The sequence below is a fragment of the Oncorhynchus nerka genome, linkage group LG18 (assembly GCF_034236695.1).
Source record: "Oncorhynchus nerka isolate Pitt River linkage group LG18, Oner_Uvic_2.0, whole genome shotgun sequence".
NCBI classification, from domain to species: Eukaryota; Metazoa; Chordata; class Actinopteri; order Salmoniformes; family Salmonidae; genus Oncorhynchus; species Oncorhynchus nerka.
This window is the reverse complement of record NC_088413.1, coordinates 12,386,114-12,458,202: the sequence shown is the minus strand read 5'-3', so window position 1 is coordinate 12,458,202 and position 72,089 is coordinate 12,386,114. Positions and strand designations below refer to the sequence as shown.

The 72,089-nt window shown below is 48.0% G+C and overlaps 1 protein-coding gene across 2 annotated transcripts; it reads right to left on the bottom strand.

Annotated features, from left to right (window-relative positions):
• Window positions 1–19,058: 19,058 nt before the first annotated feature.
• Window positions 19,059–64,100, bottom strand: LOC115127940 (5,6-dihydroxyindole-2-carboxylic acid oxidase-like). Of its 2 annotated transcripts, XM_065003512.1 has the most exons (10): window positions 64,025–64,100; window positions 56,609–56,722; window positions 55,270–55,628; window positions 52,816–52,924; window positions 51,982–52,195; window positions 50,956–51,160; window positions 24,354–24,521; window positions 22,450–22,629; window positions 22,182–22,328; window positions 19,059–21,764 (listed from the first exon to the last, which is right to left on the bottom strand). In XM_065003512.1, the coding sequence occupies exons 3-10, from the start codon at window positions 55,625–55,627 to the stop codon at window positions 21,565–21,567; spliced, it is 1,581 nt and encodes a 526-aa protein (XP_064859584.1). In that variant the 5' UTR covers window position 55,628; window positions 56,609–56,722; window positions 64,025–64,100; the 3' UTR covers window positions 19,059–21,564. The 2 variants fall into 2 exon arrangements, with proteins under 2 accessions (XP_064859584.1, XP_064859583.1); XM_065003511.1 differs by lacking the exon at window positions 56,609–56,722 and having other exon boundaries at window positions 64,025–64,099.
• Between the last annotated feature and the right edge of the window lie 7,989 nt (window positions 64,101–72,089).

The window sequence follows — 72,089 nt, the reverse complement described above, 5'->3', positions numbered from 1 at the left end:
TGTACGTGCTGTAACTGTGAAATGGAAACTCCTAGACGTCCTTTCTGAAGGAGCTGTATGTAGGGAATAGGGTTTCATTTGGGACGCACCCTTGGCCTTTTGAGGGACTGCATTACCAATTAAACACACTGCTCACAGAAAACATGTTCACAGGAGGTTATGTACAGTAGGAACACTAAGCTACAGGAGGTTATGTACAGTAGGAACACTAAACTACAGGAGGTTATGTACAGTAGGAACACTCTAAACTACAGGAGGTTATATACAGTAGGAACACTAAACTACAGGAGGTTATGTACAGTAGGAACACTAAGCTACAGGAGGTTATGTACAGTAGGAACACTAAACTACAGGAGTTTATGTAGAGTAGGAACACTAAACCACAGGAGGTTATGTACAGTAGGAACACTCTAAACTACAGGAGGTTATGTACAGTAGGAACACTAAACTACAGGAGGTTACATACAGTAGGAACACTAAACTACAGGAGGTTATATACAGTAGGAACACTAAACTACAGGAGGTTGTGTACAGTAGGATCACACTAAACTACAGGAGGTTATGTACAGTAGGAACACTAAACTACAGGAGTTTATGTAGAGTAGGAACACTAAACCACAGGAGGTTATGTACAGTAGGAACACTCTAAACTACAGGAGGTTATGTACAGTAGGAACACTAAACTACAGGAGGTTACATACAGTAGGAACACTAAACTACAGGAGGTTATATACAGTAGGAACACTAAACTACAGGAGGTTGTGTACAGTAGGATCACACTAAACTACAGGAGGTTATGTACAGTAGGAACACTCTAAACTACAGGAGGTTATGTACAGTAGGAACACTCTAAACTACAGGAGGTTATGTACAGTAGGAACTCTAAACCACAGGAGGTTATGTGCAGTAGGAACACTAAACTACAGGAGGTTATGTACAGTAGGAACACTCTAAACTACAGGAGGTTATGTACTGTAGGAACACTAAACTACAGGAGGTTATGTACAGTAGGAACACTCTAAACTACAGGAGGTTATGTACAGTAGGAACACAGGAGGTTATGTACACTAAACTCTATAACCACAGGAGGTCTAAACTACAGGAGGTTATGTACAGTAGGAACACTCTAAACTACAGGAGGTTATGTACAGTAGGAACACTAAGCTACAGGAGGTTATGTACAGTAGGAACACTAAACCACAGGAGGTTATGTACAGTAGGAACACTAAACCACAGGAGGTTATGTACAGTAGGAACACTAAACTACAGGAGGTTAAGTACAGTAGGAACACTCTAAACTACAGGAGGTTATGTACAGTAGGAACTCTAAACCACAGGAGGTTATGTACAGTAGGAACATACTAAACTACAGGAGGTTATGTACAGTAGGAACACTCTAAACTACAGGAGGTTATGTACAGTAGGAACACTAAACTACAGGAGGTTATGTACAGTAGGAACACTCTAAACTACAGGAGGTTGTGTACAGTAGGAACACACTAAACTACAGGAGGTTATGTACAGTAGGAACACTCTAAACTACACTAGGAGGTTATGTACAGTAGGAACACTCTAAACTACAGGAGGTTATGTACAGAATGAACACTAAACTACAGGAGGTTATGTACAGTAGGAACACTAAACTACAGGAGGTTATGTACAGTAGGAAGACTAAACTAGAGGAGGTTACGTACAGTAGGAACACTAAACTACAGGAGGTTATGTACATTAGGAACACTAAACTACAGGAGGTTACATACAGTAGGAACACTAAACTACAGGAGGTTATGTACAGTAGGAACACTAAACTACAGGAGGTTGTGTACAGTAGGAACACACTAAACTGCAGGAGGTTATGTACAGTAGGAACACTCTAAACTACAGGAGGTTATGTACAGTAGGAACTCTAAACCACAGGAGGTTATGTACAGTAGGAACACTAAACTACAGGAGGTTAGGTACAGTAGGAACACTCTAAACTACAGGAGGTTATGTACAGTAGGAACATTAAGCTACAGGAGGTTATGTACAGTAGGAACACTAAACCACAGGAGGTTATGTACAGTAGGAACACTAAACCACAGGAGGTTATGTACAGTAGGAACACTAAACTACAGGAGGTTATGTACAGTAGGAACACTCTAAACCACAGGAGGTTATGAACAGGAGGGTCACTAAACTACAGGAGGTTATGTACAGTAGGAACACTAAACTACAGGAGGTTATGTACAGTAGGAACACTCTAAACTACAGGAGGTTGTGTACAGTAGGAACACACTAAACTACAGGAGGTTATGTACAGTAGGAGCACTCTAAACTACAGGAGGTTATGTACAGTAGGAACACACTAAACTACAGGAGGTTATGTACAGTAGGAACACTCTAAACTACAGGAGGTTATGTACAGTAGGAACACACTAAACTACAGGAGGTTATGTACAATAGGAACACTATAAACTACAGGAGGTTATGTACAGTAGGAACACTCTAAACTACAGGAGGTTATGTACAGTAGGAACTCTAAACCACAGGAGGTTATGTGCAGTAGGAACATACTAAACTACAGGAGGTTACGTACAGTAGGAACACTAAACTACAGGAGGTTATGTACAGTAGGAACACTAAACTACAGGAGGTTGTGTACAGTAGGAACACTCTAAACTACAGGAGGTTATGTACAGTAGGAACTCTAAACCACAGGAGGTTATGTACAGTAGGAACACACTAACTACAGGAGGTTATGTACAGTAGGAACACTCTAAACTACAGGAGGTTATGTACAGTAGGAACACTAAACTACAGGAAGTTATGTACAGTAGGAACATACTAAACTACAGGAGGTTATGTACAGTAGGAACACTCTAAACCACAGGAGGTTGTGTACAGTAGGAACACTAAACTACAGGAGGTTATGTACAGTAGGAACACTAAACTACAGGAGGTTAGGTACAGTAGGAACACTCTAAACTACAGGCGGTTATGTACAGTAGGACCACTAAGCTACAGGAGGTTATGTACAGTAGGAACACTAAACCACAGGAGGTTATGTACAATAGGAACACTAAACCACAGGAGGTTATGTACAGTAGGAACACTAAACCACAGGAGGTTATGTACAGTAGGAACACTAAACCACAGGAGGTTATGTACAGTAGGAACACTAAACTACAGGAGGTTATGTACAGTAGGAACACTCTAAACTACAGGAGGTTATGTACAGTAGGAACACTAAACCACAGGAGGTTATGTACAGTAGGAACACTAAACTACAGGAGGTTATGTACAGTAGGAACACTCTAAACTACAGGAGGTTATGTACAGTAGGAACTCTAAACCACAGGAGGTTATGTACAGTAGGAACATACTAAACTACAGGAGGTTATGTACAGTAGGAACACTAAACCACAGGAGGTTATGTACAATAGGAACACTAAACCACAGGAGGTTATGTACAGTAGGAACACTAAACTACAGGAGGTTAGGTACAGTAGGAACACTCTAAACTACAGGAGGTTACATACAGTAGGAACACTCTAAACTACAGGAGGTTATGTACAGTAGGAACTCTAAACCACAGGAGGTTATGTACAGTAGGAACATACTAAACTACAGGAGGTTATGTACAGTAGGAACACTCTAAACCACAGGAGGATGTGTACAGTAGGAACACTAAACTAGAGGAGGTTATGTACAGTAGGAACACTAAACTACAGGAGGTTAGGTACAGTAGGAACACTCTAAACTACAGGAGGTTATGTACAGTAGGAACACTCTAAACCACAGGAGGTTATGAACAGGAGGGTCACTAAACTACAGGAGGTTATGTACAGTAGGAACACTAAACTACAGGAGGTTATGTACAGTAGGAACACTAAACTACAGGAGGTTGTGTACAGTAGGAACACACTAAACTACAGGAGGTTATGTACAGTAGGAACACTCTAAACTACAGGAGGTTATGTACAGTAGGAACTCTAAACCACAGGAGGTTATGTACAGTAGGAACACTAAACTACAGGAGGTTATGTACAGTAGGAACACTCTAAACTACAGGAGGTTATGTACAGTAGGAACACTCTAAACTAAACAGGAGGTTATGTACAAACTACAGGAGGTTATGGAACACTCTAAACCACAGGAGGTTATGAACAGGAGGGTCACTAAACTACAGGAGGTTATGTACAGTAGGAACACTAAACTACAGGAGGTTATGTACAGTAGGAACACTCTAAACTACAGGAGGTTGTGTACAGTAGGAACACACTAAACTACAGGAGGTTATGTACAGTAGGAGCACTCTAAACTACAGGAGGTTGTGTACAGTAGGAACACACTAAACTACAGGAGGTTATGTACAGTAGGAACACTCTAAACTACAGGAGGTTATGTACAGTAGGAACACACTAAACTACAGGAGGTTATGTACAGTAGGAACACTCTAAACTACAGGAGGTTATGTACAGTAGGAACACTCTAAACTACAGGAGGTTATGTACAGTAGGAACTCTAAACCACAGGAGGTTATGTACAGTAGGAACATACTAAACTACAGGAGGTTATGTACAGTAGGAACACTAAACTACAGGAGGTTATGTACAGTAGGAACACTAAACTACAGGAGGTTGTGTACAGTAGGAACACTAAACTACAGGAGGTTATGTACAGTAGGAACTCTAAACCACAGGAGGTTATGTACAGTAGGAACACACTAAACTACAGGAGGTTATGTACAGTAGGAACACTCTAAACTACAGGAGGTTATGTACAGTAGGAACACTAAACTACAGGAGGTTATGTACAGTAGGAACACTCTAAACTACAGGAGGTTATGTACAGTAGGAACACTTATGTACAGTAAACTACAGGAGGTTATGTACAGTAGGAACACTAAACTACAGGAGGTTATGTACAGTAGGAACACTAAACTACAGGAGGTTATGTACAGTAGGAACACTAAACTACAGGAGGTTATGTACAGTAGGAACACTAAACCACAGGAGGTTATGTACAGTAGGAACACTAAACTACAGGAGGTTATGTACAGTAGGAACACTAAACTACAGGAGGTTATGTACAGTAGGAACACTAAACTACAGGAGGTTATGTAAACAGGAGGTTATGTACAGTAGGAACACTAAACTACAGGAGGTTATGTACAGTAGGAACACTCTAAACTACAGGAGGTTATGTACAGTAACACTAAACCACAGGAACACACTAAACCACAGGAGGTTATGTACAGTAGGAACACTAAACTACAGGAGGTTATGTACAGTAGGAACACTAAACTAAACTAAACAGGAGGTTATGTACAGTAGGAACACTCTAAACTACAGGAGGTTATGTACAGTAGGAACACTAAACTACAGGAGGTTATGTACAGTAGGAACACTAAACTACAGGAGGTTACAGTAGGAACACTAAACTACAGGAGGTTATGTACAGTAGGAACACTTATGTACAGTAAACTACAGGAGGTTATGTACAGTAGGAACACTAAACTACAGGAGGTTACAGTGTAAACAGTAGGAACACTAAACTACAGGAGGTTATGTACAGTAGGAACACTCTAAACTACAGGAGGTTATGTACAGTAGGAACACTCTAAACTAAGGAGGTTATGTACTAGGAACAAACTACAGGAGGTTATGTACAGTAGGAACACTCTAAACTACAGGAGGTTAAGGAACACTTAAACTACAGGAGGTTGTGTACAGTAGGAACACTAAGGTTATGTACAGTAGGAACACTCTAAACTACAGGAGGTTATGTACAGTAGGAACACTAAACTACAGGAGGTTATGTACAGTAGGAACAGGAGGTTATGAACAGGAGGGTCACTAAACTACAGGAGGTTATGTACAGTAGGAACACTAAACTACAGGAGGTTATGTACAGTAGGAACACTCTAAACTACAGGAGGTTGTGTACAGTAGGAACACACTAAACTACAGGAGGTTATGTACAGTAGGAGCACTCTAAACTACAGGAGGTTGTGTACAGTAGGAACACACTAAACTACAGGAGGTTATGTACAGTAGGAACACTCTAAACTACAGGAGGTTATGTACAGTAGGAACACACTAAACTACAGGAGGTTATGTACAATAGGAACACTATAAACTACAGGAGGTTATGTACAGTAGGAACACTCTAAACTACAGGAGGTTATGTACAGTAGGAACTCTAAACCACAGGAGGTTATGTGCAGTAGGAACACTAAACCACAGGAGGTTATGTACAGTAGGAACACACTAAACTACAGGAGGTTATGTACAGTAGTAGAACACTAAACTACAGGAGGTTGTGTACAGTAGGAACACTCTAAACTACAGGAGGTTATGTACAGTAGGAACACTAAACTACAGGAGGTTATGTACAGTAGGAACACTAAACTACAGGAACACACTAAACTACAGGAGGTTATGTACAGTAGGAACACTAAACTACAGGAGGTTATGTACAGTAGGAACACTAAACTACAGGAGGTTATGTACAGGAACACTAAACTACAGGAACAGTAGGAACACTAAACTACAGGAGGTTATGTACAGTAGGAACACTCTAAACTACAGGAGGTTATGTACAGTAGGAACACTAAACTACAGGAGGTTATGTACAGTAGGAACACTAAACTACAGGAGGTTATGTACAGTAGGAACACTAAACTAAACTTACAGGAGGTTATGTACAGTAGGAACACTAAACTACAGGAGGTTATGTACAGTAGGAACACTAAACTACAGGAGGTTATGTACAGTAGGAACACTAAACCACAGGAGGTTATGTACAGTAGGAACACTAAACCAAACCACAGGAGGTTATGTACAGTAGGAACACTAAACTACAGGAGGTTATGTACAGTAGGGAGGTTAACACACTCTAAACTACAGGAGGTTATGTACAGTAGGAACACTAAACCACAGGAGGTTATGTACAGTAGGAACACTAAACTACAGGAGGTAGGAACACTAAACTACAGGAGGTTATGTACAGTAGGAACACTCTAAACTACAGGAGGTTATGTACAGTAGGAACTCTAAACCACAGGAGGTTATGTACAGTAGGAACATACTAAACTACAGGAGGTTATGTACAGTAGGAACACTAAACCACAGGAGGTTAAGGAACACTAAACCACAGGAGGTTATGTACAGTAGGAACACTAAACTACAGGAGGTTAGGTACAGTAGGAACACTCTAAACTACAGGAGGTTATGTACAGTACAGTAGGAACACTCTAAACTACAGGAGGTTATGTACAGTAGGAACTCTAAACCACAGGAGGTTATGTACAGTAGGAACACTAAACTAAACTACAGGAGGTTATGTACAGTAGGAACACTCTAAACTACAGGAGGTTGTGTACAGTAGGAACACTAAACTACAGGAGGTTATGTACAGTAGGAACACTAAACTACAGGAGGTTACAGTGTACAGTAGGAACACTCTAAACTACAGGAGGTTATGTACAGTAGGAACACTCTAAACTACAGGAGGTTATGTACAGTAGGAGGTTACACTAAACTACAGGAGGTTATGTACAGTAGGAACACTCTAAACTACAGGAGGTTATGTACAGTAGGAACACTCTAAACTACAGGAGGTTATGTACAGTAGGAACACTCTAAACTACAGGAGGTTATGTACAAACTACAGGAGGTTATGTAGTAGGAACACTTATGTACAGTAAACTAAACAGGAGGTTATGTACAGTAGGAACACTAAACTACAGGAGGTTATGTACAGTAGGAACACTAAACTACAGGAGGTTATGTACAGTAGGAACACTCTAAACTACAGGAGGTTATGTACAGTAGGAACACTAAACTACAGGAGGTTATGTACAGTAGGAACACTAAACTACAGGAGGTTATGTACAGTAGGAACACACTAAACTACAGGAGGTTATGTACAGTAGGAACACTCTAAACTACAGGAGGTTATGTACAGTAGGAACACACTCTAAACTACAGGAGGTTATGTACAGTAGGAGGTTACACTCTAAACTACAGGAGGTTATGTACAGTAGGAACACTCTAAACTACAGGAGGTTATGTACAAACCACAGGAGGTTATGTACAGTAGGAACACTCTAAACTACAGGAGGTTATGTACAGTAGGAACACTAAACTACAGGAGGTTATGTACAGTAGGAACACTCTAAACTACAGGAGGTTATGTACAGTAGGAACACTAAACTACAGGAGGTTATGTACAGTAGGAACACTAAACTACAGGAGGTTATGTACAGTAGGAACACTCTAAACTACAGGAGGTTATGTACAGTAGGAACACTAAACTACAAACTACAGGAGGTTAGTACAGTAGGAACACTCTAAACTACAGGAGGTTATGTACAGTAGGAACACTAAACTACAGGAGGTTATGTACAGTAGGAACACTCTAAACTACAGGAGGTTATGTACAGTAGGAACACTCTAAACTACAGGAGGTTATGTACAGTAGGAACACTCTAAACTACAGGAGGTTATGTACAGTAGGAACACTCTAAACTACAGGAGGTTATGTACAGTAGGAACACTCTAAACTACAGGAGGTTATGTACAGTAGGAACAAACTTATGTACAGTAAACTAAACAGGAGGTTATGTACAGTAGGAACACTAAAACTACAGGAGGTTATGTACAGTAGGAACACTCTAAACTACAGGAGGTTATGTACAGTAGGAACACTAAACTAAACTACAGGAGGTTATGTAAACTACAGTTAGGAACACAAACTACAGGAGGTTATGTACAAACTAAACAGGAGGTTATGTACAGTAGGAACACTAAACTAAACTAAACAGGAGGTTATGTACAGTAGGAACACTCTTAAACTACAGGAGGTTATGTACAGTAGGAACACTAAACTACAGGAGGTTATGGAACACTAAACTACAGGAGGTTATGTACAGTACAGGAGGTTATGTACAGTAGGAACACTCTAAACTACAGGAGGTTATGTACAGTAGGAACAAACTACAGGAGGTTATGTACAGTAAACTACTAAACTACAGGAGGTTATGTACAGTAGGAACACTAAACTACAGGAGGTTAAACTAAACTAGGAGGTTATGTACAGTAGGAACACTCTAAACTACAGGAGGTTATGTACAGTAGGAACACTCTAAACTACAGGAGGTTATGTACAGTAGGAACACTCTAAACTACAGGAGGTTATGTACAGTAGGAACACTAAACTACAGGAGGTTATGTACAGTAGGAACACTCTAAACTACAGGAGGTTATGTACAGTAACACTCTAAACTACAGGAACACTCTAAACTACAGGAGGTTATGTACAGTAGGAACACTCTAAACTACAGGAGGTTATGTACAGTAGGAACACTCTAAACAGTATGTACAGTAGGAACACTCTAAACTACAGGAGGTTATGTACAGTAGGAACACTCTAAACTACAGGAGGTTATGTAAACTACAGGAGGTTATGTACAGAACACTCTAAACTACAGGAGGTTATGTACAGTAGGAACACTAAACTACAGGAGGTTATGTACAGTAGGAACACTCTAAACTACAGGAGGTTATGTACAGTAGGAACACTAAACTACAGGAGGTTATGTACAGTAGGAACACTAAACTACAGGAGGTTATGTACAGTAGGAACACTAAACTACAGGAGGTTATGTACAGTAGGAACACTCTAAACTACAGGAGGTTATGTACAGTAGGAACACTAAACTACAGGAGGTTATGTACAGTAGGAACACTCTAAACTACAGGAGGTTATGTACAGTAGGAACACTCTAAACTACAGGAGGTTATGTACAGTAGGAACACTCTAAACTACAGGAGGTTATGTACAGTAGGAACACTCTAAGGAGGTTATGTACAGTACAGGAGGTTATGTACAGTAGGAACACTCTAAACTAAGGAGGTTATGTAAACTACTAAACTACAGGAGGTTATGTACAGTAGGAACACTAAACTACAGGAGGTTGTGTACAGTAGGAACAGACTAAACTACAGGAGGTTATGTACAGTAGGAACACTCTAAACTACAGGAGGTTATGTACAGTAGGAACACACTAAACTACAGGAGGTTATGTACAGTAGGAACAATCTAAACTACAGGAGGTTATGTACAGTAGGAACACTCTAAACTACAGGAGGTTGTGTACAGTAGGAACACTCTAAACTACAGGAGGTTATGTACAGTAGGAACTCTAAACCACAGGAGGTTATGTACAGTAGGAACAGTAGGAACATCTAAACTAAGGAGGTTATGTACTAGGAACAGGAGGTTATGTACAGTAGGAACACTCTAAACTACAGGAGGTTATGTACAGTAGGAACACTAAACTACAGGAGGTTATGTACAGTAGGAACACTCTAAACTACAGGAGGTTGTGTACAGTAGGAACACACTAAACTACAGGAGGTTATGTACAGTAGGAACACTCTAAACTACAGGAGGTTGTGTACAGTAGGAACACACTAAACTACAGGAGGTTATGTACAGTAGGAACACTCTAAACTACAGGAGGTTATGTACAGTAGGAACACTAAACTACAGGAGGTTATGTACAGTAGGAACACTCTAAACTACAGGAGGTTATGTACAGTAGGAACACTAAACTACAGGAGGTTATGTACAGTAGGAACACTAAACTACAGGAGGTTATGTACAGTAGGAACACTAAACTACAGGAGGTTATGTACAGTAGGAACACTCTAAACTACAGGAGGTTATGTACAGTAGGAACACTAAACTACAGGAGGTTATGTACAGGGAGGTTACACACTAAACTACAGGAGGTTATGTACAGTAGGAACACTAAACTACAGGAGGTTATGTACAGTAGGAACACTCTAAACTACAGGAGGTTATGTACAGTAGGAACACTAAACTACAGGAGGTTATGTACAGTAGGAACACTAAACTACAGGAGGTTATGTACAGTAGGAACACTAAACTACAGGAGGTTATGTACAGTAGGAACACTAAACTACAGGAGGTTATGTACAGTAGGAACACTCTAAACCACAGGAGGTTATGTACAGTAGGAACACTAAACTACAGGAGGTTATGTACAGTAGGAACACTAAACTACAGGAGGTTAGGTACAGTAGGAACACTCTAAACTACAGGAGGTTATGTACAGTAGGAACACTAAGCTACAGGAGGATATGTACAGTAGGAACACTAAACCACAGGAGGTTAGGTACAGTAGGAACACTCTAAACTACAGGAGGTTATGTACAGTAGGAACACTAAGCTACAGGAGGTTATGTACAGTAGGAACACTAAACTACAGGAGGTTATGTACAGTAGGAACACTAAACCACAGGAGGTTATGTACAGTAGGAACACTAAACTACAGAAGGTTATGTACAGTAGGAACAGTCTAAACCACAGGAGGTTGGTGTTACCTTAATTGGGGAGGACGTTTCCGTGGTAATGTCTGGGGAAGAACAGTGGAATGGTATCAAATAAATCAAACCCATTGGTTTCCATGGTTACCATGTGTTTGACGTCACTCCATTTACTCCGTTCCAGCCATTATAAGGAGCAGCCCTCCCCTCAACAGCCTCCACTGCCATTGATCTAAACATCACATGGTTAAAGATTGGGGGGGTGGAAGGCCTGAAATATTTAGCTTTTTAAAAATGTTGTTCTCCCCCTCTCCCTCTCTCTCTCTGTCCACCTTTCTCCCCCTCTTTCTCTGTTCTCCCCTCTCCCACTCTCTTTCTCTCTCTGTCCACCTTTCTCCCCCCTCTTTCTCTGTTCTCCCCTCTCCCACTCTCTTTCTCTCTCTGTCCACCTTTCTCCCCCTCTTTCTCTGTTCTCCCTCTCCCCCTCCCCCTCTCCCTCTCTCTCTCTGTCCAACTTTCTCCCCCTCTTTCTCTGTTCTCCCCCTCTCCCTCTCTCTCTCTGTCCACCTTTCTCCCCCTCTTTCTCTGTTCTCCCCTCTCCCACTCTCTTTCTCTCTCTGTCCACCTTTCTCCCCCTCTTTCTCTGTTCTCCCCTCTCCCACTCTCTTTCTCTCTCTGTCCACCTTTCTCCCCCTCTTTCTCTGTTCTCCCCCTCTCCCCCTCCCCCTCTCCCTCTCTCTCTCTGTCCAACTTTCTCCCCCTCTTTCTCTGTTCTCCCCCTCTCCCTCTCTCTCTCTGTCCACCTTTCTCCCCCTCTTTCTCTGTTCTCCCCTCTCCCCCTCTCTTTCTCTCTCTGTCCACCTTTCTCCCCCTCTTTCTCTGTTCTCCCCTCTCCAACTCTCTTTCTCTCTCTGTCCACCTTTCTCACCCCCTCTTTCTCTGTTCTCCCCTCTACCACTCTCTTTCTCTCTCTGTCCACCTTTCTCCCCCTTCTTTCTCTGTTCTCCCCTCTCCCACTCTCTTTCTCTCTCTGTCCACCTTTCTCCCCCTCTTTCTCTGTTCTCCCCTCTCTCCCCTCTCCACCTCTCTCCCTCTCTTTCTCTGTCCACCTTTCTCCCCACCTTTCTCTGTTCTCCCCTCTCCCACTCTCTTTCTCTCTCTGTCCACCTTTCTCCCCCTCTTTCTCTGTTCTCCCCCTCCCTCCCCCCCTCTCTCCCTCTCTTTCTCTGTCCACCTTTCTCCCCCACCTCTTTCTCTGTTCTCCCCTCTCCCACTCTCTTTCTCTCTCTGTCCACCTTTCTCCCCCCTCTTTCTCTGTTCTCCCCCTCTCCCACTCTCTTTCTCTCTCTGTCCACCTTTCTCCCCCCTCTTTCTCTGTTCTCCCCCTGTCCAACTCTCTCCTTTAAAAGTTGATGGATTCGTCTAAAGGCCATATGTGGGTTACTAGAGGATGAAAGGATGATGTGTTAACATGATCTCATTCTTCTCTCTCGTTAAGAAAGAGGGAGAAACCTGATCCAGGGGAATTGGATAGAGCCAGGTTCAAATTCCTCTCCCCCTCTGTTAAATTTACGAGGTCCCATGCCTAGGGGGGGGGGGGGGGGACAGAGGTACTACCGGTAGACAAGACCATGTTATTCATGAAGTGAATCTATGTGAATCTAAATGGGTGTGTGTTTCTGTGTGTGTGTGTGTGTCATGCCTACAGAGGACTGTGGAATGTCTCCCTCTAACATTCTCCTCTGAAACCCTCTTGATACAGTGGTTGTTGTGGAAATTATAATCAATAATGAGGAGAGACAAGGTCAATCACCAATCAGGATCTTTACTTTATTCAAAACCTATTAATAACATCGATTGCAATAATGGTCGATGAACCACCTTCAGATGATTCGTTGAGAGCCCCGACAAACACCTTTTTATAGTAAAGATACATCCCTTGTCTACATGACAAACAACAGATGTGTGGAACGGGTCACAAGGTGGTGAGACTTGATACATGAGAAAGGAGTATCACCCTGCCAGATAGCATTTGCTATGAAGACGGTTCTTATTGTACAGAGTTAGCCCCCTAAGATCTCATCCCTGGTACCTCATAGTACAGCAACACTAACTCATTCTATGGCATAAATCAATTGTCAGCTTCACATACCCCCATCTCAAGTAAAACCAATGTCCTTGACCACACGCCTAGACGAGCTGACTGAGGGGAGTGAGCCTCTGGGTCATACAGTATCCCAGGATAGGTGCAACATCAGAGAGGACTACTAAGGTTCCAGACACTACCCCACACATCCTGTCTCAGACCTTATCACCCACAGGGCCCAACTCAGAAGACCCCAGATACGATTGTTCAAAAACCTCTATTCTATTCCAGAAAAACAACCATTTGATGAAACAACAGTATCATTACATCATCTTGTAATTTCGCTCTCACACTGTTCCTGGACTCTCTCCCACTAACGTTGTCCTCAAACCCTCAGGATACAGTGTTCCTGGACTCTCCCCCACTAACGTTGTCCTCAAACCCTCAGGATACAGTGTTCCTGGACTCTCTCCCACTAACGTTGTCCTCAAACCCTCAGGATACAGTGTTCCTGGACTCTCCCCCACCAACGTTTTTCTCAAACCCTCAGGATGCAGTGTTCCTGGACTCTCTCCCACTAACGTTGTCCTCAAACCCTCAGGATACAGTGTTCCTGGACTCTCTCTCTCCCACTAACGTTGTTCTCAAACCCTCAGGATACAGTGTTCGTAGACTCTCTCCCACTAACGTTGTCCTCAAACCCTCAGGATACAGTGTTCCTGGACTCTCCCCCACTAACGTTGTCCTCAAACCCTCAGGATACAGTGTTCCTGGACTCTCTCCCACTAACGTTGTCCTCAAACCCTCAGGATACAGTGTTCCTGGACTCTCCCCCACCAACGTTGTTCTCAAACCCTCAGGATGCAGTGTTCCTGGACTCTCCCCCACTAACGTTGTCCTCAAACCCTCAGGATACAGTGTTCCTGGACTCTCCCCCACTAACGTTGTCCTCAAACCCTCAGGATACAGTGTTCCTGGACTCTCCCCCACTAACGTTGTCCTCAAACCCTCAGAATACAGTGTTCCTGGACTCTCCCCCACTAACGTTGTCCTCAAACCCTCAGGATACAGTGTTCCTGGACTCTCCCCCACTAACGTTGTCCTCAAACCCTCAGGATACAGTGTTCCTGGACTCTCCCCCACTAATGTGGTCCTCTCAAACCCTCAGGATACAGTGTTCCTAGACTCTCCCCCACTAATGTTGTCCTCAAACCCTCAGGATACAGTGTTCCTGGACTGTCCCCCACTAACGTTGTCCTCAAACCCTCAGGATACAGTGTTCCTGGACTCTCCCCCACTAACGTTGTCCTCAAACCCTCAGGATACAGTGTTCCTGGACACTCTCCCACTAACGTTGTCCTCAAACCCTCAGGATACAGTGTTCCTGGACTCTCCCCCACTAATGTTGTCCTCAAACCCTCAGGATACAGTGTTCCTGGACTGTCCCCCACTAACGTTGTCCTCAAACCCTCAGGATACAGTGTTCCTGGACTCTCCCCCTCTAACGTTGTCCTCAAACCCTCAGGATACAGTGTTCCTAGACTCTCCCCCACTAATGTTGTCCTCAAACCCTCAGGATACAGTGTTCCTGGACTCTCCTCCACTAACGTTGTCCTCAAACCCTCAGGATACAGTGTTCCTGGACTCTCCCCCACTAACGTTGTCCTCAAACCCTCAGGATACAGTGTTCCTGGACTCTCTCCCACTAACGTTGTCCTCAAACCCTCAGGATACAGTGTTCCTGGACTCTCCCCCACCAACGTTGTTCTCAAACCCTCAGGATGCAGTGTTCCTGGACTCTCTCCCACTAACGTTGTCCTCAAACCCTCAGGATACAGTGTTCCTAGACTCTCTCCCACTAACGTTGTCCTCTCAAACCCTCAGGATACAGTGTTCCTAGACTCTCTCCCACTAACGTTGTCCTCTCAAACCCTCAGGATACAGTGTTCCTGGACTCTCCCCCACTAAAGTTGTCCTCAAACCCCCAGGATACAGTGTTCCTAGACTCTCTCCCACTAACGTTGTCCTCAAACCCTCAGGATACAGTGTTCCTAGACTCTCTCCCACTAACGTTGTCCTCAAACCCTCAGGATACAGTGTTCCTGGACTCTCCCCCACTAACGTTGTCCTCAAACCCTCAGGATACAGTGTTCCTGGACTCTCCCCCACTAACGTTGTCCTCAAACCCTCAGGATACAGTGTTCCTGGACTCTCCCCCACTAACGTTGTCCTCAAACCCTCAGGATACAGTGTTCCTGGACTCGCTCCCACTAACGTTGTCCTCAAACCCTCAGGATACAGTGTTCCTAGACTCTCTCCCACTAACGTTGTCCTCAAACCCTCAGGATACAGTGTTCCTAGACTCTCCCCCACTAATGTTGTCCTCAAACCCTCAGGATACAGTGTTCCTAGACTCTCTCCCACTAACGTTGTCCTCAAACCCTCAGGATACAGTGTTCCTGGAATCTCTCCCACTAACGTTGTCCTCAAACCATCAGGATACAGTGTTCCTGGACTCTCTCCCACTAACGTTGTCCTCTCAAACCCTCAGGATACAGTGTTCCTAGACTCTCTCCCACTAACGTTGTCCTCAAACCCTCAGGATACAGTGTTCCTAGACTCTCTCCCACTAACGTTGTCCTCAAACCCTCAGGATACAGTGTTCCTAGACTCTCCCCCACTAACTTTGTCCTCTCAAACCCTCAGGATACAGTGTTCCTGGACTCTCTCCCACTAACGTTGTCCTCAAACCCTCAGGATACAGTGTTCCTAGACTCTCTCCCACTAACGTTGTCCTCAAACCCTCAGGATACAGTGTTCCTGGACTCTCTCCCACTAACGTTGTCCTCAAACCCTCAGGATACAGTGTTCCTGGACTCTCTCCCACTAACGTTGTCCTCAAACCCTCAGGATACAGTGTTCCTGGACTCTCCCCCACTAACGTTGTCCTCAAACCCTCAGGATACACTGTTCCTGGACTCTCCCCCACTAACGTTGTACTCTCAAACCCTCAGGATACAGTGTTCCTAGACTCTCTCCCACTAACGTTGTCCTCAAACCCTCAGGATACAGTGTTCCTGGACTCTCTCCCACTAACGTTGTCCTCAAACCCTCAGGATACAGTGTTCCTGGACTCTCCCCCACTAACGTTGTCCTCAAACCCTCAGGATACACTGTTCCTGGACTCTCCCCCACTAACGTTGTACTCTCAAACCCTCAGGATACAGTGTTCCTAGACTCTCTCCCACTAACGTTGTCCTCAAACCCTCAGGATACAGTGTTCCTGGACTCTCTCCCACTAACGTTGTCCTCAAACCCTCAGGATACAGTGTTCCTAGACTCTCTCCCACTAATGTTGTCCTCTCAAACCCTCAGGATACAGTGTTCCTAGACTCTCTCCCACTAACGTTGTCCTCAAACCCTCAGGATACAGTGTTCCTAGACTCTCCCCCACTAACTTTGTCCTCTCAAACCCTCAGGATACAGTGTTCCTGGACTCTCTCCCACTAACGTTGTCCTCAAACCCTCAGGATACAGTGTTCCTAGACTCTCTCCCACTAACGTTGTCCTCAAACCCTCAGGATACAGTGTTCCTGGACTCTCTCCCACTAACGTTGTCCTCAAACCCTCAGGATACAGTGTTCCTGGACTCCCACTAACGTTGTCCTCAAACCCTCAGGATACAGTGTTCCTGGACTCTCTCCCACTAACGTTGTCCTCAAACCCTCAGGATACAGTGTTCCTGGACTCTCTCCCACTAACGTTGTCCTCAAACCCTCAGGATACAGTGTTCCTGGACTCTCCCCCACTAACGTTGTCCTCAAACCCTCAGGATACACTGTTCCTGGACTCTCCCCCACTAACGTTGTACTCTCAAACCCTCAGGATACAGTGTTCCTAGACTCTCTCCCACTAACGTTGTCCTCAAACCCTCAGGATACAGTGTTCCTGGACTCTCTCCCACTAACGTTGTCCTCAAACCCTCAGGATACAGTGTTCCTAGACTCTCTCCCACTAATGTTGTCCTCTCAAACCCTCAGGATACAGTGTTCCTAGACTCTCTCCCACTAACGTTGTCCTCAAACCCTCAGGATACAGTGTTCCTAGACTCTCTCCCACTAACGTTGTCCTCAAACCCTCAGGATACAGTGTTCCTAGACTCTCTCCCACTAACGTTGTCCTCAAACCCTCAGGATACAGTGTTCCTGGACTCTCTCCCACTAACGTTGTCCTCAAACCCTCAGGATACAGTGTTCCTAGACTCTCTCCCACTAACGTTGTCCTCAAATCCTCAGGATACAGTGTTCCTGAACTCTCTCCCTCTAACGTTGTCCTCAAACCCTCAGGATACAGTGTTCCTGGACTCTCTCCCACTAATGTTGTCCTCAAACCCTCAGGATACAGTGTTCCTAGACTCTCTCCCACTAACGTTGAATATTGGGCAATAGTTGACTTCCCCAATGGCGTCACACCAATCAATAACAGTGCGCACTTGTGGGGTGCGACGTTCTTTGGCTGAATCATAGAGATAGATAGAAGGCTCATCTTTGTATCTCTGCTATTAAGGTATATGTGACAGCATGGGCTATTGAGGCTTTCTCTAATTTTAAAGTAGTCCATTTTCTTATTCACAATTGGCTGATCCTTCCTGATGACTCGGTTGGACATGACTCCAACAGGGTCAAGAGGAGGGATCAGCCAATGAAGTTGAAAGTCCCACCCGGTTGACTACATTAAAATGGTTTGAAACCCTCAATGGCGCGGCCTATGTTACCATATGCCTATTGGCTACTAGAGGACTCTATATCATTCTCTATGGGCTGAGCGCGAAGAAAACAGTTGATCAGAACCAGGAAATAGTCATGAGTTTTAACTGTTTGTTAGACCGCGCTAAACAAGGACAAAACACGAGTAAGTTGCAAACATATGTATGTCCCAATAAATATAGACCCCCTATGTTAATAACAAGTATGTGTTTTCCTACTGAATTGTAGGATGTGGAAACGGTGACAAATACAGAAAAACTATAAAATCCTAAACGCCCGTTGGACTGTCACTGTAGATCCATTGTAGCCTATTGGGCTTGAGGAAGTCCTAAATAGCGATGTTACGTAGAGTAGCCTAAGAAAACACATTTACAAGTTGTAAATTGACAGGTTATATTAACACGGGAATGTTTTAGTCCGTGAGCGGGTTATCAAAAGAGGAGAATTGGCATTTTTCTCAACTAAATGTGTAAGTGATTTCAGACCTACTGGCTACGGTCCACATCGTCACTGGCAACCGGAATATATTAGTTTTCTTGTTAGCAGGCGACCTATTTTCATTTGAATTGTTTTTCCCTCCATTACTATCACATAAAGCATGTTAATGTGGTGCCTTGGGTTCAGACTAGCAGCTACAATGTCTGTCTGATGGGTGGTGTTGTGAAGTGCAGGACAGTATATTCTCCACCAGAGGGCGCCCCATACACTGCTATGAAGGAACAACTAACTACAGTACTGGAATAAAAGGCGCTGGACCAGGTTTACTAAACCAGAGGTCCATATCCACAAAACCCCTCAGGGTCTCAGTCTCCGTGGAAACGGGCCAAAGGGTAGTGAATGTTATGAAAACACAGACCAAGCCGCTCGGGACACAGGTTTTCAAAACCACTACAACTTTATTAGAGGAGGGAGAAGGAATAGAAACAGCATAAACTATAGACAGGGTTGTGGTTTAATAGCACCTTAACCTAAATATAGTGCACTACTTTTAACCAGAACTCTATGGGTAACCAAGGGCACCATTCCCTCTATAGTGCACTACTGTTGACCAGAACTCTATGGGTAACCAAGGGCACCATTCCCTCTATAGTGCACTACTGTTGACCAGAACTCTATGGGTAACCAAGGGCACCATTCCCTCTATAGTGCACTACTGTTGACCAGAACTCTATGGGTAACCAAGGGCACCATTCCCTCTATAGTGCACTACTGTTGACAGAACTCTATGGGTACCATTCCCTCTATAGTGCACTTCTGTTGACCAGAACTCTATGGGTACCCAAGGGCACCATTCCCTCTATAGTACACTACTGTTGACAGAACTCTATGGGTACCATTCCCTCTATAGTGCACAACTGTTGACCAGAACTCTATGGGTACTAGCCTAGTGGTTAGAGTGTTGGGCCAGTATGCTAAAGTAGTGCATTAGCCTAGTGGTTAGAGTGTTAGGCCAGTATGCTAAAGTAGTGCATTAGCCTAGTGGTTAGAGTGTTAGGCCAGTATGCTAAAGTAGTGCATTAGCCTAGTGGTTAGAGTGTTAGGCCAGTATGCTAAAGTAGTGCACTAGCCTAGTGGTTAGAGTGTTAGGCCAGTATGCTAAAGTAGTGCACTAGCCTAGTGGTTAGAGTGTTGGGCCAGTATGCTAAAGTAGTGCACTAGCCTAGTGGTTAGAGTGTTGGGCCAGTATGCTAAAGTAGTGCACTAGCCTAGTGGTTAGAGTGTTAGGCCAGTATGCTAAAGTAGTGCACTACATAGGGAATCGGGCCCTGGTCACTAGTTGTGCACTACATAGGGAATATGGCCCTGGTCACTAGTTGTGCACTACATAGGGAATAGGGCCCTGGTCACTAGTAGTGCACTACATAGGGAATAGGGCTCTGGTCTAAAGTAGTGCACTACACAGGGAATAGGGCTCTGGTCTAAAGTAGTGCACTACATAGGGAATAGGGCTCTGGTCACTAGTTGTTCACTATATAGGGAATAGGGCCCTGGTCACTAGTAGTTCACTACATAGGGAATAGGGCTCTGGTCACTAGTAGTTCACTATATAGGGAATAGGGCTCTGGTCACTAGTAGTTCACTATATAGGGAATAGGGCTCTGGTCTAAAGTAGGGCACTACATAGGGAATAGGGCTCTGGTCACTAGTAGTTTACTATATACGGAATAGGGCTCTGGTCACTAGTAGTTCACTATATAGGGAATAGGGCTCTCGTCACTAGTAGTTCACTATATAGGGAATAGGGCTCTGGTCACTAGTAGTTCACTATATAGGGAATAGGGCTCTCGTCACTAGTAGTTCACTATATAGGGAATAGGGCTCTGGTCACTAGTAGTTCACTATAAGGGGAATAGGGCTCTGGTCACTAGTAGTTCACTATATAGGGAATAGGGCTCTGGTCACTAGTAGTTCACTATATAGGGAATAGGGCTCTCGTCACTAGTAGTTCACTATATAGGGAATAGGGCTCTGGTCACTAGTAGTTCACTATATAGGGAATAGGGCTCTCGTCACTAGTAGTTCACTATATAGGGAATAGGGCTCTGGTCACTAGTAGTTCACTATATAGGGAATAGGGCTCTGGTCACTAGTAGTTCACTATATAGGGAATAGGGCTCTGGTCACTAGTAGTTCACTATATAGGGAATAGGGTTCTGGTCACTAGTAGTTCACTATATAGGGAATAGGGCTCTGGTCACTAGTAGTTCACTATATAGGGAATAGGGCTCTGGTCACTAGTAGTTCACTATATAGGGAATAGGGCCCTGGTCACTAGTAGTTCACTATATAGGGAATAGGGTTCTGGTCACTAGTAGTTCACTATATAGGGAATAGGGTTCTGGTCACTAGTAGTTCACTATATAGGGAATAGGGCCCTGGTCACTAGTAGTTCACTATATAGGGAATAGGGCTCTGGTCACTAGTAGTTCACTATATAGGGAATAGGGTTCTGGTCACTAGTAGTTCACTATATAGGGCTCTGGTCACTAGTAGTCCACTATATAGGGAATAGGGCTCTGGTCACTAGTAGTTCACTATATAGGGAATAGGGCTCTGGTCACTAGTAGTTCACTATGTAGGGAATAGGGTTCTGGTCACTAGTAGTTCACTATATAGGGAATAGGGCTCTGGTCACTAGTAGTTCACTATATAGGGAATAGGGTTCTGGTCACTAGTAGTGCACTATATAGGGAATAGGGCCCTGGTCACTAGTAGTTCACTATATAGGGAATAGGTCTCTGGTCACTAGTAGTTCACTATGTAGGGAATAGGGTTCTGGTTACTAGTAGTTCCCTATATAGGGAATAGGGCTCTGGTCACTAGTAGTGCACTACATAGGGAATAGGGTGCCGGTGGAGACACATGATCTCTACACGACAGACTGGCTGTTGTCCGTCTGTCTGTCTGAGTAGCAACGGAAGGTCTCCCCTAGCAACGGCTCCAGTCCCTCAGCCGAGCGGAAGTAGCGGGCACGCATGGCACACGCCATGACCCCCGACACCACCGCAGCCACCAGCACCGCGGCGACGATCGCTATGGTGATGATCTCAGACAGCGTGTAGGGGCGAGCTGTACGGGGGGGTAAGAGAGAAAAGCAACAGTTGGCGAAATAAAATACATATATATGAGAACAGCTGGATGTGCAGGTTTTTGCTCTATCCCTGCACTAGGGTTATCAATATTACAGTTAACAATTAGACTACAGTCCCAAATGGTATCCTATTCCGTGAGTAGTCCACACTATTGGGAATAGGGCCCTGGTCTAAAGTAGTGCACTATATAGGGAATAGGGCCCTGGTCTAAAGTAGTTCACTATATAGGGAATAGGGCTCTGGTCACTAGTAGTTCACTATATAGGGAATAGGGGGCCATTTGGAATATAACCATAGAGTTCAAAGGTCATACAGTCTCTGTGTATGACTCACTGTGCCGTGTGACTTATGTTCTGTCAGTCTGTCTGTCTGTCTGTCTCTCTGTGTGACTCACAGGGCCATGTGACCTCGTAGGTGTATCCCAGGTTCTCGGGGGCTGTGACGAACATCTCAGCGTTGGTGACGGGTGGCCAGAAGGGAACCATGTTGAACTGTCTGTTGTGACCAATAGGAGCATCCTCCTCCGGGTACACTGCCTCCCCTGGGGGACGACATGAACCTCAGCCGAGAGCTGGGTGTGGGTCTGCAGACGCTTTCCCCATTGGTCTGTTTGACTGAATTGTTTGTGTTCTGTGATTGGCTGTGGTTGTGACACACTATACCTGGGGCGTGTCGGGTCAGCCACTCATCAAAGATGGCGTCAGTGAAGGTGTGGAGCAGGACAAAGATGGGGTCGTTAGGGGACAGGTGTGTCTGCCCTCCCGTCCCGTTGAGGAACAGGTGAACCAGGTTATGGAGGCTGCGCACCACTGGGTCATAGCCACCCTGAGGGGCACTGTAGCCTGGAGGAAGGAGAGGAGAGAGAGGGGGGGAGGAGAGGAGAGGAGAGGAGAGGGAGGAGAGAGAGAGAGAGAGGAGAGGGAGGGAGGAGTGGAGAGGGGGAGGAGATGAGAGAGGAGAGAGAGGGAGGAGAGGGAGGAGTGGAGAGGGGGAGGAGAGAGAGGGAGGAGTGGAGAGGGGGAGGAGGAGAGGAGAGAGAGAGGAGGAGGAGGAGAGAGAGAGGAGGAGAGAGAGGGGAGGAGAGGGAGGAGAGGAGGAGGAGAGAGGGAGGAGAGGAGAGAGAGAGGAGAGAGAGAAGAGAAGAAGGAAAGAGTGAGAGAGAGAGGAGAGGGGGAGGAGAGAGAGAGGAAGGAAAGAGAGAGGGAGGTGAGAGAGAGAGGAGAGGGGGAGGAGAGAAGGAGAGGGAGAGAGAGAGAGAGAGAGAGAGAGAGGGGGAGGAGAGAGGAGGGTTAGGAGGTTTGGGGTGGAGGTATGTGTCCTCTGGAGGCAGAGGAGAGGAGGGTTACGTGTGGGTCAGGGTAGTGGGTTCAATTCCCGGCATCAACATACGCAAAATGTATACACGTGTAACTGTAAGTCTCTATGGATAAAAATGCCTGTATTATATACCTCACCCTCTACGGTGTTGCTGAATCCTCACCCTCTACTGTGTTGCTGAATCCTCACCCTCTACTGAATCCTCACCCTCTACGGTGTTCCTGAATCCTCACCCTCTATGGTGTTCCTGAATCCTCACCCTCTCCTGAATCCTCACCCTCTACTGTGTTCCTGAATCCTCACCCTCTACGGTGTTCCTGAATCCTCACCCTCTACGGTGTTCCTGAATCCTCACCCTCTACTGTGTTGCTGAATCCTCACCATCTATGGTGTTCCTGAATCCTCACCCTCTCCTGAATCCTCACCCTCTACTGTGTTCCTGAATCCTCACCCTCTACTGTGTTCCTGAATCCTCACCCTCTACGGTGTTCCTGAATACTCACCCTCTACTGTGTTCCTGAATCCTCACCCTCTACTGTGTTCCTGAATCCTCACCCTCTACTGTGTTCCTGAATCCTCACCCTCTACTGTGTTCCTGAATCCTCACCCTCTACTGTGTTCCTGAATCCTCACCCTCTACTGTGTTCCTGAATCCTCACCCTCTACGGTGTTCCTGAATCCTCACCCTCTACGGTGTTCCTGAATCCTCACCCTCTACGGTGTTCCTGAATACTCACCCTCTACTGTGTTGCTGAATCCTCACCCTCTACTGTGTTCCTGAATCCTCACCCTCTACGGTGTTCCTGAATCCTCACCCTCTACGGTGTTCCTGAATCCTCACCCTCTACTGTGTTCCTGAATCCTCACCCTCTACTGTGTTCCTGAATCCTCACCCTCTACTGTGTTCCTGAATCCTCACCCTCTACTGTGTTCCTGAATCCTCACCCTCTACTGTGTTCCTGAATCCTCACCCTCTACGGTGTTCCTGAATCCTCACCCTCTACGGTGTTCCTGAATCCTCACCCTCTACGGTGTTCCTGAATACTCACCCTCTACTGTGTTGCTGAATCCTCACCCTCTACTGTGTTCCTGAATCCTCACCCTCTACGGTGTTCCTGAATCCTCACCCTCTACGGTGTTCCTGAATCCTCACCCTCTACTGTGTTCCTGAATCCTCACCCTCTACTGTGTTCCTGAATCCTCACCCTCTCCTGAATCCTCCACCTCTACTGTGTTCCTGAATCCTCACCCTCTACTGTGTTCCTGAAGCTCTCTGAAGAGGTGGAGTAGTAAGGTGGGGTATCGAAGGTTTTCAGGTCCAGACAGTCCACTACATCCTGGGGTTCAGGCAGCCTCTGCACCATGGGTCGCGCCACGTTACCGGCTGGGTTCCTCCTGATGGGACTGGTCTCTGAATCTATAGGGTCATAGGTTAGGGGTTAGGGGTCACAGGTCTCTGAATCTATAGGGTCATAGGTTAGGGGTTAGGGGTCACAGGTCTCTGAATCTCTAGGGTCATAGGTTAGGGGTTAGGGGTCACAGGTCTCTGAATTGATATGGGTCATAGGTTAGGCTTTAGGGGTCACAGGTCTCTGAATCTATAGGGTCATAGGTTAGGGGTTAGGGGTCACAGGTCTCTGAATCTATAGGGTAATAGGTTAGGGGTTAGGGGTCACAGGTTTATGAATCTATAGGGTCATGGGTTAGGGGTCACAGGTCTCTGAATCTATAGGGTCATAGGTTAGGGGTTAGGGGTCACAGGTCTCTGAATCTAAAGGGTCACAGGTTAGGGTTTAGGCATCACAGGTCTCTGAATCTATAGGGTCATAGATGAGGTGTTATGGGTCACAGGTTTATGAATCTATAGGGTCATAGGTTAGGGGTCACAGGTTTCTGAATCTATAGGGTCATAGATTAGGGGTTAGGGGTCACAGGTCTCTGAATCTATAGGGTCATAGGTTAGGGGTTAGGGGTCACAGGTTTCTGAATCTATAGGGTCATAGGTTAGGGGTTAGGGGTCACAGGTCTCTAATATATAAGGTCATAGGTTAGGGGTTAGGGGTCACAGGTCTCTGAATCTGTAGAATTAGGGGTTAGGGGTCACAGGTCTCTGAATCTATAGGGTCACATGTTAGGGGTTAGGGGTCACAGGTCTCTGAATCTATAGGGTCACAGGTTAGGGTTTAGGGGTCACATGTCTGAATCTATAGTCATAGGTTAGGGGTCACAGGTCTCTGAATCTATAGGGTCACAGGTTAGGGTTTAGGCATCACAGGTCTCTGAATCGATAGGGTCATAGATTAGGGGTTAGGGGTCACAGGTCTCTGAATCTATAGGGTCATAGGTTAGGGGTTATAGGTCACAGGTCTCTGAATCTATAGGGTCACAGGTTAGGGTTTAGGGGTCACATGTCTGAATCTATAGTCATAGGTTAGGGGTCACAGGTCTCTGAATCTATAGGGTCACAGGTTAGGGTTTAGGCATCACAGGTCTCTGAATCTATAGGGTCATAGGTTAGGGGTTATGGGTCACAGGTCTCTGAATCTGTAGAATTAGGGGTTATGGGTCACAGATCTCTGAATCTATAGGGTCATAGGTTAGGGTTTAGGGGTCACAGGTCTCTGAATCTGTAGAATTAGGGGTTATGGGTCACAGATCTCTGAATCTATAGGGTCATAGGTTAGGGTTTAGGGGTCACAGGTTTCTGAATCTATAGAATTAGGGGTTATGGGTCACAGGTCTCTGAATCTATAGGGTCATAGGTTAGGGGTTAGGGGTCACAGGTCTCTGAATCTATAGTCATAGGTTAGGGGTCACAGGTCTCTGAATCTATAGGGTCATAGGTTAGGGATCACAGGTCTCTAAATCTATAGAGTCATAGGTTAGGGGTTTGGGGTCACAGGTCTCTGAATCTATATTGGCATAGGTTAGGGGTCACAGGTCTCTGAATCTATAGGGTCATAGGTTAGGGTTTAGGGGTCACAGGTCTCTGAATTTATGTGGGTCATAGGTTAGGCTTTAGGCATCACAGGTCTCTGAATCTATAGGGTCATAGGTTAGGGGTCACATGTCTCTGAATCAATACGGGTTAGGGGTTACACAGGTCTCTGAATCAATACGGGTTAGGGGTTACACAGGTCTCTGAATCAATACGGGTTAGGGGTTACACAGGTCTCTGAATCAATACGGGTTAGGGGTTACACAGGTCTCTGAATCAATACGGGTTAGGGGTTACACAGGTCTCTGAATCAATACGGGTTAGGGGTTACACAGGTCTCTGAATCAATACGGGTTAGGGGTTACACAGGTCTCTGAATCAATACGGGTTAGGGGTTACACAGGTCTCTGAATCAATACGGGTTAGGGTTACACAGGTCTCTGAATCAATACGGGTTAGGGGTTACACAGGTCTCTGAATCAATACGGGTTAGGGGTTACACAGGTCTCTGAATCAATACGGGTTAGGGGTTACACAGGTCTCTGAATCAATACGGGTTAGGGGTTACACAGGTCTCTGAATCAATACGGGTTAGGGGTTACACAGGTCTCTGAATCAATACGGGTTAGGGGTTACACAGGTCTCTGAATCAATACGGGTTAGGGGTTACACAGGTCTCTGAATCAATACGGGTTAGGGGTTACACAGGTCTCTGAATCAATACGGGTTAGGGGTTACACAGGTCTCTGAATCAATACGGGTTAGGGGTTACACAGGTCTCTGAATTTATAGGGTCATAGGTTAGGGGTCACATGTCTCTGAATCAATACGGGTTAGGGGTTACACAGGTCTCTGAATCAATACGGGTTAGGGGTTACACAGGTCTCTGAATTTATAGGGCACAGAGGGTTGACATGTTAAAAAGTATTGGACTAGTCTCTTAACATTTAACATGGATGCATCACAAATGGCTCCCTATTCACAGTGTAGTGCACAGTGTAGCGCACTACTGTTGACAGAACTCTATGGGTAACCAAGGGCACCATTCCCTCTATAGTGTACTACTGTTGACAGAACTCTATGGGTAACCAAGGGCACCATTCCCTCTATAGTGTACTACTGTTGACAGAACTCTATGGGTAACCAAGGGCACCATTCCCTCTATAGTGCACTACTGTTGACAGAACTCTATGGGTAACCAAGGGCACCATTCCCTCTATAGTGTACTACTGTTGACAGAACTCTATGGGTACCCAAGGGCACCATTCCCTCTATAGTGAACTACTGTTGACAGAACTCTATGGGTACCATTCCCTCTATAGTGCACTACTGTTGACAGAACTCTATGGGTACCCAAGGGCACCATTCCCTCTATAGTGAACTACTGTTGACAGAACTCTATGGGCACCATTCCCTCTATAGTGCACTTCTGTTGACAGAACTCTATGGGTACCATTCCCTCTATAGTGCACTACTGTTGACAGAACTCTATGGGTACCCAAGGGCACCATTCCCTCTATAGTGCACTTCTGTTGACAGAACTCTATGGGTACCATTCCGTCTATAGTGCACTACTGTTGACAGAACTCTATGGGTACCCAAGGGCACCATTCCCTCTATAGTGCACTTCTGTTGACAGAACTCTATGGGTACCCAAGGGCACCATTCCCTCTATAGTGCACTTCTGTTGACAGAACTCTATGGGTACCCAAGGGCACCATTCCCTCTATAGTGCACTTCTGTTGACAGAGCTCTATGGGTACCCAAGGGCACCATTCCCTCTATAGTACACTACTGTTGACAGAACTCTATGGGTACCATTCCCTCTATAGTGCACTACTGTTGACAGAACACTATGGGTACCCAAGGGCACCATTCCCTCTATAGTACACTACTGTTGACAGAACTCTATGGGCACCATTCCCTCTATAGTGCACTACTTCTGTTGACAGAACTCTATGGGTACCATTCCCTCTATAGTGCACTACTTCTGTTGACAGAACTCTATGGGTACCATTCCCTCTATAGTGCACTTCTGTTGACAGAACTATATGGGTACCATTCCCTCTATAGTGAACTACTTCTGTTAACAGAACTCTATGGGTAACCATTCCCTCTATAGTGCACTACTTCTGTTGACAGAACTCTATGGGTACCATTCCCTCTATAGTGCACTTCTGTTGACAGAACTATATGGGCACCATTCCCTCTATAGTGCACTTCTGTTGACAGAACTCTATGGGCACCATTCCCTCTATAGTGCACTTCTGTTGACAGAACTCTATGGGTACCATTCCCTCTATAGTGCACTACTGTTGACAGAACTCTATGGGTACCCAAGGGCACCATTCCCTCTATAGTGCACTACTGTTGACAGAACTCTATGGGCACCATTCCCTCTATAGTGCACTTCTGTTGACAGAACTCAATGGGCACCATTCCCTCTATAGTGCACTTCTGTTGACAGAACTCTATGGGTACCATTCCCTCTATAGTGCACTACTTCTGTTGACAGAACTCTATGGGCACCATTCCCTCTATAGTACACTACTGTTGACAGAACTCTACTTCCCTCTATAGTGTACTACTGTTGACAGAACTCTATGGGTAACCATGGGTACCATTCCCTCTATAGTGCACTACTGTTGACAGAACTCTATGGGTACCATTCCCTCTATAGTGCACTTCTGTTGACAGAACTCTATGGGTACCATTCCCTCTATAGTGCACTACTGTTGACAGAACTCTATGGGTACCATTCCATTCTCTATTCCCTCTATAGTGCACTACTGTTGACAGAACTCTATGGGTACCATTCCCTCTATAGTGCACTACTGTTGACAGAACTCTATGGGTACCATTCCTCTATAGTGCACTACTTCTGTTGACAGAACTATAGTGCACTACTGTTGACAGAACTCTATGGGCTTCTGTTGACAGAACTCTATGGGTACCATTCCCTCTATAGTGCACTACTGTTGACATAACTCTATGGGCACCATTCCCTCTATAGTGCACTTCTGTTGACAGAACTCAATGGGCACCATTCCCTCTATAGTGCACTTCTGTTGACAGAACTCTATGGGTACCATTCCCTCTATAGTGCACTACTTCTGTTGACAGAACTCTATGGGCACCATTCCCTCTATAGTACACTACTGTTGACAGAACTCTATGGGTACCATTCCCTCTATAGTGTACTACTGTTGACAGAACTCTATGGGTAACCATGGGTACCATTCCCTCTATAGTGCACTACTGTTGACAGAACTCTATGGGTACCATTCCCTCTATAGTGCACTTCTGTTGACAGAACTCTATGGGTACCATTCCCTCTATCGTGCACTACTTCTGTTGACAGAACTCTATGGGCACCATTCCCTCTATAGTGCACTACTGTTGACAGAACTCTATGGGTACCATTCCTCTATAGTGCACTACTTCTGTTGACAGAACTCTATGGGTACCATTCCCTCTACAGTGCACTACTGTTGACAGAACTCTATGGGTACCATTCCCTCTATAGTGCACTACTGTTGACAGAACTCTATGGGTACCATTCCCTCTATAGTGCACTACTTCTGTTGACAGAACTCTATGGGTACCATTCCCTCTATAGTGCACTACTGTTGACAGAACTCTATGGGTATCATTCCCTCTATAGTGCACTACTTCTGTTGACAGAACTCTATGGGTACCATTCCCTCTATAGTGCACTACTTCTGTTGACAGAACTCTATGGGTAACCATTCCCTCTATAGTGCACTTCTGTTGACAGAATTCTATGGGTACCATTCCCTCTATAGTGCACTTCTGTTGACAGAACTCTATGGGTACCATTTCCTCTATAGTGCATTTCTGTTGACAGAAGTAGTGCACTATAAAGGGAATCGGGAGGTTCTGGGCAAAGTCAAACTGGCTCTGTCTGAAAACTAACTAGCCTTTAAACCCTTTATTCCTTCTGTCCTTGATTCCTCCTGTCCTTTATTCCTTCTGTCCTTGATTCCTTCTGTCCTTTATTCCTCCTGTCCTTGATTCCTCCTGTCCTTTATTCCTTCTGTCCTTTATTCCTTCTGTCCTTTATTCCTCCTGTCCTTGATTCCTCCTGTCCTTGATTCCTTCTGTCCTTGATTCCTTCTGTCCTTGATTCCTTCTGTCCTTTATTCCTCCTGTCCTTTATTCCTCCTGTCCTTGATTCCTTCTGTCCTTGATTCCTTCTGTCCTTGATTCCTCCTGTCCTTGATTCCTTCTGTCCTTGATTCCTTCTGTCCTTTATTCCTCCTGTCCTTTATTCCTCCTGTCCTTGATTCCTTCTGTCCTTGATTCCTCCTGTCCTTGATTCCCCCTGTCCTTGATTCCTTCTGTCCTTGATTCCTTCTGTCCTTTATTCCTCCTGTCCTTGATTCCTCCTGTCCTTGATTCCTTCTGTCCTTGATTCCTTCTGTCCTTGATACCTTCTGTCCTTGATTCCTTCTGTCCTTGATTCCTTCTGTCCTTGATTCCTCCTGTCCTTGATTCCCCCTGTCCCTGATTCCTCCTGTCCTTGATTCCTTCTGTCCTTGATTCCTTCTGTCCTTGATTCCTTCTGTCCTTTATTCCTCCTGTCCTTGATTCCTCCTCTCCTTGATTCCTTCTGTCCTTGATTCCTTCTGTCCTTTATTCCTCCTGTTCTTGATTCCTTCTGTCCTTGATTCCTTCTGTCCTTGATTCCTTCTGTCCTTGATTCCTTCTGTCCTTGATTCCTTCTGTCCTTGATTCCTTAATCATTCCTCACCTTCCTTTCAAAGGTCACTGGAGGAGGGGCTCAAAGTGGAAGAACACTTACTTTCCTCCAATGAGCTTTGAGAGGGAGGTGAGGAATAATTAAGGAATTAAGGACAGAAGGAATCAAGGACAGAAGGAATCAAGGAATTTAGGAATCAAATCAAGGATTCAACGGTTAGTTATGATTTCAGACATTTTCTGAGTTTTCCACCACTGGTCAGGTCATGTGGTCACTGGTTAGGTCATGTGGTCACTGGTTAGGTCATGTGGTCACTGGTCAGGTCATGTGGTCACTGGTCAGGTCATGTGGTCACTGGTTAGGTCATGTGGTCACTGGTTAGGTCATGTGGTCACTGGTTAGGTCATGTGGTCACTGGTTAGGTCATGTGGTCACTGGTCAGGTCATGTGGTCACTGGTTAGGTCATGTGGTCACTGGTTAGGTCATGTGGTCACTGGTTAGGTCATGTGGTCACTGGTTAGGTCATGTGGTCACTGGTCAGGTCATGTGGTCACTGGTCAGGTCATGTGGTCACTGGTTAGGTCATGTGGTCACTGGTTAGGTCATGTGGTCACTGGTCAGGTCATGTGGTCACTGGTTAGGTCATGTGGTCACTGGTTAGGTCATGTGGTCACTGGTTAGGTCATGTGGTCACTGGTTAGGTCATGTGGTCACTGGTCAGGTCATGTGGTCACTGGTTAGGTCATGTGGTCACTGGTCAGGAAAATCTCTCTTTCACACACACACACACACACACACACACACACACACACACACACACACACACACACACACACACACACACACACACACACACACACACACACACACACACACACACGTGAGGAGATATTGCATAGCTGTGTGCTGTCTATCTGTCCATTTGAGTGTAATTCCTCTTGATCAAAGAGAACTGACTGCAGACTTCTTCCTCCTTATCCTCATAACGCCCATATTAGGAAGTCACATGACCATAATGTGTTGTTCCCTGTGTACTGAGGTAAAGAGGATGAGCTAGGAGACAGACTGGAAAGCTACTAGATATCACTGAGCAGGTCACACACCCTCACTCCTCTCAAGTTCTGTCAGGTCACACACCCTCACTCCTCTCATCTTCTGTCAGGTCACACACCCTCACTCCTCTCATGTTCTGTCAGGTCACACACCCTCACTCCTCTCATGTTCTGTCAGGTCACACACCCTCACTCCTCTCATGTTCTGTCAGGTCACACACTCTCACTCCTCTCATGTTCTGTCAGGTCACACACCCTCACTCCTCTCATGTTCTGTCAGGTCACACACCCTCACTCCTCTCATGTTCTGTCAGGTCACACACCCTCACTCCTCTCATGTTCTGTCAGGTCACACACCCTCACTCCTCTCATGTTCTGTCAGGTCACACACTCTCACTCCTCTCATGTTCTGTCAGGTCACACACCCTCACTCCTCTCATGTTCTGTCAGGTCACACACTCTCACTCCTCTGATGTTCTGTCAGGTCACACACCCTCACTCCTCTCATGTTCTGTCAGGTCACACACCCCAAATCGATGCAATTTTGAATCTCTAGGAAATTGTAGGACATTTACTGAGACGAAGGCAGGTAGGAAGTGAGTATTGTAATCTGTCCCGGATTATACATACCAACCAGACTAATCTCCTAATCTGGAGTCATGTGAATGTAGATTATCCTACTGATGCCTTAGTTCAGACCTTCAGAACCCTGTTGTTCATTGTGTCTTAGTTATAATTCATTCCAATGCCCAGAGAAATCACACGTCAGCACTACTTCTAACAGGTCCAACCAATATCACTATTACAGATGGTTCCCTCTATCCAGAGTGGCACAGTCTGGGGTGTGGTACTGTCAGTTCCCCTGCCCCAGATCAGTCTGGGGTGTGCTACTGTCAGTTACCCTGCCCCAGATCAGTCTGGGGTTAGTTACTGTCAGTTTCCCTGCGGTTAGCTACTGTAAGTTTCCCTGCCCCAGATCAGTCTGGGGTTAGTTACTGTCAGTTTCCCTGCCCCAGATCAGTCTGGGGTTAGTTACTGTCAGTTTCCCTGCCCCAGATCAGTCTGGGGTTAGCTACTGTCAGTTACCCTGCCCCAGATCAGTCTGGGGTGTGTTACTGTCAGTTTCCCTGCCCCAGATCAGTCTGGGGTTAGTTACTGTAGGTTTCCCTGCCCCAGATCAGTCTGGGGTTAGTTACTGTAGGTTTCCCTGCCCCAGATCAGTCTGGGGTTAGTTACTGTAGGTTCCCTGCCCCAGATCAGTCTGGGGTTAGTTACTGTCAGTTTCACTGCCCCAGATCAGTCTGGGGTTAGTTACTGTCAGTTTCCCTGCCCCAGATTAGTCTGGGGTTAGTTACTGTAGGTTTCCCTGACCCAGATCAGTCTGGGGTGTGTTAATGTCAGTTTCCCTGCCCCAGATCAGTCTGGGGTTAGTTACTGTAGGTTTCCCTGCCCCAGATCAGTTTGGGGTGTGTTACTGTAGGTTTCCCTGCCCCAGATCAGTCTGGGGTTAGTTACTGTAGGTTTCCCTGCCTCAGATCAGTCTGGGGTTAGTTACTGTCAGTTACCCTGCCCCAGATCAGTCTGGGGTTAGTTACTGTAGGTTTCCCTGCCCCAGATCAGTCTGGGGTGTGTTACTGTAGGTTTCCCTGCCCCAGATCAGTCTGGGGTGTGTTACTGTAGGTGTCCCTGCCCCAGATCAGTCTGGGGTTAGTTACTGTAGGTTTCCCTGCCCCAGATCAGTCTGGGGTTAGTTACTGTCAGTTTCCCTGCCCCAGATCAGTCTGGGGTGTGTTACTGTAGGTTTCCCTGCCCCAGATCAGTCTGGGGTTAGTTACTGTCAGTTTCCCTGCCCCAGATCAGTCTGGGGTGTGTTACTGTCAGTTTCCCTGTCCCAGATCAGTCTGGGGTTAGTAACTGTCAGTTTCCCTGCCCCAGATCAGTCTAGGGTTAGTAACTGTCAGTTTCCCTGCCCCAGATCAGTCTGGGGTGTGTTACTGTCAGTTTCCCTGCCCCAGATCAGTCTGGGGTGTGTTACTGTCAGTTTCCCTGCCCCAGATCAGTCTGGGGTTAGTTACTGTAGGTTTCCCTGCCCCAGATCAGTTTGGGGTGTGTTACTGTAGGTTTCCCTGCCCCAGATCAGTCTGGGGTTAGTTACTGTAGGTTTACCTGCCCCAGATCAGTCTGGGGTGTGTTACTGTAGGTTTCCCTGCCCCAGATCAGTCTGGGGTGTGTTACTGTAGGTGTCCCTGCCCCAGATCAGTCTGGGGTTAGTTACTGTAGGTTTCCCCTGCCCCAGATCAGTCTGGGGTGTGTTACTGTCAGTTTCCCTGCCCCAGATCAGTCTGGGGTGTGTTACTGTCAGTTTCCCTGCCCCAGATCAGTCTAGGGTTAGTAACTGTCAGTTTCCCTGCCCCAGATCAGTCTGGGGTGTGTTACTGTCAGTTTCCCTGCCCCAGATCAGTCTGGGGTGTGTTACTGTCAGTTTCCCTGCCCCAGATCAGTCTGGGGTTAGTTACTGTAGGTTTCCCTGCCCCAGATCAGTTTGGGGTGTGTTACTGTAGGTTTCCCTGCCCCAGATCAGTCTGGGGTTAGTTACTGTAGGTTTCCCTGCCCCAGATCAGTCTGGGGTGTGTTACTGTAGGTTTCCCTGCCCCAGATCAGTCTGGGGTGTGTTACTGTAGGTGTCCCTGCCCCAGATCAGTCTGGGGTTAGTTACTGTAGGTTTCCCTGCCCCAGATCAGTCTGGGGTTAGTTACTGTCAGTTTCCCTGCCCCAGATCAGTCTGGGGTGTGTTACTGTAGGTTTCCCTGCCCCAGATCAGTCTGGGGTTAGTTACTGTCAGTTTCCCTGCCCCAGATCAGTCTGGGGTTAGTTACTGTCAGTTTCCCTGCCCCAGATCAGTCTGGGGTTAGCTACTGTCAGTTACCCTGCCCCAGATCAGTCTGGGGTGTGTTACTGTCAGTTTCCCTGCCCCAGATCAGTCTGGGGTTAGTTACTGTAGGTTTCCCTGCCCCAGATCAGTCTGGGGTTAGTTACTGTAGGTTTCCCTGCCCCAGATCAGTCTGGGGTTAGTTACTGTAGGTTCCCTGCCCCAGATCAGTCTGGGGTTAGTTACTGTCAGTTTCACTGCCCCAGATCAGTCTGGGGTTAGTTACTGTCAGTTTCCCTGCCCCAGATTAGTCTGGGGTTAGTTACTGTAGGTTTCCCTGACCCAGATCAGTCTGGGGTGTGTTAATGTCAGTTTCCCTGCCCCAGATCAGTCTGGGGTTAGTTACTGTAGGTTTCCCTGCCCCAGATCAGTTTGGGGTGTGTTACTGTAGGTTTCCCTGCCCCAGATCAGTCTGGGGTTAGTTACTGTAGGTTTCCCTGCCTCAGATCAGTCTGGGGTTAGTTACTGTCAGTTACCCTGCCCCAGATCAGTCTGGGGTTAGTTACTGTAGGTTTCCCTGCCCCAGATCAGTCTGGGGTGTGTTACTGTAGGTTTCCCTGCCCCAGATCAGTCTGGGGTGTGTTACTGTAGGTGTCCCTGCCCCAGATCAGTCTGGGGTTAGTTACTGTAGGTTTCCCTGCCCCAGATCAGTCTGGGGTTAGTTACTGTCAGTTTCCCTGCCCCAGATCAGTCTGGGGTGTGTTACTGTAGGTTTCCCTGCCCCAGATCAGTCTGGGGTTAGTTACTGTCAGTTTCCCTGCCCCAGATCAGTCTGGGGTGTGTTACTGTCAGTTTCCCTGCCCCAGATCAGTCTGGGGTTAGTAACTGTCAGTTTCCCTGCCCCAGATCAGTCTAGGGTTAGTAACTGTCAGTTTCCCTGCCCCAGATCAGTCTGGGGTGTGTTACTGTCAGTTTCCCTGCCCCAGATCAGTCTGGGGTGTGTTACTGTCAGTTTCCCTGCCCCAGATCAGTCTGGGGTTAGTTACTGTAGGTTTCCCTGCCCCAGATCAGTTTGGGGTGTGTTACTGTAGGTTTCCCTGCCCCAGATCAGTCTGGGGTTAGTTACTGTAGGTTTACCTGCCCCAGATCAGTCTGGGTTTCCCTGCCCCAGATCAGTCTGGGGTGTGTTACTGTAGGTTTCCCTGCCCCAGATCAGTCTGGGGTTGTTACTGTAGGTTTCCCTGCCCCAGATCAGTCTGGGGTTAGTTACTGTAGGTTTCCCTGCCCCAGATCAGTCTGGGGTTAGTTACTGTCAGTTTCCCTGCCCCAGATCAGTCTGGGGTGTGTTACTGTAGGTTTCCCTGCCCCAGATCAGTCTGGGGTTAGTTACTGTCAGTTTCCCTGCCCCAGATCAGTCTGGGGTGTGTTACTGTCAGTTTCCCTGCCCCAGATCAGTCTGGGGTTAGTTACTGTCAGTTTCCCTGCCCCAGATCAGTCTGGGGTTAGTTACTGTCAGTTACCCTGCCCCAGATCAGTCTGGGGTGTGTTACTGTCAGTTTCCCTGCCCCAGATCAGTCTGGGGTTGTTACTGTCAGTTTCCCTGCCCCAGATCAGTCTGGGGTTAGTTACTGTAGGTTTCCCTGCCCCAGATCAGTCTGGGGTGTGTTACTGTCAGTTTCCCTGCCCCAGATCAGTCTGGGGTTAGTTACTGTAGGTTTCCCTGCCCCAGATCAGTTTGGGGTGTGTTACTGTAGGTTTCCCTGCCCCAGATCAGTCTGGGGTGTGTTACTGTAGGTTTCCCTGCCCCAGATCAGTCTGGGGTTAGTTACTGTAGGTTTCCCTGCCCCAGATCAGTCTGGGGTTAGTTACTGTCAGTTTCCCTGCCCCAGATCAGTCTGGGGTGTGTTACTGTATCAGTCTCTGGGGTTAGTTACTGTCAGTTTCCTGCCCCAGATCAGTCTGGGGTGTTAGTTACTGTCAGTTTCCTGCCCCAGATCAGTCTGGGGTTAGTAACTGTCAGTTTCCCTGCCCCAGATCAGTCTGGGGTGTGTTAACTGTCAGTTTCCTGCCCCAGATCAGTCTGGGGTGTGTTACTGTCAGTTTCCCTGCCCCAGATCAGTCTGGGGTGTGTTACTGTCAGTTTCCCTGCCCCAGATCAGTCTGGGGTTAGTTACTGTCAGGTTTCCCTGCCCCAGATCAGTCTGGGGTGTGTTACTGTAGTTTCCCTGCCCCAGATCAGTCTGGGGTTAGTTACTGTAGTTTCCCTGCCCCAGATCAGTCTGGGGTGTGTTACTGTCAGTTTCCCTGCCCCAGATCAGTCTGGGGTTAGTTACTGTAGGTTTCCCTGCCCCAGATCAGTCTGGGGTTAGTTACTGTCAGTTTCCCTGCCCCAGATCAGTCTGGGGTGTGTTACTGTAGGTTTCCCTGCCCCAGATCAGTCTGGGGTTAGTTACTGTCAGTTTCCCTGCCCCAGATCAGTCTGGGGTGTGTTACTGTCAGTTTCCCTGCCCCAGATCAGTCTGGGGTGTGTTACTGTCAGTTTCCCTGCCCCAGATCAGTCTGGGGTTATCAGTTTCCTGCCCCAGGTCTGTTAGTTACTGTCAGTTTCCCTGCCCCAGATCAGTCTGGGGTTGTTACTGTCAGTTTCCCTGCCCCAGATCAGTCTGGGGTTAGTTACTGTCAGTTTCCCCTGCCCCAGATCAGTCTGGGGTGTGTTACTGTCAGTTTCCCTGCCCCAGATCAGTCTGGGGTGTGTTACTGTCAGTTTACCTGCCCCAGATCAGTCTGGGGTTAGTTACTGTCAGTTTCCCTGCCCCAGATCAGTCTGGGGTTAGTTACTGTCAGTTTCCCTGCCCCAGATCAGTCTGGGGTGTGTTACTGTCAGTTTCCCTGCCCCAGATCAGTCTGGGGTTAGTTACTGTAGTTTCCCTGCCCCAGATCAGTCTGGGGTGTGTTACTGTAGTTTCCCTGCCCCAGATCAGTCTGGGGTTAGTTACCCTGCCCCAGATCAGTCTGGGGTTAGTTACTGTCAGTTTCCCTGCCCCAGATCAGTCTGGGGTTGTTACTGTAGATCAGTCTGGGGTTACTGTCAGTTTCCCTGCCCCAGATCAGTCTGGGGTTGTTACTGTCAGTTTCCCTGCCCCAGATCAGTCTGGGGTTGTTACTGTAGGTTTCCTGCCCCAGATCAGTCTGGGGTTAGTTACTGTAGGTTTCCCTGCCCCAGATCAGTCTGGGGTTGTTACTGTCAGTTTCCCTGCCCCAGATCAGTCTGGGGTTGTTACTGTCAGTTTCCCTGCCCCAGATCAGTCTGGGGTTAGTTACTGTCAGTTTCCCTGCCCCAGATCAGTCTGGGGTTAGTTACTGTCAGTTTCCTGCCCCAGATCAGTCTGGGGTTGTTACTGTCAGTTTCCCTGCCCCAGATCAGTCTGGGGTTGGGTTTCCCTGCCCCAGATCAGTCTGGGGTGTGTTACTGTCAGTTTCCCTGCCCCAGATCAGTCTGGGGTTGTTACTGTCCCTGCCCCAGTTTCCCCTGCCCCAGATCAGTCTGGGGTTAGATCAGTCAGTCTGGGGTGTGTTACTGTTTTCCCTGCCCCAGATCAGTCTGGGGTTAGTTACTCCCTGCCCCAGATCAGTCTGGGGTTAGTTACTGTCAGTTTCCCTGCCCCATATCAGTCTGGGGTGTGTTACTGTATGTGTCCCTGCCCCAGATCAGTCTGGGGTTAGTTACTGTCAGTTTCCCTGCCCCAGATCAGTCTGGGGTGTGTTACTGTCAGTTTCCCTGCCCCAGATCAGTCTGGGGTGTGTTACTGTCAGTTTCCCTGCCCCAGATCAGTCTGGGGTTAGTTACTGTCAGTTTCCCTGCCCCAGATCAGTCTGGGGTGTGTTACTGTCAGTTTCCCTGCCCCAGATCAGTCTGGGGTGTGTTACTGTCAGTTTCCCTGCCCCAGATCAGTCTGGGGTTAGTTACTGTCAGTTTCCCTGCCCCAGATCAGTCTGGGGTGTGTTACTGTCAGTTTCCCTGCCCCAGATCAGTCTGGGGTTAGTTACTGTCAGTTTCCCTGCCCCAGATCAGTCTGGGGTTAGTTACTGTCAGTTTCCCTGCCCCAGATCAGTCTGGGGTGTGTTACTGTCAGTTTCCCTGCCCCAGATCAGTCTGGGGTTAGGTTAGTTACTGCCCCAGATCAGTTTCCCTGCCCCAGATCAGTCTGGGGTTAGTTACTGTCAGTTTCCTGCCCCAGATCAGTCTGGGGTTAGTTACTGTCAGTTTCCCTGCCCCAGATCAGTCTGGGGTTGTTACTGTCAGTTTCCCTGCCCCAGATCAGTCTGGGGTGTGTTACTGTCAGGTTTCCCTGCCCCAGATCAGTCTGGGGTTAGTTACTGTCAGTTTCCCTGCCCCAGATCAGTCTGGGGTTAGTTACTGTCAGTTTCCCTGCCCCAGATCAGTCTGGGGTTAGTTACTGTCAGTTTCCTGCCCCAGATCAGTCTGGGGTTAGTTACTGTCAGGTTTCCCTGCCCCAGATCAGTCTGGGGTGTGTTACTGTCAGTTTCCTGCCCCAGATCAGTCTGGGGTTAGTTACTGTAGGTTTCCCTGCCCCAGATCAGTCTGGGGTTAGTTACTGTCAGGTTTCCCTGCCCCAGATCAGTCTGGGGTTAGTTACTGTCAGGTTTCCCTGCCCCAGATCAGTCTGGGGTGTGTTACTGTAGGTTTCCCTGCCCCAGATCAGTCTGGGGTTAGTTACTGTCAGTTTCCCTGCCCCAGATCAGTCTGGGGTGTGTTACTGTCAGTTTCCCTGCCCCAGATCAGTCTGGGGTTAGTTACTGTCAGTTTCCCTGCCCCAGATCAGTCTGGGGTTAGTTACTGTCCCTGCCCCAGATCAGTCTGGGGTGTGTTACTGTCAGTTTCCCTGCCCCAGATCAGTCTGGGGTTAGCTACTGTCAGTTTCCCTGCCCCAGATCAGTCTGGGGTTAGTTACTGTCAGTTGCCCTGCCCCAGATCAGTCTGGGGTGTGTTACTGTCAGTTTCCCTGCCCCAGATCAGTCTGGGGTGTGTTACTGTCAGTTTCCCTGCCCCAGATCAGTCTGGGGTGTGTTACTGTCAGTTTCCCTGCCCCAGATCAGTCTGGGGTTAGTAACTGTCAGTTTCCCTGCCCCAGATCAGTCTGGGGTTAGTAACTGTCAGTTTCCCTGCCCCAGATCAGTCTGGGGTGTGTTACTGTCAGTTTCCCTGCCCCAGATCAGTCTGGGGTTAGTTACTGTCAGTTTCCTGCCCCAGATCAGTCTGGGGTTGTTACTGTCAGTTTCCCTGCCCCAGATCAGTCTGGGGTTAGTTACTGTCAGTTTCCCTGCCCCAGATCAGTCTGGGGTTAGTTACTGTCAGTTTCCCTGCCCCAGATCAGTCTGGGGTTAGTTACAGTTTCCCTGCCCCAGATCAGTCTGGGGTTAGTTACTGTCAGTTTCCCTGCCCCAGATCAGTCTGGGGTCCTGCCCCCCCAGATCAGTCTGGGGTTGTTACTGTCAGGTTTCCCTGCCCCAGATCAGTCTGGGGTTAGTTACTGTAGGTTTCCCTGCCCCAGATCAGTCTGGGGTTAGTTACTGTCAGTTTCCTGCCCCAGATCAGTCTGGGGTTAGTTACTGTCAGTTTCCCTGCCCCAGATCAGTCTGGGGTTTTACTGTCAGTTTCCTGCCCCAGATCAGTCTGGGGTGTGTTACTGTAGGTTTCCTGCCCCAGATCAGTCTGGGGTTAGTTACTGTCAGTTTCCCTGCCCCAGATCAGTCTGGGGTTGTTACTGTCAGGTTTCCCTGCCCCAGATCAGTCTGGGGTGTGTTACTGTCAGTTTCCTGCCCCAGATCAGTCTGGGGTTAGTTACTGTCAGTTTCCCTGCCCCAGATCAGTCTGGGGTGTGTTACTGTAGGTTTCCTGCCCCAGATCAGTCTGGGGTTAGTTACTGTCAGTTTCCCTGCCCCAGATCAGTCTGGGGTTAGTTACTGTCAGTTTCCCTGCCCCAGATCAGTCTGGGGTTGTTACTGTAGGTTTCCCTGCCCCAGATCAGTCTGGGGTTAGTTACTGTCAGGTTTCCCTGCCCCAGATCAGTCTGGGGTTAGTTACTGTCAGTTTCCCTGCCCCAGATCAGTCTGGGGTGTGTTACTGTCAGGTTTCCCTGCCCCAGATCAGTCTGGGGTGTGTTACTGTCAGTTTCCCTGCCCCAGATCAGTCTGGGGTTGTTACTGTCAGTTTCCCTGCCCCAGATCAGTCTGGGGTGTGTTACTGTCAGTTTCCCTGCCCCAGATCAGTCTGGGGTTAGTTACTGTAGGTTTCCCTGCCCCAGATCAGTCTGGGGTTAGTTACTGTTTCCCTGCCCCAGATCAGTCTGGGGTTAGTTACTGTCAGTTTCCTGCCCCAGATCAGTCTGGGGTGTGTTACTGTCAGTTTCCCTGCCCCAGATCAGTCTGGGGTCCTAGTTTCCCTGCCCCAGATCAGTCTGGGGTTAGTTACTGTCAGTTTCCCTGCCCCAGATCAGTCTGGGGTTAGTTACTGTCAGTTTCCCTGCCCCAGATCAGTCTGGGGTTAGTAACTGTCAGTTTCCCTGCCCCAGATCAGTCTGGGGTGTGTTACTGTCAGTTTCCCTGCCCCAGATCAGTCTGGGGTTAGTTACTGCCCCAGATCAGTCTGGGGTTAGTTACTGTCAGTTTGCCCCAGATCAGTCTGGGGTTAGATTTCCCTGCCCCAGATCAGTCTGGGGTTGTTACTGTCAGTTTCCCTGCCCCAGATCAGTCTGGGGTTAGTTACTGTCAGTTTCCCTGCCCCAGATCAGTCTGGGGTGTGTTGCTGTCCCCTGCCCCAGATCAGTCTGGGGTGTGTTACTGTCAGTTTCCCTGCCCCAGATCAGTCTGGGGTTAGTTACTGTTAGGTTTCCCTGCCCCAGATCAGTCTGGGGTGTGTTACTGTAGGTTTCCTGCCCCAGATCAGTCTGGGGTGTGTTACTGTAGGTTTCCTGCCCCAGATCAGTCTGGGGTTAGTTACTGTCAGTTACCCTGCCCCAGATCAGTCTGGGGTTTTACTGTAGGTTTCCCTGCCCCAGATCAGTCTGGGGTGTGTTACTGTAGGTTTCCCTGCCCCAGATCAGTCTGGGGTTAGTTACTGTCAGTTTCCCTGCCCCAGATCAGTCTGGGGTGTGTTACTGTCAGTTTCCCTGCCCCAGATCAGTCTGGGGTTGTTACTGTAGATTTCCCTGCCCCAGATCAGTCTGGGGTTAGTTACTGTCAGTTTCCCTGCCCCAGATCAGTCTGGGGTTGTTACTGTCAGTTTCCCTGCCCCAGATCAGTCTGGGGTTAGTTACTGTCAGTTTCCCTGCCCCAGATCAGTCTGGGGTGTGTTACTGTCAGTTTCCCTGCCCCAGATCAGTCTGGGGTGTGTTACCTGTCAGTCTGGGGTTTCTGTCAGTTTCCCTGCCCCAGATCAGTCTGGGGTTAGCTACTGTCAGTTTCCCTGCCCCAGATCAGTCTGGGGTTAGTTACTGTCAGTTTCCCTGCCCCAGATCAGTCTGGGGTGTGTTACTGTCAGTTTCCCTGCCCCAGATCAGTCTGGGTGTGTTACCCCTGCCCCAGATCAGTCTGGGGTTAGTTACTGTAGGTTTCCTGCCCCAGATCAGTCTGGGGTTAGTTACTGTCTGTTTCCCTGCCCCAGATCAGTCTGGGATGTGTTACTGTCAGTTTCCCTGCCCCAGATCAGTCTGGGGTGTGTTACTGTAGGTTTCCCTGCCCCAGATCAGTCTGGGGTTAGTTACTGTCAGTTTCCCTGCCCCAGATCAGTCTGGGGTTAGTTACTGTAGTTTCCCTGCCCCAGATCAGTCTGGGGTGTGTTACTGTAGGTTTCCCTGCCCCAGATCAGTCTGGGGTTAGTTACTGTTGCCCCAGATCAGTCTGGGGTGTGTTACTGTAGTTTCCCTGCCCCAGATCAGTCTGGGGGTAGTTACTGTAGTTTCCTGCCCCAGATCAGTCTGGGGTTAGTTACTGTCAGTTTCCCTGCCCCAGATCAGTCTGGGGTTAGTTACTGTAGTTTCCCTGCCCCAGATCAGTCTGGGGTTAGTTACTGTCCCCCTGCCCCAGATCAGTCTGGGGTGTGTTACTGTCAGTTTCCCTGCCCCAGATCAGTCTGGGGTGTGTTACTGTCAGTTTCCCTGCCCCAGATCAGTCTGGGGTTAGCTACTGTCAGTTTCCCTGCCCCAGATCAGTCTGGGGTGTGTTACTGTCAGTTTCCCTGCCCCAGATCAGTCTGGGGTGTGTTACTGTCAGTTTCCCTGCCCCAGATCAGTCTGGGGTTAGTAACTGTCAGTTTCCCTGCCCCAGATCAGTCTGGGGTGTGTTACTGTCAGTTTCCCTGCCCCAGATCAGTCTGGGGTTAGTTACTGTAGTTTCCCTGCCCCAGATCAGTCTGGGGTGTGTTACTGTCAGTTTCCCTGCCCCAGATCAGTCTGGGGTTAGTTACTGTCAGTTTCCTGCCCCAGATCAGTCTGGGGTGTGTTACTGTCAGTTTCCCTGCCCCAGATCAGTCTGGGGTTGTTACTGTCAGTTTCCCTGCCCCAGATCAGTCTGGGGTTAGTTACTGTCAGTTTCCCTGCCCCAGATCAGTCTGGGGTGTGTTACTGTCAGTTTCCCTGCCCCAGATCAGTCTGGGGTGTGTTACTGTCAGTTTCCCTGCCCCAGATCAGTCTGGGGTGTGTTACTGTCAGTTTCCCTGCCCCAGATCAGTCTGGGGTTAGTTACTGTAGGTTTCCCTGCCCCAGATCAGTCTGGGGTGTGTTACTGTAGGTTTCCCTGCCCCAGATCAGTCTGGGGTTAGTTACTGTCAGTTTCCCTGCCCCAGATCAGTCTGGGGTGTGTTACTGTAGGTTTCCCTGCCCCAGATCAGTCTGGGGTTAGTTACTGTAGATTTCCTGCCCCAGATCAGTCTGGGGTTAGTTACTGTCAGTTTCCCTGCCCCAGATCAGTCTGGGGTGTGTTACTGTCAGTTTCCGTGCCCCAGATCAGTCTGGGGTTAGCTACTGTCAGTTTCCCTGCCCCAGATCAGTCTGGGGTTAGTTACTGTCAGTTACCCTGCCCCAGATCAGTCTGGGGTGTGTTACTGTCAGTTTCCCTGCCCCAGATCAGTCTGGGTGTGTTACTGTAGGTTTCCCTGCCCCAGATCAGTCTGGGGTTAGTTACTGTAGGTTTCCCTGCCCCAGATCAGTCTGGGGTTAGTTACTGTCTGTTTCCCTGCCCCAGATCAGTCTGGGATGTGTTACTGTCAGTTTCCCTGCCCCAGATCAGTCTGGGGTGTGTTACTGTAGGTTTCCTTGCCCCAGATCAGTCTGGGGTTAGTTACTGTCAGTTACCCTGCCCCAGATCAGTCTGGGGTTAGTTACTGTAGGTTTCCCTGCCCCAGATCAGTCTGGGGTGTGTTACTGTAGGTTTCCCTGCCCCAGATCAGTCTGGGGTTAGTTACTGTCAGTTTCCCTGCCCCAGATCAGTCTGGGGTGTGTTACTGTAGGTTTCCCTGCCCCAGATCAGTCTGGGGGTAGTTACTGTAGATTTCCCTGCCCCAGATCAGTCTGGGGTTAGTTACTGTCAGTTTCCCTGCCCCAGATCAGTCTGGGGTTAGTTACTGTAGGTTTCCCTGCCCCAGATCAGTCTGGGGTTAGTTACTGTCAGTTTCCCTGCCCCAGATCAGTCTGGGGTGTGTTACTGTCAGTTTCCCTGCCCCAGATCAGTCTGGGGTGTGTTACTGTCAGTTTCCCTGCCCCAGATCAGTCTGGGGTTAGCTACTGTCAGTTTCCCTGCCCCAGATCAGTCTGGGGTGTGTTACTGTCAGTTTCCCTGCCCCAGATCAGTCTGGGGTGTGTTACTGTCAGTTTCCCTGCCCCAGATCAGTCTGGGGTTAGTAACTGTCAGTTTCCCTGCCCCAGATCAGTCTGGGGTGTGTTACTGTCAGTTTCCCTGCCCCAGATCAGTCTGGGGTTAGTTACTGTAAGTTTCCCTGCCCCAGATCAGTCTGGGGTGTGTTACTGTCAGTTTCCCTGCCCCAGATCAGTCTGGGGTTAGTTACTGTCAGTTTCCCTGGCCCAGATCAGTCTGGGGTGTGTTACTGTCAGTTTCCCTGGCCCAGATCAGTCTGGGGTGTGTTACTGTCAGTTTCCCTGCCCCAGATCAGTCTGGGGTGTGTTACTGTCAGTTTCCCTGCCCCAGATCAGTCTGGGGTTAGTTACTGTCAGTTTCCCTGCCCCAGATCAGTCTGGGGTGTGTTACTGTCAGTATCCCTGCCCCAGATCAGTCTGGGGTGTGTTACTGTCAGTTTCCCTGCCCCAGATCAGTCTGGGGTGTGTTACTGTCAGTATCCCTGCCCCAGATCAGTCTGGGGTTAGTTACTGTAGGTTTCCCTGCCCCAGATCAGTCTGGGGTGTGTTACTGTAGGTTTCCCTGCCCCAGATCAGTCTGGGGTTAGTTACTGTCAGTTTCCCTGCCCCAGATCAGTCTGGGGTGTGTTACTGTAGGTTTCCCTGCCCCAGATCAGTCTGGGGGTAGTTACTGTAGATTTCCCTGCCCCAGATCAGTCTGGGGTTAGTTACTGTCAGTTTCCCTGCCCCAGATCAGTCTGGGGTGTGTTACTGTAGGTTTCCCTGCCCCAGATCAGTCTGGGGTTAGTTACTGTCAGTTTCCCTGCCCCAGATCAGTCTGGGGTGTGTTACCGTCAGTTTCCCTGCCCCAGATCAGTCTGGGGTGTGTTACTGTCAGTTTCCCTGCCCCAGATCAGTCTGGGGTTAGTAACTGTCAGTTTCCCTGCCCCAGATCAGTCTGGGGTTAGTAACTGTCAGTTTCCCTGCCCCAGATCAGTCTGGGGTGTGTTACTGTCAGTTTCCCTGCCCCAGATCAGTCTGGGGTTAGTTACTGTCAGTTTCCCTGCCCCAGATCAGTCTGGAGTGTGTTACTGTCAGTTTCCCTGCCCCAGATCAGTCTGGGGTGTGTTACTGTCAGTTTCCCTGCCCCGGATCAGTCGAGGGTTAGTTACTGTCAGTTTCCCTGCCCCAGATCAGTCTGGGATTAGTTACTGTCAGTTTCCCTGCCCCAGATCAGTCTGGGGTTAGTTACTGTCAGTTTCCCTGCCCCAGATCAGTCTGGGGTGAGTTAATGTCAGTTTCCCTGCCCCAGATCAGTCTAGGGTGAGTTACTGTCAGTTTCCCTGCCCCAGATCAGTCTAGGGTGAGTTACTGTCAGTTTCCCTGCCCCAGATCAGTCTAGGGTGAGTTACTGTCAGTTTCCCTGCCCCAGATCAGTCTGGGGTTAGTTACTGTCAGTTTCCCTGCCACAGATCAGTCTAGGGTTAGTTACTGTCAGTTTCCCTGCCCCAGATCAGTCTGGGGTTAGTTACTGTCAGTTTCCCTGCCTCAGATTTAGCCTAGTGCTGGACTAAAAAAGCATGCTCAGTCACCAAGCACAGGGTTAGTAAAAAGGGTTAGTCACTGTTAAATCACTGTTAATCACTGTTAAAGAAGGTTCCCAGAGTGTCGTAGTGTTTACAAGGTGTTAGGACATATCATGCTCACTGTTACAGATGGTTCCTGTAGTGTTTACAAGGTGTTAGGACATATCATGCTCACTGTTACAGATGGTTCCCAGAGTGTCGTAGTGTTGACAAGGTGTTAGGACATATCATGCTCACTGTTACAGATGGTTCCTGTAGTGTTTACAAGGTGTTAGGACATATCATGCTCACTGTTACAGATGGTTCCCAGAGTGTCGTATTGTTTACAAGGTGTTAGGACATATCATGCTCACTGTTACAGATGGTTCCCAGAGTGTCGTAGTGTTTACAAGGTGTTAGGGCATATCATGCTCACTGTTACAGATGGTTCCTGTAGTGTTTACAAGGTGTTAGGACATATCATGCTCACTGTTACAGATGGTTCCCAGAGTGTCGTAGTGTTTACAAGGTGTTAGGACATATCATGCTCACTGTTACAGATGGTTCCCAGAGTGTCGTAGTGTTTACAAGGTGTTAGGACATATCATGCTCACTGTTACAGATGGTTCCCAGAGTGTCGTAGTGTTTACAAGGTGTTAGGACATATCATGCTCACTGTTACAGATGGTTCCCAGAGTGTCGTAGTGTTTACAAGGTGTTAGGACATATCATGCTCACTGTTACAGATGGTTACTGTAGTGTTTACAAGGTGTTAGGACATATCATGCTCACTGTTACAGATGGTTCCCAGAGTGTCGTAGTGTTTACAAGGTATTAGGACATATCATGCTCACTGTTACAGATGGTTCCCAGAGTGTCGTAGTGTTTACAAGGTGTTAGGGCATATCATGCTCACTGTTACAGATGGTTCCTGTAGTGTTTACAAGGTGTTAGGACATATCATGCTCACTGTTACAGATGGTTCCCAGAGTGTCGTAGTGTTTACAAGGTGTTAGGACATATCATGCTCACTGTTACAGATGGTTCCCAGAGTGTCGTAGTGTTTACAAGGTGTTAGGACATATCATGCTCACTGTTACAGATGGTTCCCAGAGTGTAGTGTTTACAAGGTGTTAGGACATATCATGCTCACTGTTACAGATGGTTCCCAGAGTGTCGTAGTGTTTACAAGGTGTTAGGACATATCATGCTCACTGTTACAGATGGTTCCCAGAGTGTCGTAGTGTTTACAAGGTGTTAGGACATATCATGCTCACTGTTACAGATGGTTCCCAGAGTGTCGTAGTGTTTACAAGGTGTTAGGACATATCATGCTCACTGTTACAGATGGTTCCCAGAGTGTCGTAGTGTTGACAAGGTGTTAGGACATATCATGCTCACTGTTACAGATGGTTCCTGTAGTGTTTACTAGGTGTTAGGACATATCATGCTCACTGTTACAGATGGTTCCCAGAGTGTCGTAGTGTTTACTAGGTGTTAGGACATATCATGCTCACTGTTACAGATGGTTCCCAGAGTGTCGTAGTGTTTACTAGGTGTTAGGACATATCATGCTCACTGTTACAGATGGTTCCTGTAGTGTTTACTAGGTGTTAGGACATATCATGCTCACTGTTACAGATGGTTCCCAGAGTGTCGTAGTGTTTACAAGGTGTTAGGACATATCATGCTCACTGTTACAGATGGTTCCCAGAGTGTCGTAGTGTTTACAAGGTGTTAGGACATATCATGCTCACTGTTACAGATGGTTCCTGTAGTGTTTACTAGGTGTTAGGACATATCATGCTCACTGTTACAGATGGTTCCCAGAGTGTCGTAGTGTTTACTAGGTGTTAGGACATATCATGCTCACTGTTACAGATGGTTCCCAGAGTGTCGTAGTGTTTACTAGGTGTTAGGACATATCATGCTCACTGTTACAGATGGTTCCTGTAGTGTTTACTAGGTGTTAGGACATATCATGCTCACTGTTACAGATGGTTCCCAGAGTGTCGTAGTGTTTACTAGGTGTTAGGACATATCATGCTCACTGTTACAGATGGTTCCCAGAGTGTCGTAGTGTTTACTAGGTGTTAGGACATATCATGCTCACTGTTACAGATGGTTCCTGTAGTGTTTACTAGGTGTTAGGACATATCATGCTCACTGTTACAGATGGTTCCCAGAGTGTCGTAGTGTTTACTAGGTGTTAGGACATATCATGCTCACTGTTACAGATGGTTCCTGTAGTGTTTACTAGGTGTTAGGACATATCATGCTCACTGTTACAGATGGTTCCCAGTGTTTACTAGGTGTTAGGACATATCATGCTCACTGTTACAGATTGTTCCTGTAGTGTTTACTAGGTGTAATGACATATCATGCTCACTGTTACAGATGGTTCCCAGAGTGTCGTAGTGTTGACAAGGTGTTAGGACATATCATGCTCACTGTTACAGATGGTTCCCAGAGTGTCGTAGTGTTTACTAGGTGTTAGGACATATCATGCTCACTGTTACAGATGGTTCCCAGAGTGTCGTAGTGTTTACTAGGTGTTAGGACATATCATGCTCACTGTTACAGATGGTTCCCAGAGTGTCGTAGTGTTTACTAGGTGTTAGGGCATATCATGCTCACTGTTACAGATGGTTCCCAGAGTGTCGTAGTGTTGACAAGGTGTTAGGACATATCATGCTCACTGTTACAGATGGTTCCCAGAGTGTCGTAGTGTTTACAAGGTGTTAGGACATATCATGCTCACTGTTACAGATGGTTCCCAGAGTGTTTACTAGGTGTTAGGACATATCATGCTCACTGTTACAGATGGTGCCCAGAGTGTCGTAGTGTTTACTAGGTGTTAGGACATATCATGCTCACTGTTACAGATGGTTCCCAGAGTGTCGTAGTGTTTACTAGGTGTTAGGACATATCATGCTCACTGTTACAGATGGTTCCCAGAGTGTCGTAGTGTTTACTAGGTGTTAGGACATATCATGCTCACTGTTACAGATGGTTCCCAGAGTGTAGTGTGTTTACAAGGTGTTAGGACATATCATGCTCACTGTTACAGATGGTTCCCAGAGTGTCGTAGTGTTTACAAGGTGTTAGGACATATCATGCTCACTGTTACAGATGGTTCCCAGAGTGTCGTAGTGTTTACAAGGTGTTAGGACATATCATGCTCGCTGTTACAGATGGTTCCCAGAGTGTCGTAGTGTTTACAAGGTGTTAGGACATATCATGCTCGCTGTTACAGATGGTTACCAGAGTGTCGTAGTGTTTACAAGGTGTTAGGACATATCATGCTCACTGTTACAGATGGTTCCCAGAGTGTCGTAGTGTTGACAAGGTGTTAGGACATATCATGCTCACTGTTACAGATGGTTCCTGTAGTGTTTACAAGGTGTTAGGACATATCATGCTCACTGTTACAGATGGTTCCCAGAGTGTCGTAGTGTTTACAAGGTGTTAGGACATATCATGCTCACTGTTACAGATGGTTCCCAGAGTGTCGTAGTGTTTACAAGGTGTTAGGACATATCATGCTCACTGTTACAGATGGTTCCCAGAGTGTAGTGTTTACTAGGTGTTAGGACATATCATGCTCCCACTGTTTTACAGATGGTTCATGCTCACTGTTACAGATGGTTCCTGTAGTGTTTACTAGGTGTTAGGACATATCATGCTCACTGTTACAGATGGTTCCCAGAGTGTCGTAGTGTTTACTAGGTGTTAGGACATATCATGCTCACTGTTACAGATGGTTCCCAGAGTGTCGTAGTGTTTACTAGGTGTTAGGACATATCATGCTCACTGTTACAGATGGTTCCTGTAGTGTTGACAAGGTGTTAGGACATATCATGCTCACTGTTACAGATGGTTCCCAGAGTGTCGTAGTGTTTACTAGGTGTTAGGACATATCATGCTCACTGTTACAGATGGTTCCCAGTGTTTACTAGGTGTTAGGACATATCATGCTCACTGTTACAGATGGTTCCTGTAGTGTTTACTAGGTGTTAGGACATATCATGCTCACTGTTACAGATGGTTCCCAGAGTGTCGTAGTGTTGACAAGGTGTTAGGACATATCATGCTCACTGTTACAGATGGTTCCCAGAGTGTCGTAGTGTTTACTAGGTATTAGGACATATCATGCTCACTGTTACAGATGGTTCCCAGAATGTCGTAGTGTTTACTAGGTGTTAGGACATATCATGCTCACTGTTACAGATGGTTCCCAGAGTGTCGTAGTGTTTACTAGGTGTTAGGGCATATCATGCTCACTGTTACAGATGGTTCCCAGAGTGTCGTAGTGTTGACAAGGTGTTAGGACATATCATGCTCACTGTTACAGATGGTTCCCAGAGTGTCGTAGTGTTTACAAGGTGTTAGGACATATCATGCTCACTGTTACAGATGGTTCCCAGAGTGTCGTAGTGTTTACAAGGTGTTGGGACATATCATGCTCACTGTTACAGATGGTTCCTATAGTGCTGTAGTGTTTACTAGGTGTTAGGACATATCATGCTCACTGTTACAGATGGTTCCTTTAGTGTTTACTAGGTGTTAGGGCATATCATGCTCACTGTTACAGATGGTTCCCAGAGTGTCGTAGTGTTTACTAGGTGTTAGGACATATCATGCTCACTGTTACAGATGGTTCCCAGAGTGTCGTAGTGTTTACTAGGTGTTAGGATATATCATGCTCACTGTTACAGATGGTTCCCAGAGTGTCGTAGTGTTTACTAGGTGTTAGGACATCTCATGCTCACTGTTACAGATGGTTCCCAGAGTGTCGTAGTGTTTACTAGGTGTTAGGACATATCATGCTCACTGTTACAGATGGTTCCCAGAGTGTCGTAGTCCTCTACACTCTCACAGATCACCCTCCACTGGGAGAAGACAGAGTTGGGGCTGAGGCTGTTCATATCGAAGGCAGACCTGGCTCCTACGAGGTCGTCAGTACACACCTCACACTCACTGCCGCCCATGGCAAAGTTCCAGTAGGGGAGGCCAAAGGTGGCATCACCCAACATGTCCTGGAGAGGATGGAGGGATGGAGAGGATGGAGAGGATGGAGAGATGGAGGGATGAGAGGATGGAGAGATGGAGAGGATGGAGAGATTGAGGGATGGAGATGATTGAGGGATGGAGAGATGGAGAGGATTGAGGGATGGAGAGATGGAGAGGATGGAGAGGATTGAGAGATGGAGGGATGGAGAGATTGAGGGGATGGAGAGGATGGAGAGATGGAGAGATGGTGAGATTGAGGGGATGGAGAGATTGAGGGGATGGAGAGGATGGAGAGATGGAGAGATGGTGAGATTGAGGGGATGGAGAGATTGAGAGGATGGTGAGATGGAGAGATGGAGAGATGGTGAGATTGAGGGGATGGAGAGATTGAGGGGATGGAGAGGATGGAGAGATGGAGAGATGGAGAGATGGAGAGATGGTGAGATTGAGGGGATTGAGAGATTGAGAGGATGGAGAGGATCGAGGGATGGAGATATGGAGGGATGGAGATATGGAGGGGTGGAGAGAAGGAGGGGTGGAGAGATGGAGAGATTGAGAGGATGGAGAGATTGAGAGGATCGAGGGATTGAGGGGATGGAGAGATTGAGAGATTGAGGGGATGGAGAGATGGAGAGATTGAGGGGGTGGCGAGATGGATGGAGGGGGAAGACATATGGTAAGGATCAATATTACAGTTTATAATCCCTGTTTGGCTGAATACTCGATTCTGATTGGTCGAGAGAGTGTTTTACAATGTTTGAATATACGACAATATTGAACACACACACACACTCTCTCTCTTTTCTCTCACACACACATACACTTCGTACCCCCTTCTCTCACTCACCTGCATATCTCTCTCCAGCTGCAGCAGGTGGAACCTGTGCCAGGTGACGAATCCCGGGCCTTCGTGAGAAAAGTCCACACCCCCAAAGCTAGCCTGCCCCGCCCCCATGTAGGTCTTGCTGACAGAGTAGTAGTGTGTCCACACAAAGTAGTTATAGATGGTGACGTTGTCAAACTGAGGGGTGTTACCGTCCGGGCCGTACACTTCCTGGTAACTGTAGAGAGGTGAGGATTTATCAATGACAATGTTTAATTGCACAACCAAGCTCCCACCCAATTCTCTAACCTCTAGCCTCTAAATCTATAACCTCTAGCCTCCAATTCTCTAGCCTCTAAATCTATAACCTCTAGCCTCCAATTCTCTAACCTCTAACCTACAGCCTCCAAATGTCTAACCTCTAACCTACAGCCTCCAAATCTCTCATCTTTAACCTACAGCCTCCAATTCTCTAACCTCTAACCTACAGCCTCCAAATCTCTAACCTCTAACCTCCAAATCTCTAACCTCTAGCCTCCAATTCTCTAACCTCTAGCCTCCAATTCTCTAACCTACAGCCTCCAATTCTCTAACCTCTAGCCTCCAATTCTCTAACCTACAGCCTCCAATTCTCTAACCTACAGCCTCAAATTCTCTAACCTACAGCCTCCAATTCTCTAACCTACAGCCTCAAATCTCTAATCTCTAGCCTCCAATTCTCCAACGAATGAGATTATATTTGATCTAAACAGATGAGTGGTGATGAAGTTTCAGTTATTTGGTTCCGATGCACAATCAGACCGAAGCAATCGATCTGCGATCATTAAGATGAGATCACAGCACCATCAAACTGGTTACCGTCGTGTGCAGATGACCAGGTCAGGGTGGACGGTCCTCTTGGCCTGGTCAAGAGAGTTCACAAACGCCTGCTTCTCTGCTGAACTCATCTGCATCACATTCCTCCTGACTGGAGAGAGGGAGGGAGGGAGGGAGGCCGGGAGGATAGAGAGAGGGAGGGAGGGGGGCAGGGAGGTTTGAGGGAGGGAGGGAGGAAAGCATGGAGGATGGAGGGAGGGATGGAGGGAGAGGGGGAGGGAGGGATGGAGGGAGAGGGGGAGGGAGGGAGGCAGGAAGGATGGAGGGAGGGAGGGATGGAGGGAGAGGGGGAGGGAGGATGGAGGGAGGGAGGCAGGAAGGATGGATGGAGGGAGGGAAGCAGGGAGGATGGAGGGAGGGAGGATGGAAGGAGGGAAGCAGGGGGATAGAGGGAGGGAAGCAGGGAGGATGGAGGGAGGGAGGCAGGAAGGATGGATGGAGGGAGGGGAGCAGGGGGGATGGAGGGAGGGAGGCAGGAAGGATGGAGGGAGGGAAGCAGGGGGATGGAGGGAGGGAGGGAGGCAGGAAGGATGGAGGGAGGGAAGCAGGGGGATGGAGGGAGGGAGGCAGGAAGGATGGAGGGAGGGAAGCAGGGAGGATGGAGGGAGGGAGGCAGGAAGGATGGAGGGAGGAAGCAGGGGGATGGAGGGAGGGAGGGAGGCAGGAAGGATGGAGGGAGGGAAGCAGGGGGATGGGAGGGAGGCAGGAAGGATGGAGGGAGGGGAGCAGGGGGATGGAGGGAGGGAGGCAGGAAGGATGGAGGGAGGGAAGCAGGGGGGATGGAGGGAGGGAGGGAGGCAGGAAGGATGGAGGGAGGGAAGCAGGGGGATGGGAGGGAGGCAGGAAGGATGGAGGGAGGGGAGCAGGGGGATGGAGGGAGGGAGGCAGGAAGGATGGAGGGAGGGAAGCAGGGGGGATGGAGGGAGGGAGGGAGGCAGGAAGGATGGAGGGAGGGAAGCAGGGAGGATGGGAGGGAGGCAGGAAGGATGGAGGGAGGGGAGCAGGGGGATGGAGGGAGGGAGGCAGGAAGGATGGAGGGAGGGAAGCAGGGGGGATGGAGGGAGGGAGGGAGGCAGGAAGGATGGAGGGAGGGAAGCAGGGGGATGGAGGGAGGGAGGCAGGAAGGATGGAGGGAGGGAAGCAGGGAGGATGGAGGGAGGGAGGCAGGAAGGATGGAGGGAGGGAAGCAGGGGGATGGAGGGAGGGAGGCAGGAAGGATGGAGGGAGGGAAGCAGGGGGATGGAGGGAGGGAGGCAGGAAGGATGGAGGGAGGGAAGCAGGGGGATGGAGGGAGGGAAGCATGGGGGGTGGGTGGGAGGGTAGCATGGGGGAGGGATGGAAGCATGGAGGGAGGGAGGGAAGCATGGGGGGTGGGTGGGAGGGTAGCATGGGGGAGGGAGGGAAGCATGGGGGGTGGGTGGGAGGGTAGCATGGGGGGGGAGGGAAGCATGGAGGGAGGGAGGGAGGGAAGCATGGGGGGTGGGTGGGAGGGTAGCATGGGGGGAGGGAGGGAAGCATGGAGGGAGGGAGGGAAGCATGGGGGTGGGTGGGAGGGTAGCATGGGGGAGGGAGGGAAGCATGGAGGGAGGGAGGGAAGCATGTGGGGGTGGGTGGGAGGGTAGCATTGGGGGTGGGTGGGAGGGTATCATGGGGGGAGGGAGGGAAGCATGGAGGGGAGGGTGGGAGGGAAGCATGGGGGTGGGTGGGAGGGTAGCATGGGGGAGGGAGGGAAGCATGGAGGGAGGGAGGGAAGCATGGGGGGTGAGTGGGAGGGTAGCATGGGGGAGGGAGGGAAGCATGGAGGGAGGGAGGGAAGCATGGGGGGTGAGTGGGAGGGTAGCATGGGGGAGGGAGGGGGGAAGCATGGAGGGAGGGAGGAAGCATGGGGGGAAGCAGGTAGGATGGGGGAGGGGGAAGCAGGTAGGATGGGGGAAGCAGGTAGGACAGGGGGAAGCAGGTAGGACGGGGGGAGCAGGTAGGATGGGGGGAGCAGGTAAGATGGGGGAAGCAGGTAGGATGGGGGGAGCAGGTAGGACAGGGGGAAGCAGGTATGATGGGGGGAGCAGGTAGGATGGGGGGCAGGTAGGATGGGGGGAGCAGGTAGGACAGGGGGAAGCAGGTATGATGGGGGGAGCAGGTAGGATGGGGGGCAGGTAGGATGGGGGAGGGTGGGAAGCAGGGAGGATGGGGGGAGGGAGGAGAAAGGAAGGGAGAGTGAAAGGGGGAAGGGAAGAGGGAGGGAAATAAAGGAGGGAGATGCATCAAATTTTGAACGTTAGAAACTGTAGATGATACAGAAATACATGAATGTATGAAGAAAACCTAGAATAAATATATTTTATTATCTATTTATTTTATTTTAAAGGAAGTAGGAAAGAGAGTGAAGAAAGAGACTATATCCAATCAGATACATAAATACACCTCCCTCTCTCTTACCCACAGATATCCTCTGATCACAGTTAGGACCGATGAGTCCATACCGGCACCGGCCACAGTTATACCCCGCAAAGTTCCCGTTACACCGGCACGTCCGGTTAAAGAACCTTAACGGCCAGCGTTCCCGGTCGTCCCGGCCGTCATGTGGGTACTGGGGGCCGTGGCGGTGGCTGTCAGCAGCTACGGACACACACTGACCCCTCGCTGTGGCAGAACCACACTCGTCATCCAGGGCTCCAGTGGGAGAGGGGCAGCACTGGCCGCTCCGTATCCCCGCTGAGGTGACACATTCTCTGGGGAACTGTGCCAGGGTCCACGGGGTCAGAGCCGCCACCACCAGGAGACCCAGACAACACATACTGGAGCAGGGAGAGAGAGAGAGAGATCATTACAACTCTGTATATCTACGTAATATGACATTTGAAATGTCTTTATTCTTTTGGAACTTCTATTAGTGTAATGTTTACTCTAAACGTGTATTGTTTATTTCACTTTTGTTTATTATATTCTTCACTTTCTTTGGCAATGTAAACATATGTTTCCAAACCCTTGAATTGAATTGAGAGAGAGAGAGAGGGGGAGAGAGAGAGAGAGGGGAGAGAGAGAGAGAGAGGAGAGAGGAGAGAGAGAGGAGAGAGAAAGAGAGAAAGAGCGGAGAAAGAGAGAAAGAGCGGAGAGAGAGAGGAGAAAGAGAGAAAGAGCGGAGAAAGAGAGAAAGAGCGGAGAGAGAGAGGAGAAAGAGAGAAAGAGCGGAGAGAGAGAGGAGAGCGTCAACAGGGATATGTGTCAACAGCAACCTTGGGAAAATGATCTGCATTATCATTAACAGCAGACTCGTACCTTTCCTCAGTGAAAACAATGTACTGAGCAAATGTCAAAATGGCTTTTTACCAAATGATTGTACAACAGTCCACATATTCACCCTGCACACCCTAATTAACAACCAAACAAACCAAAACAAAGGCAAAGTCTTCTAATGCTTTGTTGATTTCAAAAAAGCCTTCGACTCAATTTGGCATGAGGGTCTGCTATACAAACTGATGGAAAGTGGTGTTGGGGGTAAAACATACGACATTATAAAATCCATGTACACAAACAAGTGTTTTTGGGGGGGAGAGATCTGGCTAAAAATACTTGAATCAGTCATATATATATTATAGAGCCCATTGCCCTTTATGGTTGTGGGGTCTGGGGTCTGCTCACCAACCAAGAATTCGCAAAATGGGACAAACTAAACTAACTATTTAACTAGGCAAGTCAGTTAAGAACAAATTCTTATTTTCAATGACGGCCTAGGAACAGTGGGTTAACTGCCTTGTTCAGGAAAACAGATTTTTACCTTGTCAGCTCTGAGATTTGATCTTGCAACCTTTCGGTTATTAATCCAACGCTCGAACCACTAGGCTACCTGCCGCCCTGAAACTGAGACTCAAAGCAAGCTGGTCCTGGGGCTCTGTTCACAAAAACACCCCACAGAGCCCCAGGACAGCAGCACAATTAGACCCAACAACCAAGCAAATCATGAGAAAACAAAAAGATAATTACTTAACACATTGGAAAGAATTAACAAAAAAACAGAACAAACTAGAATGCTATTTGGCCCTAAACAGAGAGTACACAGCGGCAGAATACCTGACCACTGTGACTGACCCAAACTTAAGGAAAGCTTTGACTATGTACAGACTCAGTGAGCATAGCCTTGCTATTGAGAAAGGCCACCGTAGGCAGACATGGCTCTCAAGAGAAGACATGCTGTGTGCTCACTGCCCACAAAATGAGGTGGAAACTGAGCTGCACTTCCTAACCTCCTGCCAAATGTATGACCATATTAGAGACACATATTTCCCTCAGATTACACAGATCCACAAAGAATTCGAAAACAAACCCGATTTTGATAAGCTCACATACAGTGGGGCAAAAAAGTATTGTCAGCCACCAATTGTGCAAGTTCTCCCACTTAAAAAGATGAGAGAGGCCTGTAATTTCCATCATAGGTACACTTTAACTATGACAGACAAAATGAGATTTTTTTTCTCCAGAAAATCACATTGTAGGATTTTTAATTAATTAATTAATTTAGTTATTTTCCCTTTTATACTTTAACCATTTGTACATCGTTAAAACACTGTATATATATAATATGACTTCTGGCCCTTCTTTGGACACTGTGTTAACAACCCTCCAGGCAAGCTTCAATGCCATACAACTCTCCTTCCGTGGCCTCCAATTGCTCTTAAATACAAGTAAAACTAAATGCATGCTCTTCAACCGATCACTACCTGCACCTACCCGCCTGACCAACATCACTACTCTGGACGGCTCTGACTTAGAATACGTGGACAACTACAAATACTTAGGTGTCTGGTTAGACTGTAAACTCTCCTTCCAGACCCATATCAAACATCTCCAATCCAAAGTTAATTCTAGAATTGGCTTCCTATTTCGCAACAAAGCATCCTTCACTCATGCTGCCAAACATACCCTTGTAAATTGACCATCCTACCAATCCTCGACTTTGGCGATGTCATTTACAAAATAGCCTCCAATACCCTACTCAACAAATTGGATGCAGTCTATCACAGTGCAATCCGTTTTGTCACCAAAGCCCCATATACTACCCACCATTGCGACCTGTACGCTCTCGTTGGCTGGCCCTCGCCTCATACTCGTCGCCAAACCCACTGGCTCCATGTCATCTACAAGACCCTGCTAGGTAAAGTCCCCCCTTATCTCAGCTCGCTGGTCACCATAGCATCTCCCACCTGTAGCACACGCTCCAGCAGGTATATCTCTCTAGTCACCCCCAAAACCAATTCTTTCTTTGGCCGCCTCTCCTTCCAGTTCTCTGCTGCCAATGACTGGAACGAACTTCAAAAATCTCTGAAACTGGAAACACTTATCTCCCTCACTAGCTTTAAGCACCAACTGTCAGAGCATCTTACAGATTACTGCACCTGTACATAGCCCACCTATAATTTAGCCCAAACAACTACCTCTTTCCCAACTGTATTTTATTCATTTATTTATTTTGCTCCTTTGCACCCCATTATTTGTATTTCTACTTTGCACATTCTTCCGTTGCAAAACCACCATTCCAGTGTTTTATTGTGCTATATTGTATTTACTTTGCCACCATGGCCTTTTTTGCCTTTACCTCCCTTCTCACCTCATTTGCTCACATTGTATATAGACTTGTTTCTACTGTATTATTGACTGTATGTTTGTTTTACTCCATGTGTAACTCTGTGTCGTTGTATCTGTCGAACTGCTTTGCTTTATCTTGGCCAGGTCGCAATTGTAAATGAGAACTTGTTCTCAACTTGCCTACCTGGTTAAATAAAGGTGAAATAAATAAAAATAAAATCTGCAATGTCTTTATTGTTTTGAAACTTCTGTGAGTGTAATGTTTACTGTTAATTTTGATTGTTTATTTCACTTTTTGTATATTATCTACTTCACTTGCTTTGGCAATGTTAACACATGTTTCCCATGCCAATAAAGCCCTTGAATTGAATTGATTTGAATTGAGAGAGAGAGAGAGACAGAGAGAGATGTAGTTAGAGAGTTGAAACAAAGGCTGGTCCATTATTGAGTGCCAAGCCCAGCTCAGCCTAGACTCCACACTCATCAGATATCAGATTATCACAAAGGAGATGTTTTCTTGCCCAAACGTATGCCAGCTTCAGCACATCTCTTTTATCTCTGAAATTAATCATTCCCTTTGTTATAATTCCCTTTCCCTCCGAATAACTTATCGAGCCAAAGAAAACAAACAAGTTCTACTTTCTAAACAATTTTTTTATTTGTTATTTTAACCTTTATTTAACTAGGCAAGTCAGTTAAGAACAAATTCTTATTTACAATGACGGCCTAGGAACAGTGGGTTAACTGGTCTAGGAACAGTGGGTTAACTGGTCTAGGAGCAGTGGGTTAACGACAGATTTGTACCTTGTCAGCTCTGGGGTTTGAACTTGAAACCTTCCGGTTACTAGTCCAGCGCTCTAACCTCTAGGTTACCCTGCCGCCCCGGTAGTCAAAAGTGTTCTAGGATTTACAAGGACCCTGTTTACGGAACTGATTATCACGAGTGGCACAGCGGTCTGAGACACTGCATCTCAGTGCTACAGGCGTCACTACAGACCCTGGTTCAAATCCAGACTGTATCACAGCGGTCTGAGACATTGCATCTCAGTAGTAGAGGCTTCACTACAGACCCTGGTTCAAATCCAGGCTGTATCACAGCGGTCTAAGACACTGCATCTCAGTAGTAGAGGCGTCACTACAGACACCCTAGTTCAAATCCAGACTGTATCACAGCGGTCTGAGACACTGCATCTCAGTGCTACAGGCGTCACTATAGACCCTGGTTCAAATCCAGACTGTATCACAGCAGTCTGAGACACTGCATCTCAGTACTAGAGGCGTCACTACAGACCCTGGTTCAAATCCAGGCTGTATCACAGCGGTTTAAGACACTGCATCTCAGTACTAGAGGCGTCACTACAGACCCTGGTTCATATCCAGACTGTATCACAGTGGTCTGAGACACTGCATCTCAGTACTAGAGGCGTCACTACAGACCCTGGTTCAAATCCAGACTGTATCACAGTGGTCTGAGACACTGCATCTCAGTGCTACAGGCGTCACTACAGACCCTGGTTCAAATCCAGGCTGTATCACAGTGGTCTGAGACACTGCATCTCAGTGCTACAGGTGTCACTACAGACCCTGGTTCAAATCCAGGCTGTATCACAGCGGTCTGAGACACTGCATCTCAGTACTAGAGGCGTCACTACAGACACCCTGGTTCAAATCCAGGCTGTATCACAGCGGTCTGAGACACTGCATCTCAGTAGTAGAGGCGTCACTACAGACCCTGGTTCAAATCCAGGCTGTATAATAGTCCCATAGTGAGATGCACATTTGGCCCAGCATCGTCCGGGTTATGCTGTTGTAAACCGTCAATGTAAATAATAATTTGTTCTTAACTGACTTGTTAAATAAAGTTTTTATTTTTTTATCCCACCGCCTATAAGATTCTCAGTTTCTCTCAGTGATGTTTCACAGAATGGAAACGATGTCCAGCTGTCTGACGAAGGAGTTTCTCCTTCACCCATAAACTCAATCCATTGTCTTTGTACCCTACTATAAATAAACCAGCGATCTGTTGTTCTCCCATAAAATACCTGACATTTTAAATGTCTATAGACCCATAAAATAAATATGAATATATAATTCCTTATCAAACCTGTCGCTGTGTTTCATTAGTTAGGCAAGTCAGTAAAGAACACACGGACTAGGAACGGTGGGTTAACTGCCTTGTTCAGGGGCAGAACGACAGAGATTTACCTTGTCAGCTCGGGGATTTGATCTAGCCACCTTCTGGTTACTAGTCCAACAGTCTAACCACTAGGCTACTAGGCTACCTGCCGCCCCTCTAACCACTAGGCTACAAGGCTACCTACCGCCCCTCTAACCACTAGGCTACCTGCCGCCCCTCTAACCACTAGGCTACCTGCCACCCCTCTAACCACTAGGCTACCTGCCGCCCCTCTAACCACTAGGCTACCTACCGCCCCTCTAACCACTAGGCTACCTACCGCCCCTCTAACCACTAGGCATCCTGCCGCCCCTCTAACCACTAGGCTACTAGGCTACCTGCCGCCCCTCTGACCACTAGGCTACTAGGCTACCTGACGCCCCTCTAACCACTAGGCTACTAGGCTACCTGCCGCCCCTCTAACCACTAGGCTACCTGCCACCCCTCTAACCACTAGGCTACTAGGCTACCTACCGCCCCTCTAACCACTAGGCTACCTGCCGCCCCTCTAACCACTAGGCTACTAGGCTACCTGCCGCCCCTCTAACCACTAGACTACCTGCCGCCCCTCTAACCACTAGACTACCTGCTACCCCTCTAACCACTAGGCTACCTGCCACCCCTCTAACTACTAGGCTACTAGGCTACCTGCCGCCCCTCTAACCACTAGACTACCTGCTACCCCTCTAACCACTAGGCTACCTGCCGCCCCTCTAACCACTAGGCTACCTGCCGCCCCTCTAACCACTAGGCTACCTGCCGCCCCTCTAACCACTAGGCTACTAGGCTACCTGCCGCCCCTCTAACCACTAGGCTACCTGCCGCCCCTCTAACCACTAGACTACCTGCTACCCCTCTAACCACTAGGCTACCTGCCGCCCGTCTAACCACTAGGCTACCTGCCGCCCCTCTAACCACTAGGCTACTAGGCTACCTGCCGCCCCTCTAACCACTAGGCTACCTGCCACCCCTCTAACCACTAGGCTACCTGCCGCCCCTCTAACCACTAGGCTACCTACCGCCCCTCTAACCACTAGGCTACCTACCGCCCCTCTTACCACTAGGCATCCTGCCGCCCCTCTAACCACTAGGCTACTAGGCTACCTGCCGCCCCTCTGACCACTAGGCTACTAGGCTACCTGACGCCCCTCTAACCACTAGGCTACTAGGCTACCTGCCGCCCCTCTAACCACTAGACTACCTGCCGCCCCTCTAACCACTAGACTACCTGCTACCCCTCTAACCACTAGGCTACCTGCCACCCCTCTAACCACTAGGCTACTAGGCTACCTGCCGCCCCTCTAACCACTAGACTACCTGCTACCCCTCTAACCACTAGGCTACCTGCCGCCCCTCTAACCACTAGGCTACCTGCCGCCCCTCTAACCACTAGGCTACCTGCCGCCCCTCTAACCACTAGGCTACTAGGCTACCTGCCGCCCCTCTAACCACTAGGCTACCTGCCGCCCCTCTAACCACTAGACTACCTGCTACCCCTCTAACCACTAGGCTACCTGCCGCCCGTCTAACCACTAGGCTACCTGCCGCCCCTCTAACCACTAGGATACTAGGCTACCTGCCGCCCCTCTAACCACTAGGCTACCTGCCACCCCTCTAACCACTAGGCTACCTGCCGCCCCTCTAACCACTAGGCTACCTACCGCCCCTCTAACCACTAGGCTACCTACCGCCCCTCTAACCACTAGGCATCCTGCCGCCCCTCTAACCACTAGGCTACTAGGCTACCTGCCGCCCCTCTGACCACTAGGTTACTAGGCTACCTGACGCCCCTCTAACCACTAGGCTACTAGGCTACCTGCCGCCCCTCTAACCACCAGACTACCTGCCGCCCCTCTAACCACTAGACTACCTGCTACCCCTCTAACCACTAGGCTACCTGCCACCCCTCTAACCACTAGGCTACTAGGCTACCTGCCGCCCCTCTAACCACTAGACTACCTGCTACCCCTCTAACCACTAGGCTACCTGCCGCCCCTCTAACCACTAGGCTACCTGCCGCCCCTCTAACCACTAGGCTACTAGCCTACCTGCCGCCCCTCTAACCACTAGGCTACCTGCCACCCCTCTAACCACTAGGCTACTAGGCTACCTACCGCCCCTCTAACCACTAGGCTACCTGCCGCCCCTCTAACCACTAGGCTACTAGGCTACCTGCCGCCCCTCTAACCACTAGACTACCTGCCGCCCCTCTAACCACTAGACTACCTGCTACCCCTCTAACCACTAGGCTACCTGCCACCCCTCTAACCACTAGGCTACTAGGCTACCTGCCGCCCCTCTAACCACTAGACTACCTGCTACCCCTCTAACCACTAGGCTACCTGCCGCCCCTCTAACCACTAGGCTACCTGCCGCCCCTCTAACCACTAGGCTACCTGCCGCCCCTCTAACCACTAGGCTACTAGGCTACCTGCCGCCCCTCTAACCACTAGGCTACCTGCCGCCCCTCTAACCACTAGACTACCTGCTACCCCTCTAACCACTAGGCTACCTGCCGCCCGTCTAACCACTAGGCTACCTGCCGCCCCTCTAACCACTAGGCTACTAGGCTACCTGCCGCCCCTCTAACCACTAGGCTACCTGCCGCCCCTCTAACCACTAGGCTACCTGCCGCCCCTCTAACCACTAGGCTACCTGCCGCCCCTCTAACCACTAGGCTACTAGGCTACCTGCCGCCCCTCTAACCACAACAAAACCAATGATGGTAAATCAATAAATTAGTTAAATAGATGAATGAATTAACAACTAACCTGTTGCTGTTTCCTACCTGTTGCTGGTTCCTACCTGTTGTTGTCTCCTACCTGTTGCTGTCTCCTACCTGTTGCTGTCTCCTACCTGTTGCTGGTTCCTACCTGTTGCTGGTTCCTACCTGTTGTTGTCTCCTACCTGTTGCTGGTTCCTACCTGTTGCTGTCTCCTACCTGTTGCTGGTTCCTACCTGTTGTTGTCTCCTACCTGTTTCTGTTTCCTACCTGTTTCTGTCTCCTACCTGTTGCTGGTTCCTACCTGTTGCTGTTTCCAACCTGTTGCTGTTTCCTACCTGTTGCTGGTTCCTACCTGTTGCTGTTTCCTACCTGTTGCTGTTTCCTACCTGTTGCTGTCTCCTACCTGTTGCTGTCTCCAACCTGTTGCTGATTCCTACCTGTTGCTGTCTCCTACCTGTTGCTGTCTCCTACCTGTTGCTGTTTCCTACCTGTTGCTGTTTCCTACCTGTTGCTGTCTCCTACCTGTTGCTGTCTCCTACCTGTTGCTGTCTCCTACCTGGTGCTGTCTCCTACCTGTTGCTGGTTCCTACCTGTTGTTGTCTCCTACCTGTTGCTGTCTCCTACCTGTTGCTGTTTCCTACCTGTTGCTGTCTCCTACCTGTTGCTGTCTCCTACCTGTTGCCCGTCTCCTACCTGTTGCTGGTTCCTACCTGTGGTAGTGCTTGCTGTTCCTCTGTCTCAGTCCAACTGATCACCCACTAGGGACGGCCCATTGGCCCCTTCTCTCTCATATAGCCTACTGCTCACACACACACACACACACACACACACACACACTCTGCCGCATGACTAGGCCTTTCCTCCCTGAGCCCCACACACACACCTCGCCTCGTGATTCAACCCAACCCAGCTGGAGGCCAATCTGGGAGTTCACTCACACACGAACCGAGATCCTACTACCATGGAACCCACACACACACCCTGAGGAAATACCACAGGACGGCCCATACCTCAGAAGATGATTTTATTGTGTGCACGTCAATCAACAAAATGGCCATCAGAAGGTTGTAGTTTGGTATTGTGGTATTTGATTAGGATCCCCATTAGCTGTTTCTAAAGCAGCAGATACTCTTCCTGAGGTCCCACACAAAACATGAATCACAACATAATACAGAACATTAATAGACAAGAACAACTGAAGGACAGAAATACATAAATTTAAATAAATATTTTAAAAGGCACCCGTAGCCTACATATCAATACACTCTACATATCAATACACACTACATATCAATACACTCTACATATCAATACACTCTACATATCAATACACTCTACATATCAATGCACACTACATATCAATACACTCTACATATCAATACACACTACATATCAATACACACTACATATCAATACACACTACATATCAATACACTCTACATATCAATACACACTACATATCAATACACTCTACATATCAATACACACTACATATCAATACACACTACATATCAATACACTCTACATATCAATACACTCTACATATCAATACACACTACATATCAATACACACTACATATCAATACACACTACATATCAATACACTCTACATATCAATACACTCTACATATCAATACACACTACATATCAATACACTCTACGTATCAATACACTCTACATATCAATACACACAAGCTATCTAGATCAAATAGGGGAGAGGTGTTGTGCCGCGAGAAGTTGCTTTATCTGTTTTCTGAAACCAGGTTTCTTGTTTATTTCAGCGATATGAGATGGAAGGAAGTTCCATGCAATAAGGGCTCTAAATAATACTGTACGCTTTCTTCAATTTGTTCTGGATTAGAGAAGGGGGGAGAGGGACACAGGAACAGGGGAGGGAGAGAAGGGGGGAGGGACACAGGAACAGGGGAGGGGAGGAGAGGGACACAGGCACAGGGGAGGGAGAGAAGGGGGAGAGGGACACAGGAACAGGGGAGGGAGAGAAGGGGGGAGAGGGGCACAGGAACAGGGGAGGGAGAGAAGGGGAGAGGGACACAGGAACAGGGGAGGGAGAGAAGGTGGGGAGAGGGACACAGGAACAGGGGAGGGAGAGAAGGGGAGGGAGGAGAGGGACACAGGAACAGGGGAGGGAGAGAAGGGGGAGGGACACAGGAACAGGGGAGGGAGAGAAGGGGGGAGGGACACAGGAACAGGGGAGGGAGAGAAGGGGAGAGGGACACAGGAACAGGGGAGGGAGAGAAGGGGGAGAGGGACACAGGAACAGGGGAGGGAGAGGGGGGAGAGACACGGAACAGGGGAGGGAGAGAAGGGGGGGGAGAGGGACACAGGAACAGGGGAGGGATAGAAGGGGGAGAGAAGGGGAGAGGGACACAGGAACAGGGGAGGGAGAGAAGGGGGAGAGGGACACAGGAACAGGGGAGGGAGAGAAGGGGGAGAGGGACACAGGAACAGGGGAAGGATAGAAGGGGGGAGAGAAGGGGAGAGGGACACAGGAACAGGGGAGGGAGAGAAGGGGGAGAGGGACACAGGAACAGGGGAGGGAGAGAAGGGGGAGAGGGACACGGGAACAGGGGAGGGATAGAAGGGGGGGGGGACACGGGGACAGGGGAGGGAGAGAAGGGGGGAGAGGGACACGGGAACAGGGGAGGGAGAGAAGGGGGAGAGGGACAGAGGAACAGGGGAGGGAGAGAAGGAGAGAGGGACACAGGAACAGGGGAGGGAGAGAAGGGGAGAGGGACAGAGGAACAGGGGAGGGAGAGAAGTGGAGAGGTACACAGGAACAGGGGAGGGAGAGAAGGGGGAGAGGGACACAGGAACAGGGGAGGGAGAGAAGGGGAGAGGGACACAGGAACAGGGGAGGGAGAGAAGGTGGGGAGAGGGACACAGGAACAGGGGAGGGAGAGAAGGTGGGGAGAGGGACACAGGAACAGGGGAGGGAGAGAAGGGGGAGAGGGACACAGGAACAGGGGAGGGAGAGAAGGGGGAGAGGGACACAGGAACAGGGGAGGGAGAGAAGGGGGGAGGGACACAGGAACAGGGGAGGGAGAGAAGGGGGAGAGGGACACAGGAACAGGGAGGGAGAGAAGGGGAGAGGGACACAGGAACAGGGGAGGGAGAGAAGGGGGAGAGGGACACAGGAACAGGGGAGGGAGAGAAGGGGGAGAGGGACACGGAACAGGGGAGGGAGAGAAGGGGGAGAGGGACACAGGAACAGGGGAGGGATAGAAGGGGGAGAGAAGGGGAGAGGGACACAGGAACAGGGGAGGGAGAGAAGGGGGGAGAGGGACACGGGAACAGGGGAGGGAGAGAAGGGGGAGAGGGACACAGGAACAGGGGAAGGATAGAAGGGGGAGAGAGGGGAGAGGGACACAGGAACAGGGGAGGGAGAGAAGGGGGAGAGGGACACGGGAACAGGGGAGGGATAGAAGGGGGGAGGGACACGGGAACAGGGGAGGGAGAGAAGGGGGGAGAGGGACACGGGAACAGGGGAGGGAGAGAAGGGGGAGAGGGACAGAGGAACAGGGGAGGGAGAGAAGGAGAGAGGGACACAGGAACAGGGGAGGGAGAGAAGGGGAGAGGGACAGAGGAACAGGGGAGGGAGAGAAGTGGAGAGGGACACAGGAACAGGGGAGGGAGAGAAGGGGGAGAGGGACACAGGAACAGGGGAGGGAGAGAAGGGAAGAGGGACACAGGAACGGGGAGGGAGAGAAGGGGGAGAGGGACACAGGAACAGGGGAGGGAGAGAAGGGGAGAGGGACACAGGAACGGGGGAGGGAGAGAAGGGGGAGAGGGACACAGGAACAGGGGAGGGAGAGAAGGGGAAAGGGACACAGGAACAGGGGAGGGAGAGAAGGGGAGGAGAGGGACACAGGAACAGGGGAGGGAGAGAAGGGGGGAGAGGGACACAGGAACAGGGGAGAGAGAGAAGGGGGGGGACACAGGAACAGGAGAGGGAGAGGGACACAGGAACAGGGGAGGGAGAGAAGGGGGGAGAGAGACACAGGAACAGGGGAGGGAGAGAAGGGGAGAGGGACACAGGAACAGGGGAGGGAGAGAAGGGGAGAGGGACACAGGAACAGGGGGAAGGAGTGTCAGCTGACTGTGTAGATCTATAGAACTGAAGTCTGGACATCATGTGACAGATCTACTGGTCTGTTGGTCAGGTCCTCTATGGAGGTGAGCTGTAGATCTGTAACTTCTACCTCCTCCTCCTCCTGCTGCAGCTGCTGTTGGGTTAGAGAGGGGTCCAGGTCCCACGGGTCCAGAACAGCAATTCTAGAGGAGAGAAGGAAGTAGAATGGGTTAAAGAAACAATAGGAGAGACAAGTAGGGTAGAAAATACAGAGAGAGAAGGACTGGGAGGGGAGAGATGGGGAAAGAGGAGGAGAGAGAGGGAGAAGAGAAAGAGAGGGAGATAGTGAGAGGAGCTGGGCGAGAGAGAGAGGAGAGGGGGTACAAGGAGGGGGAGGAAGAGGGAGGATCAGAGAGAAAAAGTGAGGGAGAAGGAGAAAGAGAGAAAAATATAGAAAGAGGAAGAGAGAGAAAATTACAGAGAGAGACTACTTTCTCCAAATCTCTAACCTTCTTAGTGTACTTTCCTTGATGTGAATTAGGTCTGTAGTAAGGCAGTATAATACTCTGGCTTCAGCTGGACTGAGGTCTGCAGTAAGGCAGTATAATACTCTGGCTTCAGCTGGACTGAGGTCTGCAGTAAGGCAGTATAATATTCTGGCTTCAGCTGGACTGAGGTCTGCAGTAAAGCAGTATAATACTCTGGCTTCAGCTGGACTGAGGTCTGCAGTAAGGCAGTATAATATTCTGGCTTCAGCTGGACTGAGGTCTGTAGTAAGGCAGTATAATACTCTGGCTTCAGCTGGACTGAGGTCTGTAGTAAGGCAGTATAATATTCTGGCTTCAGCTGGACTGAGGTCTGTAGTAAGGCAGTATAATATTCTGGCTTCAGCTGGACTGGGGTCTGTAGTAAGGCAGTATAATACTCTGGCTTCAGCTGGACTGAGGTCTGTAGTAAGGCAGTATAATATTCTGGCTTCAGCTGGACTGAGGTCTGTAGTAAGGCAGTATAATATTCTGGCTTCAGCTGGACTGAGGTCTGTAGTAAGGCAGTATAATACTCTGGCTTCAGCTGGACTGGGGTCTGTAGTAAGGCAATATAATACTCTGGCTTCAGCTGGACCAACTAACTCATGTCATGTGACCTCCTGGGCACTGACTACAGATCAACAGACCTAGAACAGACATTACCCAAGACTCAGAGACAGGAAACCATGTTGAGACACACAGGTAATAGATACATTAAGCACACCTTTCCTAATATTGAGTTGTTACTTGTTTAAACTGTGCATTTGTTGGTTAAAGGCTTGTCAGTAAGTATTTCACAGTGAAGTCTACACCTGTTGTATTCTGCACATGCCACTATGTTGTTGTTGTTGTTGTTGTTGTTGTTGTTGGGCGGTGGTCATAAACGCTGGTTCTGGAGAGCTACAGGGCTGTGCAGGCTTTTGTTACAGCCCAACACTAACACTCTTGATTCAATTGTATTATTGTTATCTTGAGGAATGGTTGAATCAGGTGGTCTTCAGTGCAGGGCTGGAACTAAAGCCTGCACTCCCTGTACCTGTTCAGGACCAGGTTAGGAAACCAACATATCTGTATTGAGTAATAGACAGACTGCAGGGTTTTTACTACCCAACAATAAAAGACAATAAAAGACAGACTGCAGGGTTTTGTTAGCAGCAAAACAACCTTATTCTTTACTCTGATAAACTGCAAAATGTTAAGCAAAGAATCATGGGTAATGTAGTTGCATGCACAATTCTTGAGATGAGTAAAAACAAAAAAAAAACTATGTAAATTGACATTCTCATACTGCATTGCTGATAGGAGCCTCGTTTAGCCTTCTCACACCGCCTGGTAGAGCTCTTTCATTTACAAAGTAAACATTGTTGTAAAAGAAGAAGAAGAAGAAGTATTGGAAGTCATTTTTTTGCGTCGTTAGCAAATAGGAATTTAAGGTGGGATCTTTGTTTCAACGGTTAAAGGGTTAATGGGGGTTGATTACAGTTCGGACATGGACACCCGGGTTGTGTTCAGTAACCAAGTAATTAAAAAACAGGAGTTCTTTTTTATTTTGTTGAACCTTTATTTAACTAGGCAAGTCAGGAACAAATTATTATTTACAATTGACGGCCTCCCGCGGCCAAACCTGGACGATGCTGTGCCAATTGTGTACCGTCCCAATCACGGCCTTGATGTGACACAGCCTGGATAATGTTAAGGTAATGTGGCTTCAGGACTCACTGTTGGCATTGTCCATCTCCGCCTGGTAGAGTCTCTTCATTACCCAGTGCTGTACGTGTCCCCTCCTCACACAGCCTGGCTGGGGCTGGGCTGCTACACAGAGACGCAGTTTCACACATCAACCCTGCATCCGAACCAGACACTTTACAGAAACCTCAACCCTCATTCTCACACAGCCTGGCTGGGGCTGGGCTGCTACACAGAGACGCAGTTTCACACATCAACCCTGCAACCGAACCAGACACTTTACAGAAACCTCAACCCTCATTCTCACACAGCCTGGCTGGGGCTGGGCTGCTACACAGAGACGCAGTTTCACACATCAACCCTGCATCCGAACCAGACACTTTACAGAAACCTCAACCCTCATTTTAACTCACACCTCAATCTCCAAGAAAGAGAAGACATTTAGAGTACCACATAGAAGGTGTTCCAGAATGGGTATATTTCATAGTTCTAAGGTAGCACGTTAAGGTGTTCCAGAATGGGTATATTTCATAGTTCTAAGGTAGAACGTTAAGGTGTTCCAGAATGGTATATTTCATAGTTCTAAGGTAGAACGTTAAGGTGTTCCAGAATGGATATATTTCATAGCTCTAAGGTGGAACGTTAAGGTGTTCCAGAATGGATATATTTCATAGTTATAAGGTAGAACGTTAAGGTGTTCCAGAATGGATATATTTCATAGTTCTAAGGTAGAACGTTAAGGTGTTCCAGAATGGATATATTTCACAGTTATAAGGTAGAATGTTAAGGTGTTCCAGAATGGATATATTTCATAGTTCTAAGGTAGAACGTTAAGGTGTTCCAGAATGGATATATTTCATAGTTATAAGGTAGAATGTTAAGGTGTTCCAGAATGGATATATTTCACAGTTATAAGGTAGAATGTTAAGGTGTTCCAGAATGGATATATTTCATAGTTCTAAGGTAGAACGTTAAGGTGTTCCAGAATGGATATATTTCATAGTTCTAAGGTAGAACGTTAAGGTGTTCCAGAATGGGTATATTTCATAGTTCTAAGGTAGAACGTTAAGGTGTTCCAGAATGGATATATTTCATAGTTCTAAGGTAGAACGTTAAGGTGTTCCAGAATGGATATATTTCATAGTTATAAGGTAGAATGTTAAGGTGTTCCAGAATGGATATATTTCATAGTTCTAAGGTAGAACGTTAAGGTGTTCCAGAATGGATATATTTCACAGTTATAAGGTAGAATGTTAAGGTGTTCCAGAATGGATATATTTCATAGTTCTAAGGTAGAACGTTAAGGTGTTCCAGAATGGATATATTTCACAGTTATAAGGTAGAAAGTTAAGGTGTTCCAGAATGGATATATTTCATAGTTCTAAGGTAGAACGTTAAGGTGTTCCAGAATGGATATATTTCATAGTTATAAGGTAGAACGTTAAGGTGTTCCAGAATGGGTATATTTCATAGTTCTAAGGTAGAACGTTAAGGTGTTCCAGAATGGATATATTTCATAGTTCTAAGGTAGAACGTTAAGGTGTTCCAGAATGGGTATATTTCATAGTTCTAAGGTAGAACGTTAAGGTGTTCCAGAATGGATATATTTCATAGTTCTAAGGTAGAACGTTAAGGTGTTCCAGAATGGATATATTTCACAGTTATAAGGTAGAATGTTAAGGTGTTCCAGAATGGATATATTTCATAGTTCTAAGGTAGAACGTTAAGGTGTTCCAGAATGGGTATATTTCATAGTTCTAAGGTAGAACGTTAAGGTGTTCCAGAATGGGTATATTTCATAGTTCTAAGGTAGAACGTTAAGGTGTTCCAGAATGGGTATATTTCATAGTTCTAAGGTAGAACGTTAAGGTGTTCCAGAATGGGTATATTTCATAGTTCTAAGGTAGAACGTTAAGGTGTTCCAGAATGGATATATTTCATAGTTCTAAGGTACATTTACATTACATTTAAGTCATTTAGCAGACGCTCTTATCCAGAGCGACTTACAAATTGGGTAGAATGTTTAATGGATTTCCCATTCTTTACTAGTCCCTCATCTCTACCTCTTATTCCAGGCGTAGTACAGTACCTACAGACCCACCTGTTAGTTTGGTTTCTACCTACAGACCCACCTGTTAGTTTGGTTTCTACCTACAGACCCACCTGTTAGTTTGGTTTCTACCTACAGACCCACCTGTTAGTTTGTTTTCAACCTACAGACCCACCTGTTAGTTTGTTTTTTACCTACAGACCCACCTGTTAGTTTGGTTTCTACCTACAGACCCACCTGTTAGTTTGGTTTCTACCTACAGACCCACCTGTTAGTTTGGTTTCTACCTACAGACCCACCTGTTAGTTTGGTTTCTACCTACAGACCCACCTGTTAGTTTGGTTTCTACCTACAGACTCACCTGTTAGTTTGGTTTCTACCTACAGACCCACCTGTTAGTTTGGTTTCTACCTACAGACCCA

Coding starts and splice junctions, on each gene's coding strand:
- LOC115127940 (XM_065003512.1), bottom strand. CDS start 55,627: ATGTGTTGTCTGGGTCTCCTGGTGGTGGCGGCTCTGACCCCGTGGACC. Junction 24,522..50,955: donor TCTGGGAACCATCTGTAACA/GTGAGCATGATA, acceptor ATGACCCTATAG/ATTCAGAGACCAGTCCCATC. Junction 22,329..22,449: donor GCTGACCCGACACGCCCCAG/GTATAGTGTGTC, acceptor GTCGTCCCCCAG/GGGAGGCAGTGTACCCGGAG.